The sequence below is a fragment of the Erythranthe guttata genome, chromosome 7 (genome assembly GCF_056151865.1).
Source record: "Erythranthe guttata isolate IM_541 chromosome 7, IM_541, whole genome shotgun sequence".
In the NCBI taxonomy this organism is placed as follows: Eukaryota; Viridiplantae; Streptophyta; class Magnoliopsida; order Lamiales; family Phrymaceae; genus Erythranthe; species Erythranthe guttata.
The window spans coordinates 5,439,278-5,511,366 of NC_142539.1; the positions used below are offsets into that span (position 1 = coordinate 5,439,278).

Genomic DNA, 72,089 nt, shown 5'->3' on the forward strand with positions numbered 1-72,089 from the left:
CGGATTATTAACCTGAGATGCTAAAATAATCATAACCCGCTTCCGCGTGTATTACGATTCTAATACTATAGATTCAATTACTATATTCCTATGCAATTAATTCTAGAACACAGCATTAAGCACAAGTCTCAATAATGGCTAGCTAAGAGATTAACTATATTCCTATGTTAATACCACAAAGGCTCTTCTACCACAGTTCTAATTATTAACCCGATCTTCCGATTCATGCGATTAACAATAACATAAAAGCACATAAGTTGATCAAGTTCATGCACTTAATAAAACAAGTAGAAGAAATAATCCGGAATTAAAACTTGCATAAAATCATAGAAAAGGGTTCATAAATCCCACATAGGGTTCCAAATAAAATCCTAGAAATAAGAAAATTAGCTACTCATGATTAAAGAAAAAACACAAATAAAATAAGTCATAAACGATAAATCTATGCTTAGAGTCTTCGTCTTCGTTATTGCTTTGTTGCTCTCCAAATTGCGTAAAAAGATCCTTAATTGTGTGCTTGGATTGGTCTTATATAGGGTGAAGAACTTGGGGAAGAAGGCAGTTTCCTTGTGCAATTAAAATCCCTTTACTACGCAATTTCGGAGTCTCGGACGGGGTTCCCATAATTTGCACTAAAACTGGGACGGGGGTCCGAGCTTTAAATCTTCAGAATTTTGATATTTTCACTTTTGACCCATATTTTCGCCAAAATTGCAGTTTTGACCCCATACTTTTCAAATTCTTCAATTAGTACCTAAAATACAATAAATAAACTTTTTAAGCACCAATTATCGTTAAAACACACCAAAAGCTCAAATAAAAAGGTACGATAAAGTGTAAAAATATACACTTAACAGATACCACCCGCATCGCGCAGATATTTGCGACAACCACGCACTAATGGCTTATAAACCACAGCCAATGCATGCTCCTCAATCATAGTAGTACACTCGTCACTACCTCGGAAGCTAGCCTTGGTTTCCTCCACGATGGACTCCCTATAAGCCACACCACCTGATGTCGTGAGAAACCTCTTCCCCGTCACCTTCTCCGCTTCATATTTCTCTTTGAGCTGGTCGTAGCATACGTTCAACTTATGAACATCATCCTTATACGCCTTCGCTTCACCTCGTATAACCTCGAGCTCATCTGTCCTTTCAGCAAGCTCCTCTGTCCGCCGAGCAAGCTCTCCCGAGCGTAGAGCAAGATCGGACCGCGCTACCTCCAACTGTTTTAGAAGTTCATCCTCACGCTCTTGACTTCGAGCCCTTTCATCTTCCTCCCTAGCCTCCACACTCCTACCGTGCTCCATGCGATATCTCCAAGTCGCTACCAACTAAAAAATAAATAAATAAAACAATAAATTTACACAAAGAAGAGGGGAAGTAACATTTAATCTGGTTTTAAATAAACAAGGACTCACCCGACATATGTCCCCACCGGCTAATTCCAACATGTGACAAGGGCCCTTACCAGACATCCGAGCACGATCATACTCCCGAACGAATCCCTCGGTACTCAACATAGGTAGATCACGGTCCGACACATCCCAATACGACTCCTTACCATCGCGATTCACACCATAGGTAAACAATTGTTTCCCTCCCCCACCATGGAAAGCATAGGTCTCCTCTGGATCTACCCGCGGACGCTTAGGCACAGCCACATACTCGGTATCCACCCTCTTTCCCTTGCCACGATCCCTCGTCGGTGGACGCCCCTCCACTTCACCAGCACTGCTACGGTCATCTGCGACTACTCGAGGAGTTTTCACATGGATATCCTCACGAGTCAAACCATTCGAAGAACCTCCCAACATAGAGGGAACCTTCTTCGACGTCTTGTTCGAAGACCCATTCGCCTTAGCTCGAAGTGCCGCAAAGGTGATACCCCCATCTACAAAATATAACAAACACGTAAGAAACATGGGGTATACACTGCCAAAGAACTACAAGAAGAAAAAAAGAAAAAAAAAAAAAAAACAAGTCAAGGCAACAAAAGGATATACGATGCTGACCCTTCACCGTCGGTATCAAACCCCTCGGATCAAATTCCACATCACACAACCCAGATTCCTCAATCCTCTTCGCCATATTTGCAGTTATCGTGAAACTCTCACACGTAGGATTCCAAACCACGGGAACGTCAAAAGTTGGAGCCCTCACATAAAAAAAAATAGGTCTTCCATTTCCCCAAAGATAGCGTCACACTCTTCACGAATTGGTAAGGAACGCGAGGATGAAAACAAAAGAAAGGCATCTTGTTGGGCCGATGCAATGTAAATAACGCCTTAAATAAACTCAGAGACACAGGCATACCTACTCGAACCACCCTTAAATGAAACGCTTGGAACATCAGAACAGCAGTGGGCGTCAGCTGACTATACCCAATCTTGAATTCCTCGCAAACCTTCAACAAGGTGGGATGCGGTGTAATCTGAGATGTGCACGTCAAGTACCCCAAAAATACCGTATGAAACCCATCGGGTGGTGAATACAAACGGTCTCCCTTCCGAGGCAACAACTCGACGTTACTCGGCGCTCCAGATAAACGACGAATAGAATGCAAATGCTCTTCCGTTAGTACACTATCAAAATTAACTAAGTCCAAATTAATTGGCTTATTTTTCTTTTGCCTCCTTGTGTCAACCCCAACATCACCTGGCGGAATATCATCTTCTTCATCCTCTTCATCCGTCACCTCAACTTCACTACTTGGCATCGCTTGATCACTCGCCAAATGAGCTTGATTCGAATCATCACTATCGCTCCCAAAATCCACGACTCGACGCCCATAGCGACGTCTACTGGAATCCGCTTCATCAACGGTAGGGCAAATAGTAATATTGTTATGCACTTCTACATCGTCACTCCACGATTCAATGATTTCTCGCCGACCAAAACTTCCCCCATTTAAAACACCACGCGCATCAGCACCCTCGGAAATTTGCCCATCAATTTCGCCCAAACCGAGCCCGAAACCGCCCCCAACGCGCCCTCACGCGCGCGCGTGACCCCAAAAGGGGCTGATTCACGCGCGCGCGCGTCTTCAGCACGCCCAGGCCCACGTGTCGCCTCTCCACTCGCCAGCACGCGCGCGTCCACATCCTCCCGCAATTCAGACGCGCACGCGTCGCCAATAGAAAGTGCGCCTGACGCGCGCGCGCCCCCCCAGTTCGCCCTCCGCCTCCACGCGCGCCTGCATCACACGCACCAATCGCGCGCGCGTCCCCTCAAACCCGACGCGCGCGCGCGTTCTTCTACCCCCAGCCCTGACGCGCGCGCGCGTGCCTCGGCCACCGTGCCCGACGCACGCGCGCGTCCCTCCGCCATTGGCCCACGTGGATTAACAGCTTCCTCTCTCCTCTTCTCCTTCCCAAGACAAGCCGACGGCTCACGGCTCCGGCTCGGCTCCCCACGCTCCACAATAGAACTCCTCTCACCGGTTTTGGAGCGGCTCGTGGCGCGGCTTGAGCCGATAGCTGCATGCAAGCCACCTCCTATACCCACCTCTCCATAAATTCGTACACCATCTACTACAGATCCGGTTTCCACACCCGATACTACAGGCTTCTCACGCCCCATACCCACCGTACCAAAAGTTTTCTCGCCTCCTTCAACCGGATCTCGAAGTTTAATTCGCAACGGTTTCGAATTACCCGGGTTCGACATGAGAAATATTTTTCCCCAGAGAAGCAATCAAGAAAACAAAAAAATTCTACTCTACCGCAAATAATTTTTCAAGAGAAGAATAGCACATAAGAAGACTTAGAATTAAAAGTACATACCCATATTTTTTACGCAGGAGAGGAAGTTTATCTCTTTCTACCGCACAAGGAGTCTATTTATTTAGCCCTGGTATATTATTTAAAAACCTTAAAATATATAACACGCTGCCAAATAAATACAATTATCCCTTATTTAAATTAAGGAATTAATTCACCGCCAACGGAAACAATTCAATCCCCGACGCAATTAACTCTCGACACGACCCGGATCCCTCTACACAAGTCCCCATCTCGAATCGAGAGTTGGGGGCTTAATGATATACCTAAATGGGCCGGCCCAATGGGCCCTCAAATTTATCTACCAATTCCACTACACGAAAGCCCAATCACATACAAGTGGGCCATTACACGAAAGCCCAAGCTCCTTCAAAGTAAGGCTTGGGCCCAACAAAGTAAGCCCAACCCATTCAACGATATATAAATAGATGTTTTACTCATTTGTTCAGGTACGTTCTAATTATTAGCAATCAATCTCGAGTTCTATTCTCTCCATTATCTCTACGATCCGTACATATGACTTGAGCGTCGGAGGGGTTTCCGCCGGATCAACCCCCGGCTTAGTTCACGTGTGCTCATTTCGCAGGGACCTCAGGATCATCGAGTTATCAAGCTACTGATCCGCTTTGCTCTCCCAGCTCATTTTCTATACTACCCCAGGTGATCTACATTTTAGCATCATCAAAATATATATATATATATATATATATATATATATATATATATATATATATATATATATATATATATATATATATATATATATATATATATATATATATTCTTTTTAATTTGATTGATTAGAAATTAAAATATTATTAAAAAATTAGTAAACAATTAAATTGAAAAATGATTAAAAATTTGGTAATCAAATTAAGTATAGGTTTTAGCAGTTAAAGCGGTTGTTCCGGAAGATAAGTTGAGTGAGCTGTCGTCGGCGAAAGCGTAGTCGGCTTTTGAAATGCATTATTGATTGATTTTTCCAAACAATTGAGGGAAAACGAGTTCTCGATTATGAATTTGAGAATGTTGTTCCTGATGAAATATGCCGCATCGGAACCTCCATGACCATCAAACACCTGCTTAAAGTACAACATGAATCAATAAAACAAACATCCATTGTATGAAAAGAGAAACGATACGTAATTTTTTTTAATTAATTATTTGACGACGAAGAATAAACGGATCAGAAGGAAATTAGCATTGGCAATATCGCCTAAACGTTGAGTCAAATTGTTGATGCAGATATGTTCGTCTTCCGTGTGTGGTTTTGGTCCTCTTTCAGCACAACTTCCGGATCGAAAAACAGGTATATATATAGTTCGGACAATAAACTATTCGCCTTGATCAATTATCAATTAACTGCTATAAATTGCTAAAAAAAATACCTATAATCTCGACCGAAACCCCTTATTTCCCACCTATGTTTCTACCTTCCATAGTAATTAATCAATAAGAATCTTTTTATTCCTTAGCAAACAAAAAATAAAAAAATAAAAAATAAAAATCCCTGAATTCTTCAGCAACATGAAATTCCAATCAAAATTCATGCAGTAATAAACAATTTTTTGGTACAAATTTACTTCGTAGATAACAAAAAGCTATTAATTTAGTAGTGAACAATTGCAGCATAATTCATAACTGATTGATCAAAACATAATTCCAGGTCGTCTACGACGTACTACTCATAATAATTAAATTACACTTGAAACAAACTAAGTATAGCTTAAACGAGCATTTACAAAGTAGACAAAGAACTCAAGAAATCCTCAATCTTTTGTGTCAATGCATTATTTGAGGGAAAACGAGCGTCTCAACGTACATGCGTATGTGTCAAAGCATAACCACTCAACTCGACAATCTTTGATTTCTTTTGGATCACATTATAAAATCAGCAGCTGACAATTTCGGTGACAACTTAAACGGAAAATGAGATCCCCCTTAATAGTAACTCCAACAAATTCCGATTCGCATGCAGGGGATATACTTAAGTCAACGGCCGAAGATAGAACCATCAACTTAGTCCATGACTCTTTCACTCCATATTTCTTCATTATCCAAACCTCAAAAATTGCAGAATCGCCCCTAGAAACTTTGCATATCGCAGAAAGGGACCCATCTATCACCCCAATCGCCCCGTTCAAATCCAATCCTACGGGGGTCGACAGTTTTCCGAGAGTTTTTTCGCCCAAATCATAAGTAAATTAAACACCGCATGGTATATGCGAGTTAGATTACATGAAAAATACAAAAGAAAAAGTTTTTTTTTGTTGATAAATTTACTGAACTGAAATCGACTACAAATGACCATAGTATAATACAAGTCCTATAGTCATGTATAGTTATATGTAGCCACGACTATACATGACTACGTATAATGGTATATTCATCTGACTCAAATCACCCATCTAAATAACCACTACTGATTAAATTTCACACTTGAGGTTATAACAAAAAAATAAATTAATTCAAAGAAAAAGATTTTAATATTAATTGTTCACGGATCTTCCAAAATTCAAAAACGTAGTAGATCTGGGGTTTTTTTTTTTTTGATAAATGCAGTAAATATATACAAATCAAACACCACTGGTTCCAGATCTGAAATTCACCATTAGATCTGACTACACATCGTCGGATCACGATTTGAAATTTTCGAATTTCGTTGGTTTTCATAAAAAACAATTAAAAAAGGTGAAACGGTGATATGATTTCAGAGCTTAAAAAAATAAATTAAAAATGGATGGAAATTCATAAATTAAAAATTATAACTTATAAAGATGAAGTGGATGGTTTAATACAGAGTTCAAGGCGGTGGGAGGAGCAACGACGGCTGGCACAAGGCCGTGGCGAAGCAGCGGCATAAGGCGGTGGCGGAGCAGCGGCGGCGCAAGAAGGTGAGGGGAGTAGCGGCGGCGGTGGCACAATGAGGTGGGGGAGCAGCGGCGACGGCGTGAGGAGGTGAGGGGAGCCGTGGCGGCGGCGGCGCAAGAAGGTGGGAAAGCAGCGGCAACGGCGGAGGGCTGTGGGCAAAAAAAGAGTTAGAGAGAGAGATGAAGAGAGAGAGAGATGGAGGATAAATGTTGGCTGGAAAAAGGTGGGAGTGGGAGTAGGAGAAAGGCTGGGGGAGATAGGGTTTAAAATAGTAAATAAAAGGACAAACATGGTATTTCAATTTGTTTAGGGGGTGTATCAAGATTAAAATTTGGGTTTATTACTAAGGAAGAAAAATCAATAGGACCTATCCCTATATATTTTCAAAACTAGGGGGTGTCCCACATTTCCCCTTTTTTTTATTACGGTCTCCCTAAAATACCCTTATGTATTATTTATAATATATCTAATTTTATTTTTTCTATTTGACTAAACTTAATTTAATATTAAATTATAATAATTCAATTATGCCCTAATTGACGGCCGCCGCTCTCTTTCTTCTCTCCGCCGCTGCCCCAATCTCTTCTCTCCACCGCTATCGTAACCCAACTTTCCCCTCTCTCTTCACCGCTCGTCGAGCAATCTCTCATCGCAGTGGTAAAGAAACCCCTGACATTATCCTCTCGTAATTCTAGTTGGTTTCTCCCAAATTTTTTATTATATTCTTTTTGTTTCCGCTTTGAATCTACATTTATTTTATTGATTTTAATTATGAGTTATTTTGTTGGAAAAAAAAAAAACTAATGCAGGCGGGAGCAATAGAGAAGGGAGTCGCCGGTGTTCCAGATCTGAATTGGAGTCGCCGTTGTTGCCGACAAATATTCTTGATGCAGGCGGGAGCAATAGAGAAGGGAGTGTCGATGCGCTTACAGTAAATATAGTGGTTTTCGAATTCTCACGGGACAGTAAGTAGTGGATTATGATAGAGGGATGGAGGTTGACAACGTGTACAGTGAATAGTGGATTTCAAATTCAAACAGTGAATGGTGGATTTCAAATTCTGGCAGTGAATAGTGGAATACGTTAATTTTACAGTGTGAGTTTAAACCCATTATTTTAATTGGTGTTTGAAATTTTTTTCTTGTGAATCTGTGTATAGGAGTTTATGGTATTAAATATTCCAATTTATATTGGCATGTAAGGTTGCCGTAGTAATAGATAGAATTAAAAACGGATGCTCCGTTAACTAGAGATTAGCGGACTCCATTGTTTGACCAACACGTGTCCATGGTCAAATTTCATCCGAACTTATTTAATTAATACATTTATGGTCCTTAAGAGATGTTCTTTTTTTCAACGGGAAATGATTATGCTAGTTAAAGTAATTTTTTTTAATAATTAAAATTTCTTAATAATTCATTTGTTTCCTATTTAAATTTAGGTGTCTATTTTTTTGTATTCATTTGAATTTTTTACAATTAACATAAAACTATATATTTTGAGTAGTAAAAATCTATTCAATCGTAAAAAAAATCATGTCAAAATATTTTTTACTACATTCGAATTGAAAATTTTATTTTGTTTTTAAATTAATATTGTAGTTATATTGAACTAATTTATTACCAATTATTTTGTTACGTTAATAAAATTATCTTAATATAAATTTGTCATAACAAATTAGTCATAATAAATCTCTAGGTTGATATATACACCATTATTTCAGTGAGAATTAGACCGAAAATAAAATATTTGGGGCAAAATGTATCGAGTTGTATTTTTCGAAGGGGTAGTCTCATTTTTTGTATTTTGAGGGGAGAAAGTGCAAAACATACATTTTTAAGGGGGTGAAGTGCAATTTTCCCTATTAATAATTAAATATCGAGTAAATTGCAAAAAATACCCATGTGTAATCTCTAAATCACAAAAAAAAAAAACCTCTGTGATAAATAAACTAGCAAAACCCGAAATTATTTAAATAGGACATTCGATCCACTATTCATTTGAGTGTTAACTTGATATAAAAAGACACAAATACCCCCGGGATTGTGCAATTAATAAATTCTTATATTTTAATTATTTTATTTTTTTTATATCTTAATTGTAAAGGTACAATGAAGTTTTTAATTTATTTCTATTTTTATTAGGGCAAAATACACTTTACCCCTTGTACTATGTCCTACGTAACACTTACCACCTCGTACTATGAAAAATACACTTACCCCCTTATTTTAATGGTCAACCTATTTGACTCTTAATGGTGTTAGTAGTAAAATAAATTGGGGAAATGAGTGATAACCCCCTAGTTTTGAAAATATATATGAGGAGGTCCAATAAAAATTTTCTCCCTAGTCAGAAACCCAAATTCTGATCTTAATTAAGGAGACCCCCTAGACAACATGAAGTACCTATTTTACCCTTTTAGTTTTAATTCAATACACAAAACTCTAGCCCACCCTTCTTTTTTCCACTCACAGTCGTTCTCCCTAACTCTCTCTTTCTCTCAAACTCACGTGACTTTCCCCTCTCTTCATCTCTCTCTCTAACTTTCTCTCTCTAACTTTCTCATCTCTCTTCATCTCTCTCTCTCTAACTTTCTCTCTCTAACTCTCTCTCTTACAAATCCTCCGCCGTCAGATCTCCTTGCCCCACCGCCTTGCCGATTGTCACTATTTTCCACCGCTGCTCCGACACCGCCGCAGGCCGTTGTTCCGCAGCCGCCTTGCGCCGGCCATCGTTGCTCCTCCCATCGTTTTGAACTTTGTATTAAAACATCTACTTCCGTTTGAAATGATTTCTACGTTATTGTTATAGTTTCGCTTCTTTTTTTTGGTTGGCGAGGGCTCAAACCATATCTACTATTTCTTATAAAAAAAACCAGATCTACTATGTTTTTGAAGATCTGTGAACAATTAATATTAAATTATTATTTTTTGGATTAATTTGATTTTTTATTTTGTTTGATTCTTATGTTTTTCATTTTTATTATAAATCATATGTAATTTATTTTTTGTATTTATTTGAAGATGATTCAAAATGCCTCAACTGTGAGATTTGTGAAAAATTAATATTAGAATCTTTTTTTTGAATTAATTTAATTTTTTATTTTGTTTGATTCTTATCTTTTTCATTTTTATTATAAATCATATGCAATTTATTTTTTGTATTTATTTGAAGATGATTCGAAATGCCTCAAGTGTAAGAGCTTTGTTTATCTTTAGTAAAAATTTAACCAGTGTGGTTATTTACATGGGTGGTTTGAGTCAGGTGAATATACAGTTATATTTAGTCATATACAGTCATATGTAGTCAGTCATATGTAGTCATGTATAGTCATGACTACATATAACTATACATGACTATAGTATTAGTACTTGCAGTACACCATAGTCACTTGTATCCATTTTAGTACGATAAATTTATCACAAAAAAAAAAATCATGTTTTTTTGTATATTTCATGTAATGTAATTTGAATTTTGCTGGTATTTTTTGAGTTCACCAAAGTATTTTTTGTACAACCATCATCGAATTTTGCAGTTATTTTTTGAGTTTTGGTTTTAATATTTTTTTTTCGTGTGAAGCTGTGAGTTTAATTTTAGGAGTCGATTTGTACATAAAACGCGATTGTTGTGGCAAGAAATATAAAAAAAAAAAAAAAAAAAAAAAAAAAAAAAAAAAAAACTCGAAACTTGTTTCCTGGTGGTGGTGCGACAAAACTGACTGTTCATCCATTGAAGGCATAGAAAATGTACTGAATTTTAATGTGTTTCTTAATATAGTGAATCACTGTTTATTGGTCCTCAGATGATTTGTTTACTTTTTTTTTATACTTGGGAGTATTATGTAGATTCGTGATGAGAATATTTTGTTGGTAATATGATATTGATATTTTATTTATCGAGAATGAAATAGGTGACTACTTTACATGTGTTTCAACTATTATTTTATCTATGGTGTTCCACTTCAACTTGCTTTGATCTTTGACATTTGGTTACACGAAGAATAATGACTAACATGCTCTGTTTGTAATTTGATTTTGATAATATAAGCTGTCTCGTATCACCTGGAGAACAAAGTCAGGTACTTGAAGGGACAAATAAAGTCACATACATGTATATAGTCATATGTGGTCATATATATGTAGTCATATATAGTCATAGGTAGTAACATACAGTAATATATGGTGTAGTCACATATAGTAAATATATAGTTACGTGTAGTAACATACAGTAATATATGGTGTAGTCACATGTAGTAATATATAGTTATATATAAACTATGTAGTCATGTATGAGTTATGTGGGGAATATCTATGTATACCAGTATGTGATAGTGCGTGTGTGCACATTTAAATTTGAAGCAAAATTCGTTGTTTGTTTAACTCTTTTTCTTTTTCACAGGTCTTGGTGTTTGAACTATTATGTAGTAAGTTTTTGCGGGGTGGATTGTGTTCGTTGTTCAAAACAAGTGGTTCTCGTGTTGATCAGTGCGATTTGAGTCAAATTTAGTCGTATAGATAACTGTAGTCATGTATAGTTTCATGTAGTTATATATATTTATATACAAGCTATGTGGTTTTTCTGATCTATAGTGATCTTGATGATTGTGTTTTTTTTCACTTTTTTGTTAGGCATTAAATTATTTATAATATCAAGAATCAAATTTTGAATTTTTTTATTGGTACAGATGATTTTTTATATATATAATCAACGGTTTTTATAATTGATTGACCATAACTTTGGGATAAAAAAATAGTACATGGCTATATATAATTATACATGACTGTGGTATACTATAGTCATGTGCAGTCAATTTTAGTACAGTAAATTCAAAATTAAAAAAAAAAATTAAAAATTAAAAATTAAAAAAATTAAAAAAAAATTAAAAAAAATTAAAAAAAAAATAAAAAAAGAATATTAAAAAGAATTAAAAATTAAAAATTAAAAATAATTAAAGAATAAAAAAATTAAAAAATTAAAAAAATACAAAAAGAGGGTACGTATAAAAAAATAATAATAAAATAAAAATTTATAATTTTTTATTAAAAAATCTGAAAAAATGATAAATGCATGTCTAAAAATGTGGAGTGCAGTTAGCTATAATGCTGAATGCAGTTGGAAAAACTGAATGCAGTTGGTTAAAATTTATAAATAAGGGCACAATAGTACTTTTGTCTCTCCAGGGGTGTATCTCAAAGAAAGAATTTTTGGGGCGTACTTATCCCTATATATTTTCCATTCTATGGGTGTATATCAAATGGCCCAAAATAAATTTAATGTAATTTTAACAGTCCTTACTAAATGACACATTTTTTTAGGGGTGATTACAAATAAGCCCATCAATGGGTACTTATTCATAAAGAGATCCAGACAAAAATCTTCTTTACCAATAAGTCCACACATGGTCCAGATTTTTGTAAAAGACTAAAATAACCCATCAAACTTTAATATGCTCCAATTTCATCATAAACTTAATTTAACCTCAATTTGACCCCAAATTTCACAAAGTATTCAATTTTGACCCAAAACTTTTTTTTTTCCGGCGTTGACTTTTCAATTTTTTTTTTTCATTTCTTTCTTTCTGTACTTTTTTTCGTTTAAACAACAATATTGTTGTGATTGACAGTAATATTAACTATATTACTGTTAAACACAGTAAAATTAACTAAATTACAGTTTAACACAGTAATATTGCTATATTAATCTCTAACACAGTAATATTAACACAACAAAACTCATTATTATTGTGTAATAGAGTAATATTACTATGTTGACCGTTCAACAAATGTAAACATAATAAAAAGCCTAAAGAATTAATATTACTGTGAATGACAGTAATATTACTCTAACAACATTAATATTACCGTCAACCACAGTAATATTACAATAATAGACTGTAATATTATTACGTTACTCCGTGAATAACTCAACCAAAAAAAAATCCAAACAAAATAATAATATTGATGTGGTTGACAGCAATATTACTATAACAACAGTAATAGTACCGTCAACCACAGTAATATTATTGTGCTTACAGTAATATTACAATAATAGACAGTAATATTATTACGTTACTCTGTGAATAACTCAAACAAAACAAAAAAACCCAAAAAAATAATAATATTGATGTTGTTGACAGAATATTATTGTGTTTACAGTTATTTTACTGTCAACTACAGTAATATAATTACGTTGATTTATCAACAAATCAAAAAAAAATAACAAAAAATGAAAATATTATAATATTACGTTAATTTACTGTCAACGACAGAACAATTACATAAATGTACTGTCAACGGCAGCACAATTACATTAATTAACTGTCATTGATAGTATAATTAGGTTAATTTACTGTCAATGACAGCACAATTACGGTCATAGTTTAGCGGCCGACGTAAAAATAACAAACAAAAAAAAGACTTAAAAAAACACTAAAGAAAGTCAACGCCGGAGACCGCCGGTCAGCACCGAAAACCGGCGAAAAAATCCGGAAGAAAAGAAAAAAAAAGTCAACGCCGGCGAAAAAATCCGAAAGAAAGAAAAAAAAAAGAAAAAGAAATATTTTTTTTTTTGAAAAGTCAACGTCGGAATCCGGCGGCAAAATTCTTTTTTTTTTTGAAAAAAAAATTTGAAAAAACAAATTTGGGTCAAAATTGAATAATTTGTGAAATTTGGGGTCAAATTGAGAATAAATTAAGTTAATGATGAAATTTGAGCATATTAAAACATTCTTCCAAAAAAAGTCAAAATTAATTTTTTGTGGTCAAAATTGGATTTTTGTGGACAAAAATGATTAAATTGGGGTTACAATTAAGAATTTAGTATAAATGGTTGAGGGTAATATTGACATATACATGAATGTTTCCTTAATTTATAATAAATATTAAAGGGATGGGCTTATTGGTGAAATAGTATACCCCCTAAACCTAGAATAATAAAGATGATTGGTTGGGGACTTATGCACAAAAACCCTACTTTTTTATTTAAAAAAATATTACATGTACTATGAATAAATTAAATAAATATTTAAGATAATAATATTTTTAAATTTTGATTAAATAAGAAAAATATTATTACTTTTTAATAATCCATAAGAAATGACACCTTATTTTTATTAAAAAAATATCTTTTCATTGTGGATAAATATGTTAAATAAATATTTAACATGTATAAATTTTTTTATATAGGAAGAAATATTTACTCATTAAATATTTATATTAAAATTTGTAATTCTACAGTAATATTTTTTAACAATATATGCTAATGATTTATTTTATTTATTTGTAACATCAAAATTCACTTAAGCCTTTTACATTTAAGATTCACTATACGAAATTTAATGTTACAATTAAATATTAAAAATTAGGGTTAATATGCTAAGAGCCCCTCAAATGAAACTTAATTTGAACTAAATAACAAGTTCAAAACCAATCTTTTATTTAAATCCTTAATTTGAAACAATATATGACATACATCCTTAATTATTTTTTTATCCCTAAATTACCCTTATAACCTAAATATTCAATCTACATATTCATTCAGTTTTTTTTAATTAAATTTATTTCTATTTCTTCTCCCCTCATTCTCTCTCTATCCCCTCCCTCTCCCGTCTCTTTTTTCTCTCCTTTTCTCTCCCTCTTTCTCCATCGTTTTCTTTCTTTCTCTCTCTGTCTCTCATTTTATTTTCTCTTTTTCTCTCCCTTTCTCTGAACTAGTTTTTTGATTGGAGAAGCAAACGGGGTGGCGGCGGACGAGAAGGCGGCGGCGGAGTGGGCAGATCTGAATATTAAGGCGGCGGCTGCGGTTGCGGTGAATCTATGGTGAAGGCGCCGACGAAGTGGGTAGCGGTGGCGCGTCGGATCTATGGTGGAGGCGGTGGATCTGAAGCGGCAATGGAATGCGTAGCGGAGGCGGCTTCGAGGGTAACGCTGCCCAGCGACGACGCTCGGAGTTCGAGAATGGTGTTGGTGGTGCGGTGATGCGCGGATATGTGATGGCAGCGTGGGTGGGGTGGCCGGTGGTATCCTTAGAGGCGTGGATGGGGTGGGTGGCTTTCGGCATCACGGATCTAGGGTTTGGTGGGTGGATCTAGGGTTTGGTGGGATAAATCCAAAAAATTTCGATTTGATGTCTATGGGTTACTATGGGTGTCTGGCGGCTAGGGTTAAAAGGAGAAACTAGGGTTTCAAGAATATGCTATCATAGATGTCTATGGATTACTACAGGTTACTACAGATTACTACAGTTTCCTATAGTTTCCTATGAATGTCTATACATGACTGAGACGGATTTTTTTTTTAAATTCATAATTTTTGATATCACGTAGAAAATAATGAAAAAAAATAGATTCTTAAAATACTGAAAAAATACGAAAATGAATAAAAAAAAAAGAGTAAATGTGTTGTACGTAAAAAAAAATAAAAAAATGTTCAATGCAAAATGAAAATGTTAAATGATTAATAAAAAATGATAAACACAGTTTAAATGTTACTTGATGCAAATTTCATATTTTGTGTGTGGAGGGCATTTTTGGAATAAAATTTATGAAGGATGTGAAGCAAATGTTTAGTTAGACTTGTCATTTAGTTCTAATAAGTTTTCCCACCAGGGACCTATATCCTAAGACCCCTGAAAATTAAATGTACACAATTTTAATGAGTTTAATAATTTAATCCATAATATGAAAAATTATACTTGCTACATGGTTGTATAAAATAATATATGAAAAATTATATTATCGGAATATTAATTTTTAATATAAATATTTAACAAGTAAATTATATTTAATTCAAAATTTAAAAAAGAATTGCTATCTTAAATATTTATTTAATATATTCATAGTACATGTAATATTTTTTTTTAAATAAAGAAAATGTGTCATTTAGTAAGGATTATTAAAAGTATATTAAATTTATTTTACTTCTAACACCGTTAAGAGTTAAATATGTTGACCGTTAAAATAAGGGGGTAAGTGTATTTTTCATAGTACGAGGGGGTAAATGTTACATAAGAAATAGTACAAGGGGTAAAATGTATTTTGCCCTAAAAAAATATAAGCTATTGACTACGGAGTGTGGAGTAGCAACATGTTTGATTGTAAGCTATGTAGCACGGAAACTTGAACTTTTTAATGTTTCCGCGTTTCGGACACGTTTCGTATCCGATACTCGAGGACACCTGCTGGAAACTTTAAGGTTCATTTTGCAATTAAAAAAAAATAGAAACATGTTTGAATAGCAAATTTCAAGATATTTTTGTTACTTTTCTAATTAACTACGTAATGGGTAAATTACAACCACTCTCCTAAGGTATGGTCAAATTATGAAAAAAAACCCTCTTGTTTGAGTAATTACAACTACCCCTCAACTATAAATCTTCTTACACGTCCACCCTTGTGGTTTCAAATTTAGTGGAATCTTCGAGATTATATGGAATATTATCACTTTTGTACCCGTTTTATCCAGTTCGAACTCCACATTTTGAAGCAAGATCATCATAAGATGTATTTTTTGGCTTATATATATCAGACTGTGGTGCATCAGAAACTGTATTTTTACACAAAACAAGAGTACAAACTAGAGCACATTCCATAAAATCTAGATGATTATGTTGAATTTGGCACCATAAGGGTGTAGGTGTAAGTAAAAATCATAGTTGAGTACAAACTAGAGCACATTCCATAAAATCTAGATGATTATGTTGAATTTGGCACCATCCATAAGGGTGTAGATGTAAGTAAAAATCATAGTTGAGGGGTAGATGTAATTATTCAAATAACAAGGATTTTTTTGTAAATTGACCATACCTCAAGAGGTGGTTGTAATTTACCCTTACATAATTTATAATTGATTGTTGATAATAATATTAATTTTAAAAATACTTGTATTGAAATACAAGGAAAAAAATTATGTATAAATAAACAAATAAAACAAATGACGATAAATAAATAATGGGTTGCCTCCCGTTGAGATTCATGTTTTACTATAGACGGCTCGACAAAATTTGGATGGATAATATCCAATCCAAAGCTCTGTATATTGTGCATCCATCCAACAATCAATCTTAATACATACTCTGCAATCATATCATGGACTAGATTGCAATCTTGTAACGACCATCGCAATCCATGGTACTTCTCGTTTGCTTCGGAAATTAGTCGGTAGGAGACCAGGATGGGTTGCTTACCTACCGATATCTCAAACTCGTACCCAACATATTCGATTTTTGGAGTAAGCTCTACCTCAAATTTTGATACTCATCTCATCTGTCACAATCAAACCCGAAGTTGCGATGTGGATAGAATTTTCTTCTCAAGGTCCTCTACCATCATCTTCATCCCACTCTCATCATACGCAAAAATATCTACAAAACTGGGATGAATATCTCCCTCAAGGTGCTCAACCTCGTCGTTCTCATGAAAATTCGTAAATAACTCATAGTCTTTATAGTGAATGATTGGACGATGTGATTCGGGACTATGAAATCTCTGGAAATTTTTGAAAAGAATTACATGTTTAAAGATCCATGAACCAACTAAAAACCAAAAAAGTTATAAAAGAAGTTAATAAGCAAATCAACTAATTAGATCAAGTAAATAATTATTTCATTTAGTCGTAACATATGCAAACCGCAAACAATATATTACATTGATCGACGAGCTAAATTATTTGCGACGTATACATCAACAACTCGAGATTTTGTTTTTTTTTTAATTTTTTTTTAAATCATGCTGGCGCTTTGCAACGCGAGTTGACACACTGTCCGGAGCACATCTGGCATATTGTACTCGTCTCGCATTCAATAGTCTCACAATATTGATACCATGGATCTTGATAATCCTCTCCAAGGACTGGACTTGGTCTTGGTGCATCCCTAGATTTAACTTTCTCTGCAATTATAATTAATTAATTAGGAGATATATATATAATTAATTTCATCATATTAATTAAATTTTAATTTTGAAACGATAAAAATTGATAACTTTATTATTATAACTTCATATGTACAATAAATTCATAACAAGTTACTTGTTAGCTTATTGATTTAGGCCGATCGGCAGGGGCGGAACCAGGATAAAAACGTAGGGGGGGGGGCTAGCTAAAATTTCATGGTTCGGGGCAGCGTCCAGAAAAAAGAAAAAATAGGTTCACAAGACATTGCAAAAATAAGTTTATATTGAATTTGTTTAATTAAAATGACATAAATATTATAATTTTATCATATTTTAAGCGTGACAGAAAATCTAAATTAATCAAAATTATTCTAATAATGTATCATACTTAATATTTTGGGAATTCATGGCATCGTCTCATGTTATTTTGTAGAGTCATTGACAAAAAAATCAAAAATAAGTTATTCATAAATTTTAAAATAATAGAAGTTTTAACCATTTTATTTTAAATTTTATATTTAATAGAATATATATATATATATATATATGTGTGTGTGTGTGTGTGTGTGTGTGTGTGTGTGTGTGTGTGTGTGGAGAAGAGATAAAAAAATTAAAGATTAGAACGCATATTTACAAAAACTTTGAGGGGCTAAAAGTAATATTCAAAAAATGCAATGCCAAAATACCTAAAAAAAATTTAAATTTTGGGGGGTCAACAGCCCCCCAGCCCCTTAATAGTTCCGCCGATGTCGATCAGTCTAGCTTGTACTTAATATGTTAAGTTAAAAATATACCGTCATCATCTCGAATAGATTTACGTGAAATCGTGTGTGTGCGCGTGCGTGCCAGTATATTATATATATATATATATGGACACACACAAACACAATTTAGCATGAAATAAAACAATATATATTAGGGAATTGTGATTTGAGCTAACCAGTTGAAGCGAAGACGAGGACGAGGACAACTAAGAAAACTATCTTAAGTTCCATTTCTTTATTAAATAATTTTTATGAATTGAATTGCAATATATAAGAAGCTATGTTTATGAAGTGCTTTTATAATGTGAGAGTTTGTTCTCTCTTTATTGCAGCATTAATTAATTAATTAATTAATTAATTATGTCAGTTTACTGCTACATATGTTTTGAGATGTAACTCATTTATTATATGGCTTGTCTACGTTAACTTTAAACTCCAGTTTGTCATCTGTTTGGTTTGTTGATGTTCTGTACTCTGTAGTATACACCTAATTCCCTCATGGAAAATATGCAATAACCCTCAAATAGTAATATTTTGACTAAACTCAATCGTATATATAAAAGAATGAAACGTTGGGGCAACCCAAACAAATCCTAAAGAATTTTTTGTAATTTTTTTCTCTACTAATTTTTTTATAATATTTTTCTTTATCTTTTTCGTTCTTATCTCAGTGCAACGATTTGCATCTTTGTTTATTATTCACCTTTTCTTTTAATGGCATCTTATTTTCCTATTTTTTCTTCTACTAATATTTTTAATTAATTATTTTTATTATAATTATTTTCTTTATTAATTGATTCATTTATTTAACAATCAATTTCATATTAGGAAAATTGAGTTTATATAATCGGTTGCTGAATAGGTTTATAATATATTATCAAATTTGTATGAATGTTGATGTTGTTACTGTAATTTAAATATCACTAATAAATTTTGTTATTATAGTATAATGTATTTTTATTATAATTGTTATTGTCACGTACTAAATTAATTATTTTTCACTTTTAAAAGTGTTATCTCGTGCATCGCACGCGGAAGAATACTAGTTGACTTTAAAGACTTGTGGCTACACCTAAAATTTATTATAAATTAGTGAGACCCCCCTGTATTCGTGTGAGAAGACAAAAATACCCTCAACTACTATAACCCTAATTATTGGGCCCACCTCTATCACTTGCATCTTCTCTCTTCTCCACATCTCCACCTAAATCCCTCAACTCTCTCCGAAAATTCCGCTTTCCTGAACCGCCGCTCGTTGTTGCCGCCGCTTCCTCCGTCGTCTCCACATAAATATCTTTCTCTTGTTCGTTATCTCTCTCGATTTCTCTCTCTTTACACCACCATCGTCTCAACATAGATCTGTACACCACCACCACCATCGCCGCTCGTTGCTGTCGCGGCCTCCTTCATCTCCACGTAAGGCTCTTTCTCCCTTTTTCGTTATCTCTCGATTTTGTAAAAAAAAAATTCAGATATGTCCACTACACCAAAAACGCTATTTACCAACAGATATATCCATTACAAATAATTTTTCTAACGGATTAAAACCGTTAGAAATAGTGCGTGAGAAATTTAATGGTCGAGATTTCTAACGGATATAAACCGTTAGAATAATTAACAAACTGTTAGAAAAATAAATATTTCTAACGGTTGTTATCCATTAGAAACATCTTTGTAACGGTTTGTGTTTTAACACTTGCTTCTAAATTCCTAACGGATATAACCGTCAGAAAATTAAGAAAAAAAAACAAAAAAAAAAGGTTTAAATAAAATAATATATATATATATATATATATATATATATATATATATATATATATATATATATATATATATATATATATATATATTGCTCTGAATTTTGAAATAAATAGCAATTTATAACACATAAGGTCTCTTTAGTTACATAAAAATGATTCTGAAGTATAAAAAAATCGATATATACAATACACCATTATATTTCATTAATAAATCAATACAGTAACCATAAGTCTCAAGACTCATGCAAATCTACCAAACAGAGATCTTAAACACATGTACCAACTCTCAAGAAAAATAACATATCCCTTGAACAAGGATTATAGAATTCCTACCTATCAAGCTGTTAATATCACCAACCCGACCCATAACCCATACCGGGGTGTTCCCCCCAGTTCCGACATTCAGAGCATTTTGACCTGAATCCATAGACAAGAGAAAATTATGTTAGAAAAAAATGCAATTACCTGATATTTCCTTATCGCGTTGAGCAAAATGACATGAAATCATGTGGATATACTCTGTTACATGAACCGTAATATAAATCATGGACAAAGAACAAAGAACTATAGATCTTATAACTCTTTTTGTTCATTTAGCATACCATATATAATACAACAAAAATCGTCAAAAATAATGAAAAATGTTAGTACAACAATATTATACAGACCTAATAAAATGCATTGTCTCCACATTATATATAAAACAAAAAATGTAAGGTTATTACCTGTATGCAGTCCCGCCTGTCGCACCAGGAAATATAAGTTACTAAAACCCAATTGTAATAATACATGGTACTATTCAATAGTAAGAATACATGATACTGCGACCCTGCTAAACTTGATCAATAGGTGATGGCGGTCTAAAAATTGGACATGGTGCGACATAATCAAAAAGTTGTTAAAAAGTTGTAGATGTAAATTAGGATTTCAATAATATGTACTTGAGATTCTTACCTTCCATATAACCAAATCAACATAATCTTGAAAATTGAAATAAAACTTCTTCTTCAGGCATTGTATTCTCAGACAAACAAACAGATACATTACACAAAAGTTGATAGGTAATGTTAGGTGAACAAAAAATGTTTTCTTGGGAATTAAAAGCAGAAAATATCAAGACATTATAATAAAAACTCAACGGCTCGCCATTGCAATAAGTCCGGCAGATTTTAATAAAAGAAAAGGAGTTCAAAAATCTTTATGATTTTCATCACTACTTATATACTACTCACCAATGTTGGGTCATCTTCTTCATTCGATATGAATGAGAGAATGCACTGTTTGAAACCACTCAAACAAGAAGCTTCAGGAATATGTTCGATATGTTCCGAGCCATTCACTACTTTAGCAGTTCTACTTTTGCCCGAGTTGACATACACTGAAATTTAACAATAGAACTGCCCATCAAAACAACACCGATAACTAAGTTATCAACAATAAACTGTAAAATGAAATAAAATTATAAGTTGTACTTCTGCCAGAGTTAAAATAGACTGCAATTTAACAAAAACAAATGCCCATCAAACTAACACAGATAACCAAGTTCTCAACAAGAAACTGTAAAATGAAATAAAAATCTAAAAAGGAATAAAAAATATATCATTATTCATTAAGCTCATCTCTTCCTTGTGGTATCAATTTTAGAGCGTGTGAATATACCAGTTGCCGGATCACCGGAATTGGGGAAAATCTCATCATCTTCACGGCAATATTCTCCAACCGACCGCATATCAACGAGATTGCCAGAGTCGAATCTGAAGAATCTGGATTCTTTGATTTGGTGATTTCATCAAATCAAAAGCGAAAAAGTTTAGAACCTATCGCAAAAAAACGATCTGAAAACACTTCCGATTTGAAGAATATGCGAATAAAAATTAAAAATTACCATAAATCAACGAACAACTTTTGCTGAAGCATCCTGCATCCAATATTGTTGTTCGCCGTCGAATTTTGAATTTAAAAAGTGTACTGTCGGTGGTGGTGCAAGAGAACCGATAACCCTAGACGTTCTATCTCACCCCATCGGTTTTCTTTTCCTTCATCAGACTAGAAGATAGAGAATGGGTTAGTTTTTAATAATTAATAAATAACGAAAATTCCTTAATTTTAATTTTAATGTAATTATATAATATATTATAGATTTAGTTCATGTATAACTAACACATACCAACCGTTAGGAATAACTTTTCAATTGTTACTAATTTAATACAAATAAATTATTATTAATAGTAACGGATAGGTGAATTTTCTAACGGATATAGCTGTTAGCAATTTCTAACGGCATATATCCGTTAGAAATCACAAATTTATGCTGTTAGAAAAATCTCATTTTGGTGTAGTGGTCCACCACCACTACCACCGTCGCCACATCTCTTACTCTATCTTTCGTTCACCGTCGCCACCATCGTTGTCGGCGACTCCCCCTCCCTCTCTTTCGTTATATTTCAGTCTCTATTTATGTATTTTTCGATTTCTCTTTTTTTTTTTCTCAAGATTTGAACATACAGTTTCAGATTTGAGCAGCAACAGTAACATGACTATAGTCATATTCGAATATGACTATTCTTGAATATGATTGTAGTCATATTCGACTATACCTATTGTTGAATATGACTGTAGTCATATTCGAATATGTTATATCTTCTCGTTTCAAATTGACTTGTAATAACAAGATTCAAATTGTGATTTTTTGTGTAGATGTTGATTGGATTGTTTTCGTAAACAATAGAGAATATTTGTTGTTTTATATAATTTGGTAAACATGACTGTAACCACAATATAATCGGATTTTTTAAGTCGTAAATGTAAAAAACTGCAATATAAAGAAAGAATATGACTACAGTTGATATAGTCACATATAGTTATATTCAACTATAGTCATATTCGGCGTAATAAACCTATCGAAAAAATAAATCAATTTTTTGCTTAAGAAAATTTTTAAAACAAATTATTAAATAGATATTAAAAAATAAAAAAATAAAAAAAAAAGGTAAAAAAATGCTAAATAAAGTCCGAAAATAATAAAAATTAAAAATTAAAAAATTCAATATTTTTTTTTGATTTGGTAGCAGATTTTTAGGAACTAGGTGACGTGTTGTTAGGAAAAGAGAGAAAAAAAGAAATAATTGGTACAAATCGTGCTAATTGACATAAGGGTAGTATTGGGAATAAAAAATTTAGGGGGTTATCACAAAAAAAAAAAATTAAGAGATGGACATATCACTCTTTCTTAGTTATATGAGGGGCTTATTGCTAATAACCCCTTCCTATATATCCTACATATATTTGCATGTATATATTGATCCGGACTAATTTGGGCCTAGAGGAAAGGCCCAAACCCAAGTAAGTGAAACTGGATGGTCAGGGCCGACTTGGGCCCAGGGGGAAGGCCCAGGTCAAGTTGAAGAAAGCCCAATACCGCAAAAGGTGATTAACGAAGTATAAAACCTACGAGATAGGCTTGCGAGGTAATCCCACGCCTGACGAAGTAAGCATTACGTCGGCGCTCGAAAGTCGTGCAGGGGACAATTCTGGGACGTAAAGGATGGGTGGCAGGTTTGAACTGACTGAGGAACAGTGAAAAGAACCAATAAGAATTCGCCACGTGGCAAAATAGACAGGATGACGGCTTTTCTATCTAGGAAATGTAAACAAGCCCAAAAGGGCCCATATTGTAGTAGTATATATACTAGGTCATGTGTAGAGAAAAGGGACAGTCCTTCTTGGATAAAAAAGGAATTTAATAAATTGGACCACCCATATACATTATCTTATGCACATTGTCTTGCTCATATTGTTTAATAGTCTTTCTTATTCGCATTATTTAGTGATCTCATAAACATACAAGGTATGAATATTCAAACCTATGACAAGATCTAATAATCTATTGAATAAAACAAAAAGGAAACTTATATTATTGTATGTGGCTAATTTAAGCTCATCATATATGTATGTTATCATAGGGCTGGTGCTGGTCCCAAGGTTCGTGTATAGATCTAGGGGCGAATTCAGGAAGATTTTGTTTGGGCTGGTTTGAAAATAATGAACTAAGCATTTATGGGGTTTATGGTGTGTTTTCATTTCTGTTAACGTATACATTTTCAATTTGTTAATCATTATGTGATCATAGTATTAAATATGATATGTATTAATATAATGTTAATATAGTGATAGTATGGAATAACTACGCAGCCTACGCCTAGCATCATAAGCGGATAATGATGGTATACTTATATAATATTGTATTTTTGTAGGCCGACTTCTATAGGGTGATTCAAAATAAAGTCACATGGGAGATATATCTAGATGTCGTATAGGAAGAAGGATGAGAAAAAAAAAAAAAAAAAAAAAAAAAAAAAAAAACACCAACGCCGGAGACCGACGACAAGAAAAATAATCAGAAAAGAAAAGTTACTAAAAAGAGAAAGTCAAAATTAGATATTTTTGGCCAAAATTGATTAAATTAAAGTTAAATTGGTGTTACAATTAGAATTTGGGTTTACAAGATTGGTGGTAATTTTGTCATATACATTAATTTTGTCTTCATTTACAATAAATATTAAAGGGAAGGGCTTATTAGCGAAAGAGATATAGCTCATGAACCTAGAATAATAAATATGATTGCTCAGAGACTTATGCATAAAAACTCATTTTTCCTTTTTCGAAACTTTGTTTATCTTTCAATCAAATTTCGTAACATTTATTGTGTTTACGGATTTGTCTAGGGAAAAATACTCTGTGTTCTAAACTCATATGAGACATGCTCCAATTACCGTTAATTTTGTAAGATTATATCTTGACCCTAGGAAATAATGAATCAGTTACCAAAGTAGCCTTCGATTAATATTTTTTATTAAATCAATATAAAACAGATTAACATCAATTGTCTAATTTACCCATAACTATATTTTAGTGAATAATTAATTTAAATATGTTTTAATGATTCGAGCCGGGTAAACTCATAAAGTATGAGAAACAACAACATAAAAAACGCACATCCTCTATAAAAACATAAAAAGACAGCATATATTCATAAAAAAAAAATGAACATCAAGAATGCATACATGCTACTGCATATTGACAAAGAAATTAATTCGAAATACATTGTTCATAAAGTATATGAGCTTTGCACCCCATTGTAAACCAAATATAAAATTCACCTACTACGGATCGGATACTTCATCGAGTAGAACATAACTTAAACTAAAATGAAATGAGAATCGAGTGAAATAAAGTCGCTTCATCGAAGGAAAACACGGTGCTTTGTATTGTTGCTAGAAAATGCTGAAGTTCCACAAAAAAAGTTTTCATCGATTCATGGCTTGCAGTGGCAACGGTAAAAAATGTAAGGATAAAAATGTAAATGCACCATGCATACTACTTAAAACTCTTATCGGTTGACTGTAAAAGCCAGGGGTCACATTGATAGTGTAGGAGGGTAAATGCGACAGTGCAGTGCTAAAAAAACGAGATAACTAATTAGAAGTAAATAACAATTTTATTTATTCGTACAATTTGCAAAGTGCAATACAATATATCACATTAACGAGATAACTCGTCGTGACCTATATATATTAGCATCTTTGAGATTTAATTTTTTTTAATAGGCTCTGCAATATGAGTCGACACATTGCCCAGAGCAGAACCCACATCTTTCCTTTGTCTCGCAACTAACACTCGCACAATATTCGTACCATGGATCTTGATAATCATCTCCAACGACTGGACTCGGTGCATCCCTCGATTTAACTTTCTCTGCAAATAATATAATTAATTTCATCATATTAAATTTTGTTATAGCTTCATATGTATCAATTCATTGAGGTCGCGGTCTAGCTTGTACGTAATACGTTGAGTTAAAAATATGCCGGCATCATCTCGAATATAAATTTACGTGAAATCGTGTGTGTGCGCGCGTGCGTGTCCGTATTTATATATATGCATGTTTATATATATATATATATATATATATATATATATATATATATATATATATATATATATATATATATATATATATATATATATATATATATATATACACACACACATGATTAAACATAATATAGCATGAAATAAAACAATATATATTAGGAAATTGTGATTTGAGCTAACCAGTTGAAGCGAAGACGAGGACGAGGACGACTAAGAAAACTATCTTAAGTTCCATTTCTTGATTAAATAGTTCTTATGAATTGAATTGCAATATATAAGAAGCTATGTTTTTGAAGAAGTGTTTTTATAATGTCATTTTGTTATCTCTTTATTGCAGTATTAATTAATTATGTCAGTTTTACTCTGCATATGTTTTGAGATGTAGTAATTAACTTTTAGCATTTATTGTGTATGTGCATTGTCTACATTGGCGGAACGTAGAAGGGGGGGGCTGGGGGGGCTGTTTACCCCCCAAGATTAAAAAAAAAAAAAATTTAGGTATTTTGGCACTATATTTTTTGATATTACTTTTAGCTCCCTAAAGTTTTTTCAAATATGTTTCTTGATCCTTAATTTTTTTTATCAATAACTCTAACAATTAATATGAGACGAGGCCATGAATCCCCAAAATATTAAGTACGATACATTATTAAATAATTTGAATTAATTTAAATTTTTTTTGTCATGCTTAAAATACGATAAAAATTATTATATATATGACATTTTAATTAAAACATATCAATACAAACTTATTTTTGCAATGTCTTGTGAACCTAAAAAAAAATTTTGAGGCGCTGCCCCGAACCCCGAAATTTTAGTTAGCCCCCCTACATTTTCATCCTAGTTCCGCCCCTGATTGTCTATGTCAACATGAAAGTTGAAACACCCATTCCATCCAAAGGATTGGAACTTCTCTTATTTTTGGTTTTACTTCTTGATAATATGTAGTACAATAGAAACGGCGACTTTCGATTTAAGGTCGCTGATAGTAAGCACGACCTTAGTTTTGAGATTGAAGGGAAAAAAAAAAGTTTCTTCTTAGTACAATAGAAATGGCGACTTTAGATTTAAGGTCGCGAATAGTAATCACGACTTCAGTTTTGGGATCGAAAGAAAGAGAGTTTTGTCGCCTCTTCCTCTTCTTGATTATTTATGCCGAGTAAATTTGTAAATTTAATTAAATAACTACCTATAATGCACGGACACGGAAATGCGGACACGGCTATACGCGGACACGGACACGGAGATACAGCATTTTAAAAAACTAGGATACGTATGCGCTGGGTTCCGCGTAAAATATTAAAAATATAGAGGCATACTTATAAAACGTGGCGCCAGTTGGTGATAAATAAATGAGAGTCACTAAGAAGTTCGTTGGTGATAAATAAATGAGAGTCACTAAGAAATCCCATTCACAAAGTTTTTGAAAAAGGTATCGAAGTTAGGATATGTGTATCCTATTTTTCCTAAATTTACAGATACAATCCAACACGGGTGTCCTATTTGGATGAATTCACAGACACAGCCCGGCCCGACACAGGTGTCCGAAGAGTATCCGCGAGTATAGTATCCGAGTGTCTGATACGCAAACACCTTATGTCCTAAGAGTGACACATGGTTGTGTATTATATTATGTAAATCTACGATTCAAACATCTAATTTTCCCTTCTTCACCATAGTTAGAAAATCATCGAAAAATTTCAAAAACGACAAAACGCTTGGCTTCACTTGGCTTTATATAAGCAGGTGTTTCAAACAACAAACTTCGATACTACATACGTACACAGCCAAAATATATAGAATATACATCCCACAGCCAAACTCATAATTATATCGAAAACATATAAACTATTTCGTAATTACTTACATCACAACAACACAGGGAATACACTGCACTAAGAGCAATAAAATATATCATGCGTAGGGAACCGAATCACACAAACACCCTCGCCGTCGAAGCAGCCGCCGGCTTACAATCCACCTCCCGGAGCACCGTCTTCAGCCCTTGCCCACCACCGTTAGCCATCGGGTGTATCCCGTGCGACGGCCCCTCCATGTAAGTCCTATTCTCCCTCTCCTTCGCAAACGACACGTTATAACGCTTCTCCACATCTGCCATGCGTGCATAAAAATATGAAAAATATGACACAATTACTCATGAATTAGGGGTGGAAATCAGACGAAAGCATACCCAAATTAGTAGCTTTGGGCAAATTAGTAGCTTTGGGAAAGATTCCGATTTTTTTTCTAAAGTAAAAAACTAATCCGTTTTTTATCCAAAAAAATTGGGAGAATCAAATATCAAAATCCGGAAATTGGAATGAAAAACCAAATCATTCATGAATCGGCGGAATTTAAGAATTTTTTATTCTTTATGTTCTAAAGAATAAAATGCACAATATATAATATTCTAGGAATTATTTTCAAAAATTAGTATAGGTCAAAAAAATTGGAAAATTTGGAGCAAAAATTGAAAATTTTGTTCCAACTTCCAAAACTACTCATAATATGTAGGAAAAACCACGGAAAAACCCCTGAACTTAGACTAAATAACAAAAAACACCCCACCTATTTGTAATTACCAATACCAGAAACCCCTCATATTTGTTTTGAAGTAATCCAAAAAGTGTAACTTTTTCACGGATTTTTTTCCGAGGAAATAGACTTTACACAATTTACAATTTACAATTTACACAATTTCACATAATTTCTTTTATTTCTCACCTATTTAACATAGGTATAATAGACATGTTTGTTAAAAGAACTCCATCAACGTACAGTTATCTGATGAGGATATTGGTTATTGCAGATAGATGGGGTGTTTTTCGTTATTAAACCTAAATCCAGGGGTGTTTTCGTAATTTATCCAAATATATATATATGGAAGAAATGAAATATGTATATATAGATTAATTAAAGTAAATAAGATGAAATTAGACCTTGAGCAAGGTTGTCATAAAGCTGGCCATCTCTAGTGAGGGCCATCATAACCTGCGGTATGCCAAGTGGCAAGCTATCCCCCCTATCCACCTGCCAGAAATGGATCACCTTCCCGTACGTTTTAACAACCTTCTCCAAATCCTGGCGCTGGATGGGGGCGGGCACCCCCGGCATGAACAGCACGCCGCTCTTCACTTCGAACTCGTGCGAGTGCCAGAACCTCTTCTCGTCGTCGGGCAGAGTCAGGAAAAGCTCCTCCGAGACTATGTACTCCAGCCCGATCAGGCGGCCGTCGTCGTCGGGGCGGTCGTAGATCAGGCACTGCCGGAACTCCTCGTTCTGGTGCCCGCAGAAGTGGTGCGCCTCCACCTGCCTCGTCATATCGTCCCCGTAGAAATGGAATCTGATAATGATCATTGAGCAAAACTAATTAATATATATAATTGATTTAATTTGGAGGAATTTGATTTTGATTATTTAATTGATTGATTGATTGATTACGCGCAGAGGTGCTGGTGGATTTTGTTGATGGGGCCGAAGCCTTGGATGGCGGCGGTTGCTTTCTCGAGGAGGGCGGTGGATGTCTGAGTTGGCTCGCCGGGGATTTCTGGGTGAGTCGAAACGTTCACTCCTTCCATTTTTTTTATTTTTATTTTTTATCGATCGGAATAATTTTGTGGAATTTTTTTGAGTTTAGTAATCGGGATTTGGAGAAGAAGAGATGCGTCTATATATGATATGATATGATGATGGTAGATAATATGGTGGCATGCAGACTGACAAGTGGTGGGACACGTGGCACTTTTCTTTCGAACGTGGCGGAAGAGCTGTCTACCGTTTCATGAGTTTCGGCGACTTGCGGGAGTGCTGTTGTAACGTTACATGTGGACTTTGTTCCATCCCATGATTTATGTCTATTTGTTTATTTATTTAATTTAATATTCAACTAGTTAAATGTAGGGTTAATCACAAAAAGTTTCATAATAAGAGCACTTAATTAAAAGAGCGATATTCAATTTTTTTGTCTTTCAAATAAATCCAGTTCATTCCATGTTATTTGCAAATAAGGAAAATCATTTTATATATACCAAAATTACCCTCAATTCATTGAAACTCAATTCAACTCCAATTTCATGATTTACACTCCAATTTAGCCCAATTTCATCGATTAACCAATTTTAACCCTAATTTCAATTTTGACCCGCCACCACCGGAGACCTCCAGCGTTGACTTTTTCTTTTCTTTTTTTTTTTGAAAAACTTTTTTTTCCCTGAAATTTTTTTCCGGCCGGGTCTCCAACGTTGACTTTTTCTTTTTTATAAATTGTTTTTTCTTAAAAAAATATTTTAATTAATATTATTGTCTTGGCTGCTAAATTACTGTTTCCGGCAATTATTTAACTGTTGGAGATAGTAATTTAACTGTTAATTGACTTTTTTTCTTCAAAATATTTTAATTAATATTACTGTCTTTGCTGCTAAATTACTGTCTCCAGCAGTTATATAACTGTCGGAGACAGTAATTTAACTGTTAATTGACTTTTTATTTAAATATTTTAAATAATATTACTGTATTCGTTGATAAATTACTGTCTCCAGTGGTTATTTAACTGTCGGAGACAGTAATTTAACTAATAATTGAAATTTTTTTTTCTTAAAAAAAATATTTTAATTAATATTACTACCTTGGCTGCTAAATTACTGTCTCCAACAATAGTTTAACTGTTTTAGACAATAATATTAATAATAATACTGTTCGGGAAAATAATATTCATAATATTATTGTCCCAAACAGTAATATTACTGTCTGAGACAGTAATTTAGTAGCCAAGACAGTAATATTAATTAAAATAATTTTTTTCTAAGAACAAAAAATTCAAAAAAAAAAAAAAAAAAATCAACGCTGGAGACCGGCGGTCAACGGTGGTTGACCGGCCGGAAAAAAATTTCAGGAAAAAAAAAAAAAAAGTCAACGCCGGAATCTGGCCGGAAAAAAAAATTAAGAAAAAAAATTATTTTCTGAAAAAAAAAATTTGGGGGTTAATGTGATATATTTGTTGAAATCCGAGGTCAATGTGTAATATTAAGGAAGTTAGAGTATAATGGATGGAATTGATAAGAATTATATTATGGAGGGTATTTTAGACTAAAGACATGGGGATGAGTTTAATTAGAAGACTGTTTTTTTTATGGACCAAAATGCATTTAAGTCCCATGTGATGGGCATTTTTGTCATTCGCCCTTAAAGGTAATACAAAATGGTCCGAGCGTGTAATATATGGTTAAGGGCTCATTTAATATACATCTCTGTAGAAAATATATAAGGATAAATCTACCCTTAAATTTTTTTTTTCTGAGATACCATTACGTTCAGCATTTTCACCAATTGCATTTACTATTTTTGTTTTCTTTTTCTTTTTTTCTTTTTTCTTTGTTTAAATAATTTTTTAATTTAAAAAAAATTAGTTATTTGTTTTTTAAATTTTTGATTTTTTTTCAAGAAAGGTTTACTATTTCGAATATGACTATATATGATTATATATGACTATAGTCAACTATAGTCATATTCTTGCTTCATATACCATTTTTTTGACATTTTTAACTTAAAATTGTATATTCTCAATTATATAGGGTACCTCAGTCATATTTAACAAATTATAAAAAATGACTATTATTTATGAAATATTCAATTTACATTCACAAAAAAAAATCATATGATTGTATATGACCACATATAACTAACTGTATACGACTACATATAACTGTATATTACTACATCGATGATTCTCTCTCCTTGGCCTGTTGTTGCCCGTCTTCTTCAACATCGACTTTTTTTGCAGCAATTGAATTTTACACTAAAAAATAGACTGAGATCGAGAGAAGATAGAGGAATATGGAGAAATATATTTTAACGTCAGAATTCAGCGGCGACGGAAGACTCAAAACGATTGATCGAACATAAAAACAAAGCATGGAATCCTCTGATTGTGCAATTTTCAGAGGATCCTCACATCGTGCAATTTTCAAGAATTAATTCAAAGGAATATCAAATAATTATTTAAGGGGGTGGGGGATATCAAATAAATCTAAATTATGCATCAATTTTCATTTCTTAAATCCTCTGATCCTCTCATCGTGCATGAAATCAAGCGAAACAACGCTCTCACACTTGGGGCATTTCGGATCATCTTCAAATAAATACAAAAAATAAATTACATCTGATTTATAACAAAATGAACAAGATAAGAACCAAACAAAAACAAATCAAATTAATCCAAAGATTTTTTTTTAATATAATTATTCACAGATCTTAAAAAAACATAGTAGATCTGGTTTGAGCCCTTCCTCAACCAAAAAAAAAAAGAAGAAACTAAAAAATAATGTAGAAACCATTTCATTAAACGAAAGTTGAAAGAGATTTAAAAATAATAACATGATCCAAATAGTTTAATAATAAAACAACTATGTTTCCTTATAATTGATTTATCGTTTTTCTGATGTCTAATATTCCATTTAATACTTCAATCAACTATATTAATCTGATAGTCGATTAATAAACAACTACCAAGCAACGTAGTTGATTTACGTCCAATTTGATCCAGAATGTTGCCAAAACACATGTGAGTCTTCAAGATCTACCGTACACCTCGTTGTGTTCCAGTAACGAACTCGTCACTTATTTTGTGCTCTGCGAACAGCAGGACCAGAGTATAGAATGACACATGAGAAAAGCAATCATAATGTTCTTGTCGGAATTGCACTTCGGAGGAAAATATCAGGACCAAAGTGTAGAATGAAGAAGGAGGTTTGGGATCAAATTTGCGGGAAGATAATGTGTGCGTTTTCGACAATATTACAGGCTCCGTGCTGTAACTCACCGAAATTGCACGTTCAAGTGAAGTTAAAACTTACACCCGACACACAACACAAGAGCTCAACATATAATATAATATATATATATATATATATATATATATATATATATATATATATATATATATATATATATATATATATATATATATATATATATGATCTTTAGAAATTCATTTTTTATTCTCTTCTCTCATCTATTTGCAAAGCCACAATATTCCCTTTATATAATATATAATATGACCTCCATAAAACCTCAATTTAATATATATTTTATGGTGTTTTATGTAGGAGAATAATGACTTTGAAGGTTTCAAAATAGTGGTCTAATGACCTCACAAAAGTAGTCAAAGTTATTATAATGATTTATAATAAAATATATTACTTTTATTAAAATAATCCAACAATTTATGCGGCAGCAAAATTACGAATGTAGTTCACAATAGTCTTCTCTTTCTCTCTCTAAAAACCCCCAAATCTACCCAAACCCCAAAATCCCCAAAAGCCCTAAAATTCACAAAAACCCTCAACCTCTCTCACAAATCCTTCCAAACCCAAAAATCTCGTCAATTTGAAAGGTAATTAATTATCTAAAGTAGTTATATATATTGAATATGTGGTTAATCATGTGAAAATCCACAGAAAATCGTGATTTTGGGCTGTTTTTAGTGTTGGGTTGTCGAATTTTCCACGCCCCAAAATGACGTGTGAAAGCAGTTTCCACGCCTGGTTTAGGCATGGAAACTGCTTTCACGCGCCCATTTTGGGCGTGGAAAATTAGTTCGGGCGTGCGGTCCAGACACCGGTTCTGGACCGGTCGTCTAGTTCAATTTTGTTTTTTTGTCGAGTATAACGAACTGAATGATTATATTTAAATAAGTATTAGTTAACAAACTCACTGTAGATAAGTAGAAAGTGATTTGTAATTTTGCTACCGCGAATATAAAACCACATAATAATAATAAGGGTAAATTACAAACACCCCCCTGAGGTATGGTCAAATTACAAAAACCCCCCTCTTGTTTGGATAATTACATCTACCCCTCAACTATGATTTTTTCTTAGACCTCCACCAGCTTTATGGTGCCAAATTCAACATAGTCATCTAGATTCCGTGAAATGTGCTATAGTTTGTACTCGTTTTGTGTAAAAAATACAGTTTCCGATGCACCACAAACTGATATATACAAGCTAAAAATCACATATTATGATCATCTTTCTTCATAATGTAGAGTTTGAATGGGATAAAACGGGTACAAAAGTGATAATATTCCATATAATCTCGAAAATTCCACTATATTCGAGGAGTTGAGGGGGTGGAAGTAATTATCCAAACAAGAGGGGTGTTTTTGTAATTCGACCATACCTCAGGGGGTGTTTGTAATTTACCCTAATAATAATTTGGGGACCATATTTCCCGAAGTAAATCGGTGAGTTGACACAACCGAAGTGGAGAAGTCACCTATTTTCCTCTCCCCGCCCTTTTCATTTTCTGATTCATTCTTCTTAAACCCTACCATTACCCACTGTACTTCCATTTCAATTCCTTTGTCAAGTTTTCCGATGAAAAACCCTTTCCTTTTCCCAACCATCGATCCTCCATAATCGGGAGCCATACTTCTTCTTCCGAATCAAAAATTTAATCTGTAGAAATATTATTACCAAGAGAAGCGGAGCGGAAGAAATTCAAAAAAGATGAGTACTGTTGATAAAATGTTGATCAAGGGTATCCGGAGCTTCGACCCGGAAAACCGGAACGTCATCACCTTCTTCAAGCCCTTGACTCTCATCGTCGGCCACAACGGCGCTGGAAAGACCGTATGTTCATCTCAATTTTTTATTTTTTTTTTTTTAACGCTGCTTTGATTTTGGTATATATTTCTTTGTGTGTAGTTTTTTTAGTTGCATTATTGGCACAATTTAGCATTTTTCAGTTTTTTGTGCCTTTTGCCTTGAGCATACAGTTGTGGATGGCAGCATTCGTGCACTGTGCACTAGAAATATTGTCTTATTGTACATTGTGCATTGTGAATTGTACTCTAATGAACTATGTTGATTTTGGTTCCCTATATAAAATTTTATACGAGATAAAAACTTAGACCACGCTACACCTTCTTCAATTGGTTTTTTGTTTCCTTCTCGTTTTTTCGACCTTTTCACAATGAGGATGTTACGCTGTATTCGTTCTTGAACAAAAAAAACTAACCAATATGTTTGTTTCTTTCTGCAGACTATTATTGAGTGCTTGAAAGTAGCGTGTACAGGAGAATTACCTCCAAATGCCCGGTCCGGTCATAGCTTTATTCATGATCCTAAGGTGTGTACGTATTTTTGTACCTATATATTTCAATTTAGTCGGGTATAGATATAAGTGTACACTTGTAATTGTATAATTTTTTTTCTTTTCGCAATGATGATTTTAGGTGGCTGGAGAGACGGAGACAAAGGGTCAAATAAAGCTGAGGTTTAAAACAGCAGCGAGGAAGGATGTGGTCTGCATAAGGTCATTTCAGCTTACCCAGAAAGCTACTAAGATGGAGTACAAGGCGATTGAGTCTGTGCTCCAGACAATAAATCCTCAGACTGGAGAGGTAAAAGAGCTACCATTATGTGTTGCCTTTGCTATGATCACAATTATTTTGAGTGCATTTATAAATATTATGTATTCAATTTGCTCAATATTTTTGAGGTTGGACATTTGTGAAGAACAGACTGGCTCGATTTTAACAGATCTTTGCAGTATTGTAATTGGTTCATGCTGTTTTCTTTACACCTTTTCTTAGTACAATGGATTTGTTTACCTGGTGTCAATTGATTTTCTGACTGTGCTGGTGCATTAGGAACCGCTATCCTGATTTTAGGAACCGTTAATTACATGCTTCTGAGCTTTAGGAACCGCTATCCTGATTTTATAAATATTGTGTGGATTCATGTGCTATCTGATTATTCCTTTTCAAGATTCGAATGGGAAGAGTGGACTTGATAACATTAGCCCTTTTTTTGAGGAGTGATTGAATGATGCTACACTTTGTTCCTAATGGGAACTTTGGCATTTTATGCATAAAGCTGTTGTATTGAGAAACTCTTCTTCGGATATAGGGAAATGCAGACTTTTTTTTTTTTTTCATTAGTATATAACATTGACCTGGAAGAATGAAGGTTTTTAAGTTTTTGAAGTTGACTGGAGAACTACAACATAAAAGGAAAACTCGAATTGCGTGGAAGTGGATATAACCTTGGTCCTAACATTTGACTTATGATTGTCAAAGGACAGAGACAAGAGTATGCTTAAGCAGTATAAATTGCATTACGTTTCGTCAAGATTCTTGTCAATGTTTTGTTGGATACAACAGTTGTACTTTGTCCTGCATTTTTGCTGCATTTTTTTTTTCCCTTTTTTCATTATTCTGCTACTTCCATCTTTTGGCGGTTATGGTATTGATGTTAACTTACTGAAAGTAAATGTTTTAGTACTATCATTTTATTTCAGATTGCAAATGACTTAGAATTTGGGAGTCATAAGCAGAAATACTCGAATCTCTGATCAATAAAATCACAGTCCTCACTGCAGATGATTATGCCAAATCAATTCTTTTGAAAAATTATGAAATCGAATGAAATCGAATGAAATCATTAATCCAAGGGCCTTGGAGAATCATGTGAATCTCTGTTGCTATCTGTTAGTGGACGATTAAAAGGGTCCGTTCTGGCTTTGTTGTATGTCCTTGCTGTGTTTACTTTAGACAAAATGTTTTGATGCATCTGTTAAAACTTTAGGAAGTGAAGGACACTTGGAATAGAGGAAATGGGCTGTTCAGGTGCTTATGCTGTTTGAAGAGAGCCTTGAAAAATGACGGTTTATACCATGAATCTAACTTATATATGCTGAGATCAAATTGAAGAATAAATACAGCAACATAACTTAAAAATGATAATGAGACTGTTTCCGCATAAAGATTAAACAAATATTGCATTTGCACGCAAAAAAGTAAATATTGCCTATTTGATGATCAAATCTTTGGGGGCTGAAAAACTGAGTATGCAAAGTTCTCTCTTGAGGTCGTGTGCGTTCAAATTGTTCCTTATTAATATATATTGCGTTCCCGTGAAGCGTGGTTGATCCAGGAGTCATTTGGGCACTAGGACATATAGTCACTTTTGGCTCTGTGGCACATGGTCAAAATAGCCTAACTGGATAGAGATAACTATGATTGTAATGTAACAAACAATTATGAGGCCAAACTAGTCATTTCTTTCAAAATGCTGCTTCTTCTCGTCAAACTCTAGGGACAGTGGAAGTAAGCATAATGTTCCAAACATCAGAGATCTTGTAATATAGGAAGACCTCGAACAAAGTACATGTTTCTAGTTATCACCGTCCAATTTCCCTTTGTACCTCTAAGTCTTACCCTGTATGGATCTCTAGTTTTTATATGATGAGTTAGACTTATAAATTATAATTTGCTTTTGATTTCTCAAACCACTGGCTCGTTTATATATGCATTATCTATAAAACGTATTAGGTTGGGGTCATGCTGTCTTTATTAACAAATGTCTTAGGTTAAGAATAATTGATGATAACGTCTCATGAACTTTACTATGTTTCCAAGTGACAGAAAGTTTGCCTGAGTTATCGATGCGCTGATATGGACCGAGAAATTCCGGCACTTATGGGGGTGTCTAAAGCCATTCTAGAGAATGTTATATTTGTTCACCAAGATGAGGCTAATTGGCCATTGCAAGATGCATCAACGCTGAAAAAGAAGTTCGATGACATTTTCTCAGCAACTAGGTATGTTGTTTTCTGTAAGAGGTGAAGTATATTTCATGCCTTTGTATCTTCTCCTGTATTGTCTTTATTGAGGTAAAAAAAATATTTTTTTATGTATTATTACTGAAATTGTATTCATAAATTAGGAAAATAAAGCTGAAAAATAATATAGGAAATCACCTGGCACAACATTTTCTAAATTTACCTTTAGCTAATACTATCCTAGAACCATTTTTTTCTGTAGAATGTGGTTAAGACTAGTATGGAAGAAAATATCAAGTGGGAGGGGCATAAAGATGCATGAAGACATGTGTACCCTTGAAACTAAAGTTTGGTATAGCAAACACATCAACTTATAAATTAATTGCTCAAAGTTGATTTATAAGTTGATTTATCATAATTTTGCATACACCCCAACTTTTATAAATAAGTTATTTGAAACTTTACTCATAATTACCAACTTCTACTTTTTCAAAAGCTTTTGCCAACACCACCTTAGAATATTTTCTTTATTTTCTCATGTAAAGTATCTGTCATTTTGATTATTCTCGAAGGTACACAAAGGCGTTGGAGGTTATCAAAAAGCTTCACAAGGATCAGGCACAGGAGATAAAGTCTTATAAGCTAAAACTGGAGCATCTACAAACACTGAGAGATGCCGCTTTTAAGGTTCTCATCACGGTCCTTGGGGCATTAGCTAAGGACATACACATTTTTTTTTATCTTAATCAGAACATTGATTTGCCACCACTTGATGATCATTGTAATTTATGTTTAAAAATATGAGTACATGCCTGAAACAAAATAAGTGGAAATTGACAAACTGGCAGTCAAGTAAGATTTATTTTTAGGGAGGAGAGATGGCAGATATCTTAATCATATAATGAAACCTTTTAAGGACAGTTCACAACAGATACTTTCCAGTTAATGAATTTTGATGAGTTTGATTTTCAGATTATACTAACTGACCAGTGTTGTTTAATCCAGCTACGAGGAAGCATTACGCAAGATGAAGAAAAAACAGAAACTATAAATTTTCAGATGCAAGAGCTTGACATAAAAATTCAGAATGTGGACAGGGAGATTAATCAAACTGAATTAATGTTGAAGGACCTCCGAAAATTACAAGGTCAGGTAGCTACCAAGTCAGGGGAACGAAAATCCAAGTTTGAGGAACAGCAGAAGCGTTATGCGGCACTTACTGAGGAAAATGAAGGTCAGTCAAATAATAGCATGATCTTGTTTCTTCTTCTTTTTCCTCTGATTATATGTTTCTGCTATTTCATCCCTCACATTTTAATTTTTTTCCTTAGATACTGATGAGGAACTGAATGAGTGGAAATCCAAGTTTGACGAGAGGATTGCAATTTTAGATTCCAAAATAGACAAGTTATTGAGGGAAAAGGGAGATACAGAGGAGGAAAGTCGAGCTCAGTCAGACGAGATTGCAAAAAATATGAAGGAGATTGCCAAGCTTCAAGCAGCCACCGATGTAACTTTCATTGCTCCCTATGCTACACAAGATTCTGCATGTGCTCCGTTAATCTCTTTTGTTCCTGGTCATATACTCTATATTTCGCATGCAGGCTCATATATCCTTGAAGAATGAAAGAGACTCAACTGTTAGAAGCTTATTCAGAAAGCACAATTTAGGTTCTCTGCCAAGTGGGCCCTTCAGCGATGAGGTTGCTTCTGACGTTACTGACCGAATTCAATCAAAGTTGAAGGATTTTGAAAATGACTTGCAAGAAAAGAAGGTTCTGTTTTCTCCTTGTGAATTAATTATCGTTTTCTTCAGCAATTTTTACATGTGATAGCCTTTAATAACATCATGCTGCTAGCATTTGGCGATAATTTGCTAATAATGCTCCCATTTTCCTTTTTGGGTGGTGTGACAAATTCTGTCTTGAGAATTCCAGAATAATTTAAGCTGACGTGGTACTTTCAAGTTGATTGGCACCTAATCAATTAGAGTCTTACGTGGAAAATGGATATAGTTTTATCCTTCTCAATCATTAATTTATGGTAGATTTGTATAATTGCACAAGAGTCTAAGTAAGTATATATTCAGAAAGCCGTCTCTCTTTTTGTATACATATATTTTTCTGGAGATATTCTTGTTCCGATATGAGTTTGGACTCATAATATATGCTGGATTGAAACACTCATGTAATGGAAAGGAACACAAACAGTTTTAAATGCCTAAAAAAAATAAACTTCATTCTTAAAAAATAAGTTAATGTGATCTTTACCATTTTAAATTAGATGTCGATAAGGAGTCATTTTGTGTTTTTTTTTTTGCGCTGAAAGATACATTAATCGTCAATCTTGTGTAGTACTGTTTCAAGGATACTTAATATCCTAAACTTTGTTTTGTTTTAGTTCAAAATTTAACTTTTAATGTAGTAAGAAACGTGAGTACTAGATCGCTTTTTGGCTTTTATGTTGCTTGAACATATAACGCTGAACTTACTGATTCGGTTAAATTAGAAAGGATAAGCTACCGTTGCGATCCTCTGCATTTTCCAACTTTTTTTTTTCCCGATTCCATTAAGAGTTATGGCTTAAGCTTTCAAGCAATTTGAGTGCCATGTCATCCTTTTTGGATTTTTTGTTGCTTGAACAACAAAAGAACCCATTGCAATATCAAACTACTCCTACACTTCTTCACATTAGGAATGCACTATGTATCGGTTTTGTTTTCTTAAGAGAATAAACTGAGCCCTTTTCAGCATATTAGAAGATATTCTTTCCTCGCGAGGAAACATTGGTGATAATGATTTCTCAAGTTTTCAACTGTTTTTTGTACCTTATCAATGTCTATTGGAGGAAATTCAGAGTGTACCTTCTTTTAGATACATCGTTTTCACTAATTTTAACGAAACAAAGTATGTTTTTCTTGTAAGGATTATTCATCACGCTCCTCGAGTGAAGTGATCCCTTAATATCCTTTTAGTTATGGTCCTTCTGGAAGACGATTACCAAAACCACGTTTTTGGACCTATAGAGTGTCAGTTTTCAGTCTTAGAAACCCCATTAGGATATTCATTTTGTTCAGGTAGTATTTTCTTCACAAGATGGTCTTTTTTATCTGCTTTTTCTTGTTTAGCTTCTATTACTTTCATTGTATCTATGTTTGATTTTGATGATAGGCTTGTCTGTGATTGTATATTATACCAGAAATCAAATGACTTGGAACTTAAAGCAGCATTTGATCAATACATGCATGCAAATGACCGATGGAAAGAAATTGAGGCTCAGAAAGAGGCTAAAGCAGATCTGAAGGTTTGTCATTGAGTATGATTTCCGTCTATTTGGAGCGTTGTTACTTTTTCCAATTAATTTTGTATGATTCTTTCACAGTCTCGTATTTTGGAACGTATTCGAGAGAAGGAGGTTGAACGTGATTCATTTGAAGGTCAGGTTGCTGCTGTTGATGTTACCATCATTAATGAGAGAGATAGGAACATGGTAATCACAAAGTTCTGATTCAATTTTAAAAGTTGCCTTTTATCTTGTCGAAGAACTAATTTTATCTTCCTAAAATGCAGGAAATTGAAGTGGAAAGGAGAGCTAATCAGTTTGCTGCAAGAGAATTTGAATTGACCCTTCGACAAAAGCAACGTGAAAAGTTTAACCTGGACCAAGAAATTGATGCTCTTAGTAAGGAAAGGGACACCATGAGTGCTGATTCCCATGAAAGAGTTGTACTTTCTCTTAAGAAAGCAGAGTTGGAAAGTTACAAAAAGAAACATAGAAGAATGCAAGTTCTTGAATTTTCAAACTATTCTATTTCGTGTAAGAAAATAATTTTTTTTAACTAATAGGTATTTCTACTATATTATCCAGAGTGGATGATTGCAAGGAGAGTGTTAGAGGAGTGCTAAAGGGAAGGATTCCACCTGACAAGGATTTGAAGAAGGAAGTTCTTCAGGTTCAAAGGTTGTTATAGCTGTCTTTTCTCTTTTACTTTTTCATGTGTAGGGTGGGCTACCATGGTATTTTTCTTTTTGATTGGTGAATGCTTTTGGATGTGCTTTCACTTGAAGCTTAACATAAATTTTGCTAAGTTAAGGAGTGCACTATATGAATTAGGTAACATGGATTGATATAATAGAAGTTATACGTGCACCACATATGCATGCAAAGGTCTACTTGAACTCCACGATGCGAGTAATGAAGCTGTTTAAATTGTTTCTTGAGTCGAAATTCAGTCATTATTATGTTTTAGCTAGCTTTCTACTTTAAGTAATGTTTGGCAGAGCTTGTGTAGTATTTTTTTCTTCGTCTCAGTGATCCGTTTGACCTAAAGTTGAAAAATATGCATTTAGATCTTTGGCCAAGTTATATAATTTTGAGAGCATGTGGTTCATATGTGTGGGCTCACTCGCCTCACTTTAATATAGTTGTCTATATAGAAGTTTAAAGTTGCATTTACTTTTTTCTAGCTATCTATTGTTCTCTATTATATGAAGAGATTTTTTTATTCTTTCTTCAAGTCCTTGAAGATGTCTCTCTTATTTCCCGTTAGAATCTCCCTTGCTGCCGCATCAGTAAGGTATTATTAGTAGTTGATTTAGATCCTTGAATTCAAACTCAGGCTAGCATCTGGGTAGGGGAAAGTGCTGCACATTTTTTTCTTTCGAGAATATTAGGTATTTGGACGTGTGATTATACTGGGCGTGGTAACTCAAGTAAATTAATGTCACGAAAGGAAAGCTCCAGTTTTGATATATTTTTATGATGTAGGAAGTTCATGCTTGAGAGCTTTATTGTAGGAGGTTGGATATAGAAACAGTAATTGCATTGTTAGAGAGTCCTCACAATAAAATAAATAAATCAGGAAATTGGCAGATTGCTCCACATTCATATGTAATACTTTGAGTTCAATGAGTTAGAGAAATTTTTGAAGTGTAGAATATCATATTAATGTTCAAAACGTTCATACTGACCAAAACATAACTTAAGGGTCTTTGTCACTGGGAGGCTTACAAATATTGGTCTTTCATATGATTGAACTATCGATTTTCTTATGTCTAGTCTAGTTCTCTAAGAAAGTTTCTGTATGTCATAATATCATTTTTGCTGTTGCAGTTCTCTCCAGAGAGAGTATGATGACTTAGACCACAAAGCTGATGAAGCCAGAAATGATGTGACTACCATGAAGTTGAAAATACAAGAAATTAGCAGTAACTTGTCCAAATTCCGCAAAGATCTAGAGTGTAAGCCTTACTGGGAATGTTGCACTAAATTCTATCAAGAATACGAATGTATTATCACTGTTTTTCCTCATATCAAACAAAAAAAAAATATTAGTTCTCGCTTAGAAATAATTTTTTCGTAAAATCTCATCTAATAACTAACTATTAACAAGTAGTAAAGTAAGGTTCTATTCCAACACAGAACAAAAAAGACAATATACAGGATGGGTCGAAAGATTTGTGATACTTGGCTTGATTCAGGGAAACTACAAGATATATAAAGAATATACCAACCCTAAGGCTCCATAGGTTTAATTGTGGATCCAAGACAACAATAGAAACATTTGAGTCTTAAATTTTTATTTCATTTGGAATGCACGCATATCAGGAACCAAGTTTTCATCACAGGACCAAGTGATATTTGTAACTCAAATATATGTTCCTACTTTGTTCTTGAAGATACTTAAGAGCACATATTTCTTTGAATTATATGCACAAATTTTGCAATAAAAACTTTCTCTTTGGAGATTGGTAACCATATTAACAGATTGAAGGAATGAGTTTTATTGTCAGGCCATGGCACACTTGTTATTTAGTGATCTTTGATGGCCATATACACGATTGAAAGAACTTTATCCTTTTATTGGCTTCTTCCCTTTTTTTTTGGAAAGGTCTACTCCAGTTAGATTTAAATTTTGTTTCGCTCTTTTGTGCTCTTCTTTCTGGTGTTTTTAAAAAGAAGCTTGTATTCTTAGTCCCTCAATCTTTGTGTAGAGTTCTGTGGATCACTTCATAATCACTTTCTGATTGGTTTGAATAATGCAGCTAGACAGAGGTTTCTTGAATCTAAACTTCAGTCTTCAGACCAGCCGTCTGGTGGTATCGACTCATATTTTACAATCTTAGAGACTGCTAAGGAAAAGAGAGATGTCCAGAGAAGGTTTCTGTTTTATGTATATTTGTACATACCAGTCCCGTGCATTAATGTGTATGTAGTAGCAACAGCCTGAGACTTATTGAATTAAATGCAGTAAATATAACATTGCTGATGGCATGAGGCAAATGTTTGATCCATTTGAAAGAGTTGCACGTGCTCATCACATTTGTCCTTGCTGTGAGAGACCTTTTTCATCAAATGAGGAAGATGAATTTGTTAAAAAGGTACTTAGGTTCACTAAAATTTATAGACGACTTATTACACTTATTGTGTGAAGCAAGATGTATATAACTCCTTGTGCATCATTACAGCAAAGGGTGAAAGCAGCAAGTTCTGCTGAGCATATGAAAGCATTAGCAGTGGACTCTTCAAAGGCTGATTTTCATTTTCAGCAATTAGACAAGCTCCGAGTGGTTTATGAAGAATATGTCAAAACAGGGAAGGAGTTGATTCCTCTTGCTGAGAAAAATCTTAATCACTTAAATGAAGAACTGGATCAAAAGAATCAAGCCCTTGATGATGTAATTGTCAACTTTGGTATATTCTGGTTTTAATTCTATACTTGTGCTCACAGTTTGTCCTTTCTATTTTATGTAGCTGTTCTATGAAAGCTTCCTATTCAACTTATGTTAAATTGATGGTTACCTAGGATTAGTTATTCGACTTGTGTCTGAATGTACATGTCCAGCTTATAGAAGTCATCCCTTTTATGTGTTGCTTGGCTCACAAATAATAGTTGTGTGCACAATGGAATTTCCTTGATACATTAGAGGAATAGAAATCTTAGCATTCATTTTCCACACGTGTTCTAATTATGATGTGTACTACCTAAAAGAAGTGATATACATGTGCAGAGTTGTTAGCATATGATAGAACCTTGCGTGTACCATTGTGTTGGCCAGACATCAATTGATTTTAGAAGTAATTTCAACCTCGAATGAGCGTATCTTTCTGGTTTGAATATGCCGCTGTGGGGTTGTTGGAACTTTTTTGTGGAGGGAATAATTACTACCAAGAATCATGATTATTTTAGTTTTGGAAACTAAAATGCTTCATAAGTTGATGACAATGATTAAATAATTTTATCCAAGAGCATCTTTATCTTTCTCCATAACAATGTTTTCTGCCTACAGTTGCTGGGTGTTTTAGCTCAAATAAAATCGGAAAAGGATTCAGTTGATGCCTTGATACAACCTGTAGAAACTGCTGATAGACATCTCCAGGACATTCAAGGTTTGCAGAGACTAGTAGGTGAACTGGAAAGCAAACTTGATGTTCAAGCGCAAGGTGCCAGATCTCTAGAAGATATTTCATCAGAGCTGAAAATGTTGGAAAGAACTAGGTTTTTAACCCACTTTATCTCACTAAAATGATTACTAATTTCCTGCTTTTTTTTAATCATCTGATTAAGTTAGTTCAATCAGGTCCTTTGATCTTGTATGTGTAGAGGTTCTTTCCTGAAATGTTTTGTTAATTACTTAATTGTCTTTATTTGTTGATCATCAGGAGTACCTTGATTGATGATATCGAGAAGTTAAGAGATGATCAGATCACCATGCAGCAGGATTTGTCGTCGCTACAATTACGGTGGGGTAGTGTAAGAGAAGAGAAAATTCAAATTCAAAATATACTATCTAACATTAAAAGAGTAGAAGAGGAGTTAGATCGTCTGTCTGAAGAGAAAAGCCAAGTTGAGCTTGATTTGAAGGTAAATCATTTTCCAAAACCATTCTGACGCATGTTGATCTGGCAGTGTAAATATATATTCGTCAATAAAACATTTTTGTAGACATTACCTAGAGATCTATATAACTTCCACTGAACATATATGGTGAAAGACTACTGGGTCTGGATTGGCAAGTATGAAGTACAAGCGCCAAAATATAGTATTGGGAAAATAAAGGTTCACTTTTTATCCTTGTGTATTTAACACAAGTCTTATTCTGATAAACATTTTTAACGACATATGGTTTTAAAATTGAAGATTGTGCAAAATTGTTACAGTTCAACACCCACGGTGAACTGATAATTTTTATTGATGCTTTGTTCAAATTCCTTATATATTTGCAAGAGTAAACACTTTTGACCCATTTTCTACTGCTCTTGAAAGGAATTTTGAGTATGTTAAAGTGTTGTAGACTGTGTCCATTTCTTATAAGCTGAAAGAATACTTACAAGGAGGCCAGAGCTGGAGAGTGGTCATGTTCTAGAAACTCTTATGAAATTAAAACCCTTCAGTCTTTTCGAGGTTCCCTCTAAAAGTCGTTCATATCTTGGATTTGTAACTGTCGTTATTTCTTAGGTACCATGTTGCTGGAAAATGCTTAACTTTTTGGATGTTGAATGAACAAGATTTCTTCCCTAAACTAGAGAAATATTCCTATTTTTCGTAAATATTCGAATCCCATAGTCAATAGGTGCAATACATGTAGAAAGTTTTTTCTGTACCATCGTATGACTATATATTTTGATGATTTTGTTGATTTGGCTAATAACACACTCCATCCTTAATCTATTATTAAAGGTTTAATGTTTCTCAAAATTTCAGCATTTGGCAGAGGCTCTCGGCCCTTTATCAAAGGAGAAAAAGAAGCTGCTGGACGAATATAACAATTTGGAAGTCAAGCTTAATCATGAATATGAATTGCAGGCCGACCATTACAGAAAAAACCAGCAGGAAGTTGATACACTGCTTAATATGTATTCTGGAATCAAAGAGTATGTTTTCTGGCATTAGATCTGATATTGGGGTTTTTATTCTCATCAATGTGTTCCATGACGAATTTTTTTCTTCTAGGTACGATACCTACAATAAAGGAGAGAAATTGAAAGCACTACAAGAAAAGCAAGCTCTGTCTGAATCCAAGCTTAGAAATTGTAAAACCAGAATGGAAGAACTTTTGAAGGAACTAGATAAGAGTAGAGACTTGAGTCGGAATCAGGCAGAATTAAGGCGCAATATAGAAGAGAACCTGGAATACAGGAAATTGAAGGCACAAGTGGATGAGCTCACTCGGGAAATTGAATCACTTGAAGATAAGGTGCTGAAGATGGGTGGTGTCTCCAAGATTGAAGCTCTGCTTGTAAAACTATCACAAGAACGGGAGAGTCTCCTCACAGAGGTTTGGTTATTTATTTTTTATTTTTTATTTTTTTTGTAAATGCTTTATATACTATAAGTTACATGAGACCGTGATCTAGATACGCTGAAATGAAAAAAATTATCAAGATTTATGGATTTGAAGTTTACGGCATTGATTATATTTTAGATTTAGTTATGACATTATGTGCTGAAAGAGGAGTGACACTGTTATTGATGGATAACATGCATCATCGGATGTCGCCGATCTGATAAAATTGGAACAGTACAGAGAAGAAGATTAGCATGGTCCTGCGCAAGGATGACACGCATAAATCGGATAACATGCTTCCTATATCATAATATTCTCTCCTTTTCCATTACAGAGTTATCACTCTGTACATTCTTTTTTATTTATTTATAATTTCATGCATATACTTTACTTAATTTTTTTTTTTTCATATGGCATGGAGAAGGGTTGTCTCGATTCTTTGAACCCTTTTGTACTACAATCCATGTGGTCTGATTTATAATACCATTGGCAATAGCTGAGAGGTGGATTCTGGTTGCAGTTAAACAGGTGCCGTGGGACCTTATCTGTATACAGGAGCAACATTGATAAAAATAAAGCAGATCTTAAGCAGGCACAATACAAAGACATTGACAAGCGCTATTTTGATCAACTAATTCAGCTAAAGGTAATCTGTAACTTTAGGTTGCATAACAGCTCCGAAAATGAAGAAAGTTATTAAATGTATAGTCACGCTGCTTTTCTTTTTTCACTACAGACAACTGAGATGGCAAACAAGGATCTAGACAGATATTACAAAGCACTCGACAAGTGAGCTCTTCACTGTTCATTTGTTCTTCTATCTAAGTCTTTGTTTTGTGTTTGTTGATCAAGTTGGCCTCTGCACAAGTTTTGATACTTTTTCCATTGCTGGTTAATCAACTGAGCGTATTCACCTCCTCATTCTGCGGCTGAGCTCACTTCTAATGATGTTTCAAGTGTTTCGGAAATTCTTATTGATTAAGGCTTTTGAAGTTTGTAGTTGCGCCCTAAGATGTCGGTCACATTTGCTCTAGTTCTTGTTTGTTAATTAGATTATCCTCCAGTTTAATTTGCTGTTACATCATATTCAATTGGGGCCACTTCTCGTTGGCTCAACTTTCTATTTTTTTCCGCACCATAAGTTTTTAGTGTGTAGACAAAAGAGACGAATAGAACTATTTGTAGCTGCACCAACTTCTCTCTATGTGGTGATGAGTAAGATTTGTTATCATTGTGTCATTTTTGAAAGTGCTGGTTTTTGCAGTATTTTATATATTTGTGTTACACCTGTCTGACAGTAACAACCCTACAATATTCTTACAATATATCTTGATTATATTTTAGAGCACTGATGCGCTTCCACTCAATGAAAATGGAGGAGATAAATAAGATTATTCGGGAACTGTGGCAGCAGACTTACAGGGGGCAGGATATTGATTATATTTGCATTCATTCAGATTCTGATGGTGCTGGTACTCGTTCTTACAGCTATAGGGTAATTTAATTTTGTTTCCTTGTCATGACTCTTTTCCGAGAGTGGGCTCATTCAATATTACAATCTAATAATCAATATTTACTTTGTCCAGCTTTTCTACAATCTTATACTTTGGTTGATCTCGGCTAATTATATTCTAACACACTATATGGTCTTTTGCTTACCCGTAGCTATTTCCTCCTGTTTTTTAATTTCATATTTCTCAAAAAAAAAAAAAAATTGCCGAAAGGCTTTGTCACTCCTTTTCTACTCTGAAAGGGTCACAATCTTCTCATTTTGTTGAATCTTTTTTCGACTTGAGATTTTTCTTGAATAATATTATCAATTACTATTGGTCAAAATATTTGCAGGTGTTAATGCAAACTGGTGATGCAGAGCTAGAAATGAGAGGCCGATGCAGTGCTGGTCAAAAGGTAAATCATAATTCAAGTGTTCAATATGATTTTTATGTAACACAACACAACTTCTGATTTCAATCCTTACTTTTTGTTTCATTTTCTTAATTTTTTTTTAAATTTCAGGTCCTTGCGTCACTTATTATAAGATTGGCACTAGCCGAAACGTTTTGCCTGAATTGTGGAATACTAGCCCTTGACGAGCCAACAACAAATCTGGATGGCCCAAATTCCGAGTCTCTTGCTGCAGCTCTCCTTAGGTATGGTTTAATTGCAATCGATAGAAGAGATAATTAGTATTTTTTATGCATTTACTTAATATTAATTTCCTGTAAAATAATCAGAATAATGGAGGATAGGAAAGGCCAAGAGAATTTTCAGCTTATCGTAATTACTCATGATGAGAGATTTGCTCAACTTATTGGCCAACGACAACATGCTGAAAAGTACTACCGCATCACTAAAGACGACTAGTAAGCCTACTTCTTTTAAGAACCGTTTTCCTCTAAATTTGGACTAATATTTCGCATTATGGAACTTAATTTTCATGTTTTTATTTTATTTTATTTTCCAGTCAGCATAGCATTATTGAAGCCCAGGAGATATTCGATTGACCTTGTGGGAATAAAGTTGTGTGTAAATGGGCTTTTTTTTGCTGCTTATTTTCTTCGACTTGCTGTAATTATTCGACATTCGTAACAAGATTCACATGCTCAAAAATCCGATTATCCATAATTATTAAGCCTTGAATTTTGAGTTGGATGCATTTTGTATATTATTGTTCTTGTCGTTGTCGTGGTCGTAGCTGTTGTCACGTGCTCTGTAATGTGCTGATGCTATTATGTTGAAACTGGAACAATCTGTGGACTTCACTTTCAGATCTTCGTTGTCTGCGGCTGCATTTTTTGTCGTACGAGAAAAACAGTATTTGCATGCATCTTCAGCTAGTTATAATTTTATTTTCTTAAATATTTGATTTTTTTGGGGACACTTGCATTGTAATACTTAGGTAAATTACAACCACCCCCTTGATGTATGGTTAAATTATGAAAAATTCCCTCTTGTTTGGGTAATTACAACCACCCCTCAACTATAAGTTTTTTACACGTTCACCCTTGCGGATTCAAATTTAGTGGTATCTTCTATATTATATGGAGTATTCTCAATTTTGTACCCGTTTTATGTCATTTGAGCTCCACATTTTGAAGCAAGATGATCATAAGATGCGTTTTTTGGCTTGTATTTATCATATTTTAGTGCATTAGAAACTGTATTTTTGCACAAAACGAGTACAAACTAGAGAACATTCCACGAAATCTAAATGATTATGTTGAATTTGATACCATAACAGTGGAGGTGTAAGAAGATTCATAGTTAAGGGGATAAATGTAATTATCAAAACAAGAGGTTTTTTTTTTTGTCATTTGACCATATCTTAGGGGGCCGGTTGTAGTTTACCCTTAATACTTTGACCTTTCTAAATGAATACATGAAGAGAAAAAGAAAAAAGAAAAACGAAAAACAGGACGATAGAATAAATGCAGCATACCATCCCACTAAACAACACCAAGTCGGGCATCGAAAAACGGTGACCAATAGCCGCATATGGTGCCCATATAACCTGAAAAAAATAATTAACAAACGTTTTAGAAACTTATTCACGTAATACTAAAAGCTGATTCCATCCCCCGTATCTGGAAACAATCAAAATTAGTTTCGGTAGTCTTAGGTTCCACAAACAAGCATATTTTCGTAATCCAAGACATTCATCTCTACACGATGTGATCATTATTGACGACGAGGTTTTTCAGAGGATAATTTCGAGTTGTCCTTTGATTGAAACTATGTGTATCCAAGATTGTCAAAAGGTTAAAAACAATTAAGTTGAACGATCTTCACAATCTCAAGTACTTGTCCTTTTAAGGGGTGTGTTATCTCAACGAGGAACTTTGTAGTTCATCTCTTGAAACCATCAAAATTAGTTTATGTAATTGATTTAAAATTCATCTACTCTAACCATAGTTATCAAATTAATTATCAATTGGAAGTTTATGGGTGGTTTTATCCGTAATTGCCACGTGTCAACTTTTGATTGGGTGTTTAGGAGGTTACATTTTTGATAACTCAATTTCCAGCAAGTATTTTTACAACCCAAAAGGTGAATTATCAAAATTGAAACCTCATTTGATAACCCATTGGAGTTAAAAATTTCCAATTTTAAGTTTGTAAATGGGAGTTAAATGTTTGAATACTCTATTTGATAATCCCATTGGAGTTGCTCTTAGATATTGAGTTATTCTGTCAATTTTTTTTATCTATTTCAAGATTTTAAACTTTTTTCCCAGCAAACTGTGCATTTTCTAATAATCTTCATTGCATACTTCTAACTTCAAAGGGTTTTGGCAAGTTGAAATATACTATATTTTATTTTATTATATTTAAACAAATATTACATATATTTACTTGTTCAATAATATTTCCATGACTATTTTCAAAAAAAAAAAACTCCAGGTCTCGGCCATGAATCCCGTAAACTTTTGATTTACCTTAACTTCGACAATATTTTAATCATATTTTCTCCAAAATTCTTAACTCCTAACCAAAAAATTAGTGTTCATTCGTACTCACTAGAATGAATTAATGTGTAGATTATACAATACATGAACCCATTTTTTCAAACTTTTAAAACTCACCGATGGCACCTAGTTTCTCAGGAACGGCCTTGACTGTGAGACACTGTGATTGATAAAAAGAAAAGATCAAATAAGATGAATTGGTAAAAAAGAAACTAGTGAAATCGATGAAAACGGTATTCACTCAATTTTCATCGTGATTTTATTTGGCTTAATCCTACTTTGCAACCTTGAAATGTAGTTTTATGCCACTTTGCACCCTTCAAAAATATTTATAGCGCTTTGCACTCTTGAAACACAATGAACCATGCGTAATGCACCACGAATGAATTCCTAAAGCTAATGAAGGTAATCTAATAATTTTAGTGGCATTTTTTAGGATGCCAAATATCAAATCATTTTTTATTCATTATCATTTCCAAACTACAAAGTGCAACAATAAAAATAGATATCATCAACATATAACTTTTTTTTTTTCACAAAAAATATTTTACAAAAAACAAAATCAATGCAAAAATATACTTCAGCTATTTAGGTGTCAATTTATTTGATAATTATATTTTCTTCCAAAGATTTCTATTAAATATTTTCACTAATTAGAATATAAAAAATCCATTAATCGAATAATTTGATGAGATTTTTCTTTTTTCAGTAATTCGATGGGATTTTTGTGTTTCGCATTATTTATGCTGGTAATTATATTAAGATGGAAGACGTAATAATTTAATTTGTTATTTGTACCCTGGAAATAAAAAGCGAATAAAAAATTAAATTATCCTTATTCAGTTTAAATATATTAATTCATGGTGCATTATGAATGATTTAATGTGTTTTGACTAGAGGTGTGAACGAGCCGAGCTCAAGCCCAGCTCGGCTGTTTTGGCCAGCTCGAGTTCGAGCTCGAGTCCATGTTGCCGAGCTCGAGCTCATCGAGCCAATTTTGACGAGTTCGAGCTCGAGCTCGAGCTCGGGCTCATTTAATTTATTTTTTTATTTATTTTTTTATTAAAATCATTTAATTTTTTAGGAAAAATTATTTATAGGAAAAAAAAAAAAGGAAAACCCTATATTTAATAACCATCTGATTTTAAGTACAAGGTGGGAGTTGTTTCTACGTCTAAACTCTAACCAATAATAAGAATCCTTATACAAGGGAATTTAGGGTTGCCGCTTTTATGAATTAATATTCCATCCAGCTCAAAAATACATTAGGGTGCCTCAATTATACATTCTCTACAAAAAAAAAAAAAAAAAAAAAAAGAGCTTAGGGTTTCTTCGAGGTTAAATATTTGTTTCAACAGTTTCTGCCATGGTTAAGGCAGAAAGTAGAGATAGTTCAAACTCAATGGATATATTATCCGAATTGCCTAAAGAAATCTTGCACAGAATACTTTATTTCCTGTCTCAGAAAGATGCTGTCCGAACATCTGTATTGTCGAAATCATGGCGTAATATCTGGTGCACTCGTCCCAATCTTGATTTTTCAGACGCCGCATTCAAAGGTAACAAACAAGATTTTCTATCCCTTGTGACCAGGTGTTTACAGCGGTACTATGATCAAAGGTTGTGCGTAGATGAGTTTCACCTTCGTCTGACGTTGGTCGATTATCTGGATTACGAATCATTGGTTTCGCTTCTCGAAAAATGGATCCCATTACTCACAAATATGGGTCTTAAGAAGTTTTGTCTTTCCCTTCATTCGGAACTTTATTTGACTTATCTTAGACTGCCCTCCGTAGTCTTTGGAGCCGAATCGCTCCAAGATTTGCATTTGGAATATTTCGTGTTGGACCAAAAGACTATTGAAAGGATAGTACTTCTCAAGAATCTACGATCACTTCGTCTCAGACGAGATTGGATCGAGGACGAGATTTTTCAGAAGATAATCGGTAGCTGCCCTCTGATAGAAACTTTGGATATCGAAAGATGTGCTAGGTTAAGAACAATAACGGTGAGTGATCTTCACCATCTCAAGTATTTTTCTTCTTCGGATATGTATGATTCCATCGGCGAACTTTGTCCAATCGAAATCCATCCCCCATCTCTTGAAACCATCAGAATTCGTTTCGGCAATCTTAGGCTCCACAAAGGAGCGGATTTTCGGAATCTAAATGAATTATATTTGCTCGGCGCGAAACTGTCGTGGGACCACATGTCTTCGTGTAAATTCCCAAGTCTCAAACGCTTGCGCATCGACACCTGTGATGAACTCAAAGAAACCGAGCTATTTATCGACGCACCAAACATACTCGATTTCGAATACGACGGAGACTTTGTACCATCCATCTCTTTCGCGACCACGTTGAATAAGTGGTGTTCAGATATAAACGTAGCATACATGCGTCTGAACGGTGCTCCCTCTTTGTGGTTCCTCAAGCTAAACGAACAGCTCACGTCGTTAATCCAATCTGAAATTTCTCTGACTATCGATCTGTTTCACATGAACGATATCGAGGAAGTTATTAGAGAAAACATTAATCTGGTACGATACATTAGTGGCGGCGGTGGTGGTAATAAACACGCCGCTGTCGCGGTGGAGACACTGAGTTTGCATTGCAATAGCTTGATGAACTTGTCGCTTCTTCATTTATCTCATATGTCATCTATTTTAAGCAGTGTGTTTTCTGTCTGTCGTCCGAGAAACATCAATGTCGATTTTTGCATCGGCAGCAAAGAGGACAGGGACCGGATCGAGTGTCTGTGGAAGATTCTAAGGGAGAGAGAAAGTGGCCGAGACGAAGATGATCGATTCATACAGTTGTGGTCGCAAGATTTGGAGGAAGTGAGCTTTGAAATTAAGAGGTGGTATCCAGTAGAAGAATGGCGTCTAATACCTCTGTCGGATTTCTCAAACTATCGAGGAAAGGGATACGATCGTATTCGCTTTGCATTAAAATGGAGAGGATTACCGTAAGTGATCGAGAGATCCTTCGAAGAATTATAGATATATATCGCATTTTACGGGATTTCTCTTTTTTTTTCTTTCTTTTTGTACTTCAATCCAGAAGTTTGGAGTGATACATAGTTCATGGATTGATGACAATAGATCAAGAAACATTCATTTTTCAATTTTATTTTTTTCTGAATAAATAATCAATAAAAGAAACAGTTATCGTATATCCACAAGGTAATGTCTAATGCCTTTGGTTACATGCTGGTATCGAACAGGGTAAGATAACCAGTGGCAGCGCCCCGAATTTTTTTTTTCGCTGTATGAGGGCAGCGCCCCGAAAAAAAATTAAGATTTTTTTGTGACAAAATCAGAAAATAGTAACATAGAAAGAAGAAAAGAAAAAACAATTAGAGCTTTTGAGCTTTTTTGCATTAATTTGAATTTTGGTAATAAATAGGGCTTTTTTTGCATTAATTTGAATTTTAGGTAGCCTAATTAATAAAAACTAGGGGGCTTAATAGATATATAGATATAATATCGGGAAAAATTGCAAATTAAGGGTGGGCTTGAGTTGAGTCCATCCTCCCAAAGCGGTGGACTCGCCCCTGAAGCTAACCCGTAATCATTTCTAACCACCGAAGCTAACCCGTAATTATTTCTAATATAATTCGACCTAACCACCGATAAAAAAACTGGCATGCGTGTATTTTTTATTTTTGTTGTCTTTGTTCTTTTTATTCAAAGGCAATTGAAACATTTAGTGGTTCATGATAGATGTAATTCCGATAGCAAGAAGGGTTGTTTCGTAATTTCACCTAACCTCATGATTATGTTCGTAATTAATAAGAAAATCTATCATTCCCATTTTCTGGGGAGTATGGCGGTGACTACGAAGCTCGACAAATGCTTTCTTGAAGAACATGGAGCTCTGTTTTCGAAATCTGAAGCCGAAGAACATGAGACTTTTTATTATGATATCGTATTTTGCATTTGCCCAATTCGCGGCGATGGATGTAGTTACGGAAGGAGTGGGAGAAATAGAAAGCAAGAAAGAAAAAAATGAAAGAAATTATGTCTTTCGCTTAATACAAATTGACAAGTTTTGGTTGGAAGATATGTAATTTTCGCATACATTTGTTAAATGCTGAGATAAAATTGTGCTTAAGCACTTAGCTAAATTAAATGGATTCATTAATCCTATTTAACAAATTACACATGCACTAGACGATGGCGTGTCCAGAAATTTGTTACATCGTCGGCTTAACATTTTGAAGGTTGAAGGGCAGTGTTCCAAGGGGAAAACAAAATAGTGAAGAATTAAAATGTATTACAGTGTGAGCTTAATTTTTTGGGGTTGAAGCAGTGCCCAGAAAAAAAATTAGGAGTTTTTTTTGTATATAAAAGTAATTAACGTTAGGTCAACTTAAAAAACCTTATGGCATATTCATAATTATTTAAATTATTCTTTTATTTTTTTATCTCATATGTTTCATCTTCAAAATCAGGTTTGCAAGTTCCCAAGCGAAATCGTAATCCACTTGGATATTTTTGTTATCTCTATTTTTTAAGGGTTTTTATAGGGCTGGGCAAAAATTACCAAATACCGATTACCACGGTATACCTACCATAAATTACCGAATAAATACCGAACTATCGGTTACCACTACATTTGGTACGGTATCGGTACCGTACCATTGCCTTACGGTACGGTAGCGATATTGTATCTTCAATACCATGGTAATACCGTACCGCACCGCAACTTTGTATTTTGAAAATTAGTTAATATATTCAACAAATATTCAACTTTATACTTTATATTCAACTTTAGATAAAAAAAAATATAGTCAACAAATATTATAAAGAAAATAAAAAACAAGAATAACGATATGATACATCATATATATATTATATATACATAATTATAATTTTTTTATTATCTTCATATATTTATGCAAACTCAATATTAGCTCTCGTTAAAGTTGTTTATGTCACGTACTTTTTTAGTTTCAAAGTCCAATTAATCATTTATTGGTGGAATATTTTTTGCCATATTTTCTTCTCCCTTTCTTTCCCCCTGAGTTCCCAGTCTTCTGTTTCATTTGCATTATTGCAATTTTTTTTTTTATTTCTCTTACTTAAACCATCAAACTTTTTTGCTCATTACAAGTTTCTACAATTTTTCTATAGATATCTTAGTAAGCATAGTTAATTAAAGCAACATATGCTACTACGGTTGTATAATGTATATTCATGTAGATTGATTGATCGATCACCATATTCATTTGCTTAATTTGTTGTATTTATGCATTTATTTAGTATTCATCTTAATTATGGTATCATCCGAATTCATCAAAAAAATGATGTACGGTAGATTACCACGTACCGATCATACCGTACCGAAACTTACGGTATACCGAATAACGGTATACCGCAATTATTGGTACGGTAACGGTATAGAATTTTTCAATACCGAAAGATACGGTAGGTACACGGTATTGAACAAAATGTTCGGTAACCGTACCGAAACCACCCCTAGGTTTTTACGTATAAGATTGTTTATACTATGCTACACAGAATGAAATACATTGGGTAAATCTTTATCATTCATAAGCACACAAACACACATATCCACATTGGTGTGTGTAGATCAATGATAAAAACTCACCGCGTGTAACCTTCACTGTGCGTAGCATCGAAATAACCGCATAGATCTTTGATCAACCATCTTTATTATTCCAGGTTTAGGGGCTATATCTCTTTCGTCAATAAGCACCGTTCTTTAATATATATTATAAATAAATGCAAAGTTAAAGCATATAACAAAATTACCCCCAATCATTTAAGCTCAATTCCTAATTGTAACTCCAATTTAACCTCATATTCATCAATTTTCACCACAAAAATCCAATTTTTACTTTTTCATTATTTTTAACAAAAAATTGCCCCCGGTTTCCGGCTTTGAATTTTTTTTTTTTGTCAGCCTTTTCCACCGCCGATCTCCAGCATTGAATTTTTTTTCCTTAAAATTTTTATCCGTTTTCTTTTAACATTGGCCGTAATTGTACTGTCATTGACAATAATTGTATTGTCGCTAACAGTACAATTACTGTAAACACAATAATATTAATGTCAACCACATCAATATTATTATTTATTTGCTTTTTCATTTTGTTTGATTTGATAAGGATCAACGTAATAATATTATTATCCTTACGGTAACATTATTGTAATCACAATAATATTATTCTTAACCACATCAATATTTATTTTTTTCGGCATTTTTATTTTGTTTGATTTGTTGACCGATTAACGTAATAATATTACTTTAAACATAATAATATTACTGTGGTTGACGGTAATATTATTGTCGTTACTAGAATGTTACTGTGGTTGACAGTTTTATTACGGTCAGCCACATCAATATTAATTCTTTTGAATTTTTATTATGTTTGCCTTTATTGAACGGTGAAAATATCAATATTACTCTAATACACAATATATAGTGATTTCTGTTGTGTTAATATTACTGTGCTAAACGGGCCAAAAAATATGATTGTCAACACAAGAATATTACTGTTTAAACGGGCCAAAAAATGTTGAAGGAAAAAAAAAAACAGTCAACGTCGCGGGAGACCAGGGTTAACCACCGGTCAACGACGGCAGAAAAAAGGACAAACTGGAAAGAGAAAAAAAAATAACAAAGTCAACGCCAGAGACAGTCGGAACAAAAAAACAAAAAAAAAATCAACAGCATTGACGGGCGAAATTGTAGTCAAAATTGAATAATTGGTGCAATTTGATGTCAAATTGAGGTTAAATCGAATTAAATGATGAAATTGGAGCATATTAAAAATGTAAAGGAGTATTTTAGTCTTTTACACTCCTTTGGACATTGTTTTGATTTTTTTATAAAAGAGTTTTTTGTCCGAACCCCTTTATTTGTAATAGACCATTTTTTTTAATAATATATTTCTTATTGCAATTAATCATATTATCATGTATTTAAATAATTCATTTTTTTTTATTTTAAAATCTTATTTCGTGCATCGCACAGAGGAAAATTCTATTAAATTTTAGGGTAGAAATTATAGCGACTCCCTGATGTATGGCCAAATTACAAAAAAATCCCTCTAGTTTAGGTAATTATAACCACTCCTTAACTATAAATCTTCTGACACGTTCACCCTTATTGTATTAAATTGAACATAATCTTCTACATTACGTGGAATGTTCTCTAGTTTGCTCTCGTTTTGTGCAAAAACTCAGTTTCTGATGCACTTCAATCTGATAAGTACAAGCCAAGAGACATGTCTTATGATCATCTTGTTTCAATATGTGGAGTTCGAATAGGGTAAAACGGATAAAAATTTGAGAAAATTCCACATAATCTAGAAGTGGAAATTCAAATGAAGTCAATGCATAAACAAATGCAAATAAAAGCCGAAAAAGTGAATCGATTGGAAAAGCAATTGCAGAAAACCCGAGAAACAATGGAAGAACAAATGCAGATTAAAGACGAAAAAGTGTATCGATTGCAAGAGCAATTGCAGGAAACCCGAGATATTGTGAACACCTTGCTCGAGCGATTTAGACAACAAGAATTACAATCCTCAACGTCGAGTCGTCCTAATGATAGTGGAGTATAAAAAACGGATGAAATTAGTGTGTCTTTTGAACTAAAGTTTGTGACAACATACTACATTTATGCTTTCAAGTTTTTATGTACTTTTTGAATTGATGCTTGTCTGCTACCTTGATATTTAATCCGTAATCGTGGGTTTAATATTTTTTATTTAATAGTGTTTAGATTTTTTTTGTTGTAAAACAGCTGATAGTAGCGGCTTTAATTTTTTAATTGAAAATAATTAAACAAATAAAAGTAATATTGAAAAACAATCGCACTAATGAAAAATCGTCGCAAAGTAAATATAAAACTAAAACATTTGCGACGAATCATATCTGAGAAATCATTGCCAAAATGATTCTCGTCATGCAACGAAAATACTATTTAGTAGCCAAAATATTCAGAGAACGTGCGACGGAAAAGTTTCGAATGTCGCTAAGTTTCGCGACGAAATATATTTTCGTAGCGATTGTTTGCGAATTTATTTACATTCGTCGCATAGAGCTTGCGACGAAATAGTTGCATCCGTCGCGATTAATAAAAAAACATTTCTTTTTTCAGAATTATGGAATTGGCGACGATTTATGTGATTCGTCGCCAAATTTGGCATCGCATGTTTTTTCGTTACTAGCTTTGTGACGGGGCATTTGGCGACAATTTTAGCTTAATTTTGCGACGAAAATTATGAGTCGCAAGACATACAAAAGCGCCGCGAGAAGATAGTTTTCGTCGCCAGTGATCCCACTAAATTTGACACCGCGAGGGTGGACGTGGGGAAAATTACACTTTTGGTCCCTCATGTTTGGCCCAATTCCACTTTTGGTCCCCGTTGTTCCAAAGTGAACAAAGTTTACCTCCAAGGTTCAATTTTAAACACTTTTTGTCCTCGCCGTTACATGTCCGTTTACAAGTAACGGAAAACACTATTTTGGGCCCAAATTTGAAATTAAATTTTCTTGGGCCGGAAAATAGTTTGAAATTCGAAATATTTACAATTATTTTTTTAATAATATTAAGTATAAATGAAATTTGTTTAGTTAATTTCTTTGTTTATTATTAAAATTTTAATTATAAGTAGTATAATTAAAAACAATATTAAGCATAATTAAATATAACTTGTTTAGTATATTTCTTTTTTATTATTGAAAATTTAATTATTAGTATAATTATAATAAATTAAGTATAATGAAAAATAATTTGTTTAGTTAATTTCTTAGTTTATTATTAATAAATTAATTATAAGTAGTATAATTAAAAATAATTACTTTAATTAAACTTTTTTTATTATTAAAAAATTGATTATAAGTAGTATAATTATAATAATATTAAGTATACTAAGAAAATTGTTTAGTTAATTTTTTTAATTATTATTAAATATTTAATTATAAGTAGTATATTTTAAATCTCTAATTATTTTTCAGCCCCAAAAAAATTTAAAATTTCAATTTTTGCCCCAAAGTAGTGTTTTCCGTTACTTGCTAACGAGCATGTAACGGCGGGGACCAAACGTGTTTAAAATTGAACCTTAAGGTGAACTTTGTTCACTTTGGAACAACACGGACCAAAAGTGCAATCGGGCCAAACGTGAGAGACCAAAAATGTAATTCTCCTAGTGGACGTGTAAGAAGATTCATAATTTGAGGGACTGGTTGTAATTACCCAAACATAAAAAGTTTTTTCGTAACTTGACATTACCTCATGGGTTGGCCATAATTCCCTCTAAATTTTAATTGAGGTGGGCTTCAGCCCATCCTAGTCATACCCTCTCATCGCCATTGGCAATAGTAGATGGGGGAGTTAGATGTTACACCTAGTTATTTACACCGAATAGATTGAACCATAAATTTAATTAAATAATTACTCATTAAACACACATGATACATAGGTGGTGTTTGCAAATGCTTTTTGAAAGTGATTATGCGGTTTTTTTTCCTCATAATCTGTTTTGAGGTGTTTGCAAGATCAACTTTTGTTTTTGCTTCTCTTAAAATAATCTGCTTTAAGCTATTTTTTTAAAAGTACCCATAACCCTGCTTTTTCAATTTTAGTTTATTTTCCAAAATATTTGCAAACACCCCCAACTTTTATAAATAAGCACTTAAAACTAACTTAAATCACAATCACTAACTTCTGCTTTTAAATAATCATTTGCAAACACCACCATAGATGTGTATGTGATTATGTGTAGATCTACAGCATTTCAAATCCATCAAATATAAATAATCAGGTGTAGCATCTAATTTCTCCTACTAGGTGTAGAGTCTACAAGAATGCATTAAGTAATATATAGAAGTATAGAACATGATAGCACTGAAATTATTATCTGATAACAAGATGAGCTATGATATTTTGTCAAATTTTATATTTTAATACTACCTTGTATTTTATATATATATATATATATATATATATATATATATATATATATATATATATATATATATATATATATATATATATATATATATATATATATATATATATGTGTGTGTGTGTTTGAATGAAAAAATAATTAAAAAGGATTGAGTAGTAGAAATAAGGGTAAATTACAAACACCCCCCTAAGATATGGTCAAATTAAAAAAACACCCATCTTGTTTGGATAATTACAACCAACCCCTCAACTCCTCAAATTTAGTGGAATCTTCGACATTATATGGAATATTATCACTTTTGTACCCGTTTTATCCCATTCAAACTCTACATTATGAAGCAAGATGATCATAATATGTGATTTTTAGCTTGTATATATCAGTTTGTGGTGCATCGGAAACTGTATTTTTACACAAAACGAGTACAAACTAGAGCACATTTCACGGAATCTAGATGATTATGTTGAATTTGGCACCATAAGGGTGGAGGTGTAAGAAAAAATCATAGTTGAGGGGGGTAGATGTAATTATCCAAACAAGAGGGGGGTTTTTGTAATTTGACCATACCTCAGGGGGGTGTTTGTAATTTACCCTAGAAATAAAGATAAACAAAAAAAAAAAAACGAAAGGGAATAAAACTATTGAAGTATCTGTATTTAAAAACCATCTGATTTTAATTAGGAGTTATTTCTACGTCTAACTCTAAGCAATAAATAATAAGAATCCTAAAACAAGGAAATTTAGGGTGCCTCAATTTTAAATTCTCTACAAAAAAAAAAAAGAGCTTAGGGTTTCTTCGAGCTTAAATTTTTCTCAACAGTTTCTGCTATGGGTAACGCAGAAAGTAGAGACGATTCAAACTCCATGGACAGGATATCCGAATTGCCTAAAGACATATTGCACATAATACTTTATTTCCTGTCTCAAAAAGATGCTGTCCGAACATCTGTATTGTCGAAATCATGGCGTAATATTTGGTGCACTCGTCCCAATCTTGATTTTTCAGACGCCACATTCAAAGGTAACAAACAAGATTTTGTATCCCTCGTGACCAGGAATTTACAGCGGTACCGCGATCAAAGGATGTGCGTAGAGGAATTTCACCTTCGTATATCGTCACGCGATCATTTGGATCACGAATCATCGGTTATGCTTCTCGAAAGATGGATCCCGTTACTCAAAAATATGGGTCTCAAGAAGTTTTGTCTTTCCCTTCATTCGGAACTTTATTCGACTCGTCTTAGACTGCCCTCCGTAGTCTTTGTAGCCGAATCGCTCCAAGATTTGCGTTTGGAAAATTTCGTGTTGGACCGAAACACTATTGAAAGGATAGTACTTCTCAAGAATCTACGATCACTTTGTCTCAGAGAAGATTGGATCGAGGACGAAATGTTTCAGAAGATAATTGATAGCTGCCCTTTGATCGAAACTTTGGATGTCGAAGGATGTTTGAGGTTAAGAACAATTACGTTGAATAATCTTCACCATCTCAAGTGTATTTCCTTTTCAGAGATGTATGATTTCACCGGGGAACTTTGCCGAATCAAAATCCATCCCCCATCTCTTGAAACCATCAAAATTAGTTTTGGCAATCTTATGTTCCACAAAGGAGCGGATTTTCGTAATCTAAATGAATTATATATTTTCGATGCAAAACTGTCATGGGACCACTTGTCTTCGTGTAAATTCCCATGTCTCAAACACTTGTGCATCGACAGCTGTGATGGACTCAAAGAAACCCAACTATTTATCGACGCACCAAACATACTCGATTTCAAATACGAAGGAGACTTTGTACCATCCATCTCTTTCGCAACCACATTGAATAAGTGGGATTCAGAAATAAACCTAACACATCTGCATCCGAACGATGCTCCCTCTCCGTGGTTCCTCAAGCTAAATGAACTGCTCAAGTCGTTAATCCAATCTGAAATTGCTCTTTCTATCAACCGGTTTCACATGAATGATATTCACGAAGTAATTCGAGAAAATATTAGTAGTGGTGATAATAAACCTGAGGTAGAGACACTGAGCTTGCATTGTGATAGCTTGATGAAATCGTCGCCTTGTCATTTATCTCATATGCCATCTCTTTTAAACAATGTGTTTTCTATTTGTCGTCCAAGAAACATCAATGACTATTTTCGGATTAGCGACAACGAGGGCATGGAAAGGATCGAGTGTCTATGGAAGATTCTAGTGGAGGGAGAAAGTGGCCGAGACGAAGATGATCAATTCAGACAGTTGTGGTTCCAAGATTTGGAGGAAGTGAGCTTTGAAATTAAGGAGTGGTATCTCAAAGAAGAATGGCGTCCAATAACTCTGTCGGATTTGTCGAACTATCAAGAAAAGGAATACGGTCGTGTTCGCTTTGCATTAAAATGGAGAGGATTACAGTAAGTGAGAGATCCTTCGAAGAAACCAAGAATTAGCTTGTGAGTCGATTTAGAATTATAGATAAATCATTTTTACATTGCATAGTCTTTTTTTCTTTTTCTTTAGCAAATTATCTATTTTATTTAGAAATAACATAGGGATCAAACAATTAGTTTTAATATTACGATATTTTGCTCGTTTTAATACTTTCAAGCATAGTTTGATACTTGATAAATTTCTTCAAAAAAAAATTGAATATCAAGTTTGAGGTGTAAATGTAGTTTTAAAATAAAATAAAACTAGCAAACCCGATTAACACAGAACAATAGAATCACTTTTGTATATCGAAAAAGGATCTTTAGCTGCAAACTTCCATCAACAGCTACAAATTTCAACAAAAACATAACCGTAACCCCACAAAACCGGTAGGAAACCGAAGCAGTGGGGGAAGAAATAGAAAGTGTTGGGGTTTTTAATAAAAATAATATATTTTATTATAAAAATATAATAATGACTTTGACCACTTTTACGATTAGACCGGAAACCTTCAAAGTCATTATTCTCCTACATAAAACACCATAATTATATATTAAATTGAGGTTTTATGGGGGTCATATTATATACTATATAAATGGGGCATTGTGGCTTGTAAAAAGAAGGGAGTGTGAAGAGAAAAAGAAACACCTTTTATCTATACTACTTTGAGCTCTTGTTGTGTGTCGGGTGTAAGCTTCTACTTCACTCGAACGTGCAATTTCGGTGAAGTTACAGCGGAGAGATAGGCTGGGCTGTTGTATCCTATAGGCGACACGATCGGAACCTTTTTGCACCTCATTAGAGAAGGGGTCGTGAAATTCGTCTTAAGAGAGCGACCTAGTCCGCGCCTCACCTTGCCTATCTCCATATTATCGTGGTTTTTATTGCAGCAACTTGTTATATATAAAATTGGAGAACAAATGGAGTACAAGCCTCAGTCCACAAGTTTCGTGATCAATCGTCAAATAACAGCCGTGGTTCCAACAATTTAAGACGAAATTTTTGATTCCATAAAGATGAGCTTTGACGATGATCCAAAATAGGCTCTTAATGATAAAAAGGGAGATGATAAATTATATTTTATTGTTATTTTGATTTGACGAAAAATTAACGATCTTATTTCTTGGTATAGGGGAATTTTCGTACAATTCACGAGTGCAGACTTTGAGTCAAATTTCGGACCTGCTAATATCCGAATTTGAGAATGTGTAAAACACGAAAGCTGTAGGCATTTTTGTTGGCTGTCCGAAACATCTTGAATCGCTGAAATCGGACATCGAACGAGAGAGATATGCTCCAAACACTGAGCACTGCTGCAGCTGCAAAATTGTGCGCGTTTTTAAGGTATCAAAAGAATTCGTAATGGAAAATTATTGAATCTGGTATGTTCTTCGTTTCCACATTACTTTACATAATTTTGCACTAGTACTTATAATATTGCATATGGTAATGATTTGAGATGTGGAAATTGAAATAATATAGTAATCTATTTTTGTTCATAAAAACTGATACACACGTATTATGATTATATAAATTATTGATATTACATATAATCTCTATGGATCATCATACTTTGATTAATTATCATCGCAATATGATAATTAGAATTTGTAGCAACAGCACTATTGTTTTAGAGTTTAATTAGAATTCATGTCAGAGGTTATAAATGTTTATGCTGCTTAATTGCGTAATTAATATTTATTAACCACTTATTCATATGTGAGAGTTATCATTGTTGCTCGTATGTGCTAAGCGGCTAGCATTCTTAGTCAACGAACTAATCTATTTGTCCAAGTCCATTGATGAGAAAGCTGGAGCTTTTTTAATTTAATTTTTTGAATAATGAGAATATTGTTTTCTCTAATATTCTCGGTCTAAAGAGATCATATGCCAATTAACTATTTCACAAGTCGACATCAGTTATAAAATTGATTTTTTACTATTTTAAATGTCTTTTTATTGGTTCATGAGTTTTTTTTTATAAACAATATTTTGATTTAAAAAACGTAGGACTTAATTGCAATTTTTATAATTTCACAATTGAGTAAATTTTATGCACAATATTATATTAATTGCAAAAATAACCCACTTACAAGAATCACCCATATTATTAATGAAATAATTTCACATTTTTTGTTTCAAATTTTATCTCTCCTACATGTCAAAATAGTGTATTTTTATTGGTTAATGAGTTTCTTTTTTTATAAACAATAAATATATCTATCTAATATATAAATTGAAACCCTCATAGCTCAAGAAATCGACATGTGACATCCACCTCATATCTCATGTGGCATTTTTTGTTCCATTATAATCACAATATTAATATACACACATTAATTAATTATTTAATGCAATTACCGATAATAGATGCATATTAATTAAAACTTACCAACTTAATATAAGATATTATTATTTTGTGTATTAATTTGATTTATATCTTTTCCATATTTCATAATATCTTATACAAGAGTGTCAATTAATATCAATTACAATATATATAATTTCTATAATTATAGAAACGATGTTAATTTATTTCTAGATATCATTAGTTATATATATATATATATATATATATATATATATATATATATATATATATATATATATATATATATATATATATATATATATATATATATATATATATATATATATATATAATATGTGTGTGTGTGTGTGATTTAGCAAAATTGAAGCATATCATTAATTATATTGGTTTCGGGTTTTCCTTATTTAAACATGTACTTTAATTTATTTTAAAATTCAAATTTAAAAATTCAATCTTGAAAATCTTTGTTTTAATGTTAATTAATAATTTCCGTTTTTTACATATTATTTACATTTTTATCGCATAAATACAACTATCAAATCTCATACCACAAAATTCATCACCACCAAAAAAAATCCAGTTAGAGAGAGAGAGAGAGAGAGGGGGGGGGGGGGGGGGGGGGGGAGGGGGGGAGGGAGTATTTTTTTATTCTTGGTTTCTCTTTTTAGTCTTTCTGTTTTTTTCTTCTGATAATTATATTGAAATTCATAATTCGGTGTACATTTTTTTTCTCGACAAAATATATCATTATGATTTATTTGTTTCGATGCACATGATAATTATTTGCTCCAAATTAACTTTGCATTATATTATTTGTTATTTTTACATAAGTATATATCTCTAACATTTTTGTAATGATCTGTAGATATGGACGTTGTTAAGTCATGTATTTTACGCGACTGATATCGGATATGGAAAAGTTCTATGAATTTGCAAAAAGTGCGACTACATCTTGAAAGTTCAAAAATCAAAGGTTATATTCATATTTTGTTTTGTTATATTTTCTATAACTAATGTATAATTAATAATATGTTGTTAATTGATCAATTTCCGTGTAGAACATATCCAAGCAATTTGGAGATGTTGCTGGATACATTGGCAAAAAAAAAAAAAAAGATTTCTTTGAGATTTATTCATGGAAGAATCACGCAATTTTTGTTTATCCCAACAAAAACGTCATTGAAGTGCATTGTGCAAGTCAAGAAGAAGATTTACTCCTTAAATATTTTTTTTTTGTTTCATTTAAATTTTTGTTAGAATTTTCTTTTGATGAAATTTGTTTAATGTTGGGAGTTTAATAGTGTTAGGACATTCTAATTTATAATTTATTTTATGTTTTAATCTTGCTCTTGATTATTATAATTAAATTGATAATTTTTGTCTATTGTTTTATGAAATATGTCGTGCTCAAATTTAAAGCTGAAGAAAATTATTGATATATATATATATATATATATATATATATATATATATATATATATATATATATATATATATATATATATATATATATATATATATATATATATATATATATATATATATATATATATATACACACGTACATTAAAAAATAGTAGTATATTTCTACGTTACAAAATTTTGTAAAATGAGATTCTTTTAAAATCAATATATACTATTTTTTAAGAATTTATTTTTGACTCACACACACACTAAATTAAAAAAAACTTCATACATATTTATTGCTAAAAATTTTAATATAAAATTTAGGAAATATATTAGTCAACATTCATAGAAACGAGATTGATTTAAAATCATTACATAATAAATTCTTTTCCGGTAGATAAATATTATATTTTTCAATACCATATTGCCCTTTTTTTTTTTTTTTTCTTTATAATAATTTGACTTTTTGCTGTTATAATATAGGTATTAACAAGATATAGTAATTAGTAATTTCCAATATTTTCGCTATTTTATAACTGTTTTTATATCGAATGTTTGCTATTATATAATAATGTATGACATACTTCTTGGTCATGAGGTATTTCATGAAAGCTAATAAATTGGTATTAATGCAAATTATCGTTATACTAATATGTTATATAATTCATAGAAATTTTGATAGCAATTGTCATAAAAAACAAAGATTTTGTTTACATTATTATGGTAATATTTATATTTATTTTGAATCACAACAAAAAATATGTTTAGTAAAATATAAGTAGCTTTTTTAATCCTTATTTTTTTATCCATTTTTTTAATCTTTATAAAAGTTTGTCAAATTTTAATAGTATTTCGAACTATACATTCTAATAGCATCACCGGTTTACATATATCTTACTTTGTTAAACAATGGAAATGAATTAAACAAATAAATGTAAACTTTGTTAAGATTTTGTTTTAAATGATTTGTTATGGGTTAAAAGATTGGGTTTTTTGTTTCAATATAGTTGAATAAATTTTTATATTTGCAGTCATATATAACAATTTTTTTAATTGTATATGTTTTTGTAGATATGATCAAGACGGACAGCTTATATATTAGCAATCAAATGTTTACTACCCAAAAATATGTGTACTTTCGGTTATGTTTACAATTCCGTTTCAATTTTTTGTGTACCAATTTCATACCATGTGTCTTCTTTTTAATTTTTTTTCTTTCTCATATTTTAGTTTGTGTACAATCAGCGATACATGCGAAGCAATTTATTTATTATTTTTTTCGATATGAAAAAACCCCATTATTTATTTGTGGCAAATTTATTTATATGCCAAATTCCTTTGTTTTGAATATTTTTCGTTTCGTATTTCATGGTGTTGATTGGTTGATCAAACAATAATTATTCAAAATATTGTTGTTGGTTTGATAATGATATTGGTATTGGTATTGGTACTGGTATTGGTATTGATATTAGTATTAATATTAATATTAGTATTAGTATTAGTATGAGTATTATGAGTATGAGTATGAGTATTAGTATAAGTATAAGTATTAGTATAAGTATAAGTATTATTATTAGTATGATTGGGATTAGTATTAAGATTATGATCAAAATTAATATTAATATCATGATTAAGATTGGAATTGTGATTAATATTAATATTAGTATTAGTATTATAATTAGGTTAGTATTACCATTGGTATTCCTATTTGTATTTGTATTAGTATTATGATCAGGATTATGAATAGAGTCGTCATTACAATTAGTATTAGGATTAGAATTAATATTAATATGAGTTATAATATTAGTAATGGTATGCGCAGTAGTAATACTGTAATGGTAATAATATTAGTATAAGTATTACTATTAAGTATTAGAATTATTATCAATATTAGGATTAATATTAGTATCAGTATCAGTATTAATATTAGTTTTAGTATTAATATTAGTATTATATTAATATTAGTATAAATAATAGTATAATTAGTATTAGTATTTTTAGTATTAGTACAAATATTTGTGTTAGTGTTAGTGCTACTGTTAATGTTACGTGTTAGTGTTAGTATTAGTGTTGGTAGTAGTAGTATAATTAATATTTGTATATGATTAGAATTAAGTTTTAATATTATACTTAACACTAGCATTAGGATTAGAATTACGGTTTTGATAATAATAAGGATTTGCATTAGGATTAAGATTATGATTAACATTAGTATTATCATTAGCATTAGTATATTACGATTAATATGAAAATTAGGATTAGTAGTAGGATTACGATTAATATTAGAATACTAACATAAATATATTATGATTAACATTAGCATACTAGGATAATCATTAGTATATTAGGATTAATACTGGAATTAGGATTAGTATTAGTAATAGAATGATAATTAGGATTAAAATTAGAATTCATATTAGTATTAGTATTCCTATATGGATTAAGATTAGTATTAGGATTAAGAGTATGATTAGTATTAGAATTAGAATTAGCAACAACATTAGGATTACGATTAGGATTAATATTAGCATTAGTATTTGGATTATGATTGGAATTAAAATTAACATTAAAATTAGGATTAGTATTAGAATTAATATTAGTATTAGCATTAATATTATCATTAGCATTAGCATATTTAGATCGATTAGCATCAACATTAGGATTATGCTTATGATTAGCATAAGCATTAGCAGTAGAATTGGAATTACGATCAACATTAGTATATTAGCGGCTTAATTCCACTTTGCACCCTTGAAATTGAGCCTTTTGGCACTTTGCACCCTTGAAAAACGATAATAGCACTTTGCACCCTTGAAAAACAATAATAGCACTTTGCACTCTCAAAACACAATAAATTATTCACAATGCACCCTGAACTGAATAATGAAGGAAATTTTTTTTATTGTTTTTTTTTTATCAGGGATGCAAAATAATACATAAATTATTATTTTCTTCAACCTCCAACCTAATTTCGAGCGCAGAAAATGCGGGAAAAAAAACACCTGATCATTGGAAAAAACTATATTTTCTTACAAAATAAACTAAAATAAAATTTTATCACTAAATTATTCGATTGATGGATTTTTTTATTGTAACTGGTGGAAATATGAAGTAAAAATATTTGGAAAAAAAATATGATTTTCAGATAACTTGATAACGATTAGATGAAGGATTCTTTTTTTTTTAAAAATATTTTATTGGGATACAAAATATAATTTTTAAATAAGTTGATGAGATGTATTTTTATTTATGCACTTTATAGTTTCAAAATGATTGATGAATAAAAAAAATTATTTGACATTTGTCATCCTAAAAACTACCACTAAAAATATTAAATTACATTTATTAGCTTTAAACATTCATTTGGGATGCATTATGCATGATTTATTATGTTTCGAGGGTGCAAAGTACTATTAATTTATTTCGAGGGTGCAAAGTGCCAAAATGACATATTTCAAGGGTGCAAAGTGGGATTAAGCCGCATATTAGCATTAGCATATTAAAATTAGAATTAGCATTATCATATAAGTATTAATATTAGTATTAGTATTAATGTTAGCATTAGGATTAACATTAGCATTAGGTACATTAGGATTTTACTATTAGTATGAATATTAGTATTATGATTAGCATTATGACTAGAATTAGTAGAATTAGTATTAATATTAGCATTATAATTAGAATTAGGATTCGGATTAGGATTAGCATTAACATTAGCATAATATAATTAGTATTAAGATTAGCGTTAGCATTAGCATATGTGTATTTTTAGGATAAGAACTATGATTAGTATTATTATTATGAATGAAATTAGCATTAAAATTAAGATTAGCATTATGATTAGGACTATAGATTATGATTAAGATTAAGATTATGATTATAATTATGATTAGAATTAATATTAGGATTGTAATTTTGGTTATGATTAGCATTAGCATTAGTGTTAGGGTTAGAATTACCATTAGCATTAGAAGTAGAAGTAGAATTAGCATTAATATATTAGCATTAGTGTATTAGGATTAATGCTAATAATAGCATATTAGGATTGATATTAGTATTAACATATTTGGATTAGGATTAGCATTAACACTAGCATTAGGATTATGATTAAGTTTATAATTGATATTGCCAATGGTATTAACATTAACATTACCATATTAGGATTATCAGTAGCATTAGTATTACTAATAGTAATAGTATTATTATCAGATTAGCATTAGTACATTAATATTAGAATTAACGTATTAACATTAGTAGTAGTATTAATATTAGTATTAGTAATAATATTAATTTTAGTGTTAGTATTAGTGTTAGTATTAGTATTAGTATTAGTATTAGTATGAGGAATATGATTAAGATTAATACTAATAATACAATTGGTATTGATATTTGTATTGGTATTAGTATTGGTTTTGGTATTGATATTTGTATTGATATTGGTTTTAGTATCAGTACATTAGTATTGGCATTAGTACATTAATATTAGCATTAAAGTATTAGTATTAGTCGTAGCATTAGTATTAGTATTAGTATTGGTATTAGTATTAGTATTAATATTAGTATAAGTAGTTGTAATAGTATTAGTATTAGTATTAATATTAATATTAATATTAGTATTAGTATGATGATTATGACTAAGACTAATACTAATAAAACAATTTTGAAATTAAAATT

At 32.7% G+C, this 72,089-nt stretch overlaps 6 protein-coding genes, 1 long non-coding RNA gene and 1 other non-coding gene across 8 annotated transcripts; 4 read left to right on the forward strand and 4 right to left on the reverse strand.

The window, feature by feature from the left end:
* Positions 1-781: 781 nt before the first annotated feature.
* On the reverse strand, positions 782-1,925 carry LOC148769053 (uncharacterized). The gene is made up of 2 exons (XM_088820401.1): positions 1,424-1,925; positions 782-1,336 (listed from the first exon to the last, which is right to left on the reverse strand). The coding sequence occupies exons 1-2, from the start codon at positions 1,817-1,819 to the stop codon at positions 851-853; spliced, it is 882 nt and encodes a 293-aa protein (XP_088676527.1). The 5' UTR covers positions 1,820-1,925; the 3' UTR covers positions 782-850.
* An 18,322-nt stretch (positions 1,926-20,247) lies between these two features.
* LOC148769054 (light-mediated development protein DET1-like) lies at positions 20,248-22,136 on the reverse strand. Its single transcript, XM_088820818.1, has 5 exons — positions 21,953-22,136; positions 21,727-21,837; positions 21,300-21,445; positions 20,793-20,808; positions 20,248-20,484 (listed from the first exon to the last, which is right to left on the reverse strand). Exons 2-5 carry the CDS (start codon positions 21,794-21,796, stop codon positions 20,354-20,356), a joined length of 363 nt encoding a protein of 120 aa, XP_088676944.1. The 5' UTR covers positions 21,797-21,837; positions 21,953-22,136; the 3' UTR covers positions 20,248-20,353.
* A 3,409-nt stretch (positions 22,137-25,545) lies between these two features.
* LOC148769055 (uncharacterized) lies at positions 25,546-26,292 on the reverse strand. Its single transcript, XR_016032006.1, has 2 exons — positions 26,182-26,292; positions 25,546-25,821 (listed from the first exon to the last, which is right to left on the reverse strand). It is a non-coding gene; the product is annotated as an uncharacterized LOC148769055 (long non-coding RNA).
* A 1,407-nt stretch (positions 26,293-27,699) lies between these two features.
* On the reverse strand, positions 27,700-29,618 carry LOC105964629 (oil body-associated protein 1A). Its single transcript, XM_012989133.2, has 3 exons — positions 29,443-29,618; positions 28,941-29,344; positions 27,700-28,113 (listed from the first exon to the last, which is right to left on the reverse strand). Exons 1-3 carry the CDS (start codon positions 29,577-29,579, stop codon positions 27,935-27,937), a joined length of 720 nt encoding a protein of 239 aa, XP_012844587.2. The 5' UTR covers positions 29,580-29,618; the 3' UTR covers positions 27,700-27,934.
* Positions 29,619-34,206: 4,588 nt separating this feature from the next.
* RAD50 (DNA repair-recombination protein (RAD50)) lies at positions 34,207-49,502 on the forward strand. Its single transcript, XM_012989026.2, has 27 exons — positions 34,207-34,631; positions 35,044-35,130; positions 35,237-35,404; positions 37,430-37,605; positions 38,139-38,253; positions 38,572-38,800; positions 38,898-39,076; positions 39,171-39,341; positions 40,765-40,869; positions 40,948-41,055; positions 41,136-41,347; positions 41,434-41,526; positions 42,679-42,806; positions 43,611-43,725; positions 43,817-43,946; positions 44,034-44,243; positions 44,856-45,064; positions 45,229-45,430; positions 46,271-46,440; positions 46,520-46,844; positions 47,374-47,499; positions 47,590-47,642; positions 48,198-48,348; positions 48,699-48,761; positions 48,870-49,003; positions 49,088-49,216; positions 49,318-49,502. Exons 1-27 carry the CDS (start codon positions 34,509-34,511, stop codon positions 49,355-49,357), a joined length of 3,951 nt encoding a protein of 1,316 aa, XP_012844480.2. The 5' UTR covers positions 34,207-34,508; the 3' UTR covers positions 49,358-49,502.
* LOC148769056 (U6 spliceosomal RNA) lies at positions 47,055-47,159 on the forward strand. Its single transcript, XR_016032463.1, has one exon. It is a non-coding gene; the product is annotated as a U6 spliceosomal RNA (small nuclear RNA).
* A 3,183-nt stretch (positions 49,503-52,685) lies between the features above and the next one.
* Positions 52,686-54,290, forward strand: LOC105964594 (FBD-associated F-box protein At5g56380). The gene has a single exon (XM_012989103.2). The coding sequence runs from the start codon at positions 52,686-52,688 to the stop codon at positions 54,288-54,290; it is 1,605 nt and encodes a 534-aa protein (XP_012844557.2).
* Positions 54,291-62,015: 7,725 nt separating this feature from the next.
* On the forward strand, positions 62,016-63,801 carry LOC105964595 (FBD-associated F-box protein At5g22730). Its single transcript, XM_012989104.2, has one exon. The coding sequence runs from the start codon at positions 62,093-62,095 to the stop codon at positions 63,662-63,664; it is 1,572 nt and encodes a 523-aa protein (XP_012844558.2). The 5' UTR covers positions 62,016-62,092; the 3' UTR covers positions 63,665-63,801.
* Positions 63,802-72,089: the final 8,288 nt, after the last annotated feature.

Excerpts from the sequence above, each read along its gene's own strand:
- LOC148769053 (XM_088820401.1), bottom strand. The coding sequence starts at position 1,819 with ATGTTGGGAGGTTCTTCGAATGGTTTGACTCGTGAGGATATCCATGTG. Across the intron at positions 1,337-1,423 it reads CCGGTGGGGACATATGTCGG|TTGGTAGCGACTTGGAGATA; the intron begins GTGAGTCCTTGT and ends TTTATTTTTTAG.
- LOC105964629 (XM_012989133.2), bottom strand. The coding sequence starts at position 29,579 with ATGGAAGGAGTGAACGTTTCGACTCACCCAGAAATCCCCGGCGAGCCA. Across the intron at positions 29,345-29,442 it reads ATCCACCAGCACCTCTGCGC|ATTCCATTTCTACGGGGACG; the intron begins GTAATCAATCAA and ends GATCATTATCAG. Across the intron at positions 28,114-28,940 it reads TTATGACAACCTTGCTCAAG|ATGTGGAGAAGCGTTATAAC; the intron begins GTCTAATTTCAT and ends CACGCATGGCAG.
- RAD50 (XM_012989026.2), top strand. The coding sequence starts at position 34,509 with ATGAGTACTGTTGATAAAATGTTGATCAAGGGTATCCGGAGCTTCGAC. Across the intron at positions 42,807-43,610 it reads ATTCCGCAAAGATCTAGAGT|CTAGACAGAGGTTTCTTGAA; the intron begins GTAAGCCTTACT and ends TGAATAATGCAG. Across the intron at positions 49,004-49,087 it reads CTTGCTGCAGCTCTCCTTAG|AATAATGGAGGATAGGAAAG; the intron begins GTATGGTTTAAT and ends TAAAATAATCAG.
- LOC105964594 (XM_012989103.2), top strand. The coding sequence starts at position 52,686 with ATGGTTAAGGCAGAAAGTAGAGATAGTTCAAACTCAATGGATATATTA.
- LOC148769054 (XM_088820818.1), bottom strand. The coding sequence starts at position 21,796 with ATGCGGTCGGTTGGAGAATATTGCCGTGAAGATGATGAGATTTTCCCC. Across the intron at positions 21,446-21,726 it reads TTCCGGTGATCCGGCAACTG|TGTATGTCAACTCGGGCAAA; the intron begins GTATATTCACAC and ends GTTAAATTTCAG.
- LOC105964595 (XM_012989104.2), top strand. The coding sequence starts at position 62,093 with ATGGGTAACGCAGAAAGTAGAGACGATTCAAACTCCATGGACAGGATA.